The 72,089-nt window shown below is 28.4% G+C and overlaps 2 protein-coding genes across 3 annotated transcripts in view; both read left to right on the forward strand.

Annotated features, from left to right (window-relative positions):
* The first annotated feature begins 21,468 nt into the window (after positions 1–21,468).
* On the forward strand, positions 21,469–56,727 carry LOC100197829 (uncharacterized). Of its 2 annotated transcripts, XM_065799971.1 has the most exons (4): positions 21,469–21,803; positions 43,005–44,738; positions 54,334–54,530; positions 56,275–56,727. In XM_065799971.1, exons 1-3 carry the CDS (start codon positions 21,698–21,700, stop codon positions 54,504–54,506), a joined length of 2,013 nt encoding a protein of 670 aa, XP_065656043.1. In that variant the 5' UTR covers positions 21,469–21,697; the 3' UTR covers positions 54,507–54,530; positions 56,275–56,727. The 2 variants fall into 2 exon arrangements, with proteins under 2 accessions (XP_065656043.1, XP_065656044.1); XM_065799972.1 differs by lacking the exon at positions 54,334–54,530.
* Positions 56,728–62,355: 5,628 nt separating this feature from the next.
* The window catches only part of plcbh2 (phospholipase C, beta H1), a 155,025-nt gene continuing 145,291 nt past the window's right edge, over positions 62,356–72,089 (forward strand). The window contains exon 1 of the mRNA XM_065799973.1: positions 62,356–62,925. Coding sequence (XP_065656045.1) covers positions 62,836–62,925 — 90 coding nt within the window. The 5' untranslated portion in view covers positions 62,356–62,835. The remainder of the gene's footprint in view (positions 62,926–72,089) is intronic.

The following is a 72,089-nucleotide window of genomic DNA, read 5'->3' on the forward strand; positions in this document are numbered from 1 at the left end:
ACGTTGTGACCGTAAAATCAAGGGCATCTGTCTTAAAAATAGAAAAGAAAGTGTAGCTCAATTTGCTACAATAATAAACAATGAAAGAATCAACGTATTCAAAAGGACGTTTCGAAGACGGTTGACTGAAGAGAATTTAATGGGTCGTTGTCAAACCACGTTTAACTGAAGCCATGAAAAAACAAAGCGACTGGAATGGGTTAGAAAACACTAGAAAATGACTATTGAAGACAGGAATAGAGAAAGTATGACTTATAATATTGTAAGAACCCTAAAATATTATAGCTTTAAAATTTAAAATATCTTTGTAATGTTTTACAGGTCTGCTTCTCGGACGAATCAACATTTCAAATTTTGGTGGATAAAAGCTCATTTGACCGACGCCGCCAAAGAAAAAAATTCCACCAGGACTGTCTCATGGAAAAGGTTAAACATCCTGTGAGTGTAATGGTGTGGTCTGTGATCTCAACCATGGGTATTGGTTCCCTCTATATTGTGGAAGAAACCATGAGGCAGGGCTAGTACAAGCAAGTACTGGAAAACAGGCTTCTGCCCTAGGTCCAGGAATGGTTCTCTGGTAACGAAAGAGTATATGTTTTTGCATGACTCGGTACCGTCTCATTAACATAAGAGTGTTACAGCATTCCTAGCTGAAAAAAATGTGTGCGTTTTGCCTAGGCCGGGGAATTCACCTGACATAAACCCCGTAAAAAATCTATAAGAGTTCGCAAAACGGAAAATTGTCAAAGAGATCATCACTACCAAGTAGCAGTTAATAGAAGTCCTTATTAGAGAGTGGCATAACAACCCATGTCTCCAGGGAAATGCAAAAGTTTGCATAGAAAGAAATGCCCCGACGCCTGAGAGCCGTTATTGTAGGAAAGGGTTGCATTACAAAATATTAGGATTATTACCTTATTTATTATTATAAAACTTTTTATAAAAAAATAAATAGTTATGAAGAAGTAATTATGTTGTTTAATATTCTAAATGAAGCCCTCTAATGATAAAAACGATAAGAAAATAACTACAAGATACGCATTTATTCATTTAAGTAGTTCAAACTTAAAAATTAGTAAAAAAGTAAAGTGTTACTAATAATCTGGCCACCCACTGTATATTTCGTAATTGCGATACATGAAATTGGAAAAGGACATTACAAAAGCTGTGGTTTTGTGAATTTGAGGCATCATCTTCAGAAGTAACGCATTCAATGTGTTGTGGGTACTATTATTACCTGGTGCAAATTTTTAAATTTTTTTAAATGCAAAAATTTTAAATGGTGTCCAAAAGATAAAGTGGTGAACTAAATATTTTTTTAGAACTAATAATCCTGGTAATAATTATATAACGTTTTGCAATCAAAAAGTGAGTTAAAAAATTAATTAATAACTTGATATTTTTCATATTTTTATTGAAATTTGAAATTAAGTTACCATAATTTTTGCATTTTATAGAATACTTATTCATAATTTTAAATTTTTTCAATGTTGCTAAACATGAATATTAATTTCTGTACAGAACTTAAACAGTTAAATAAAGTTTATAAAAAACTTATATAAGTTTAGACTACTGCTTTTATAAAATTAGGCTACTGCTCTTACATTGAGGAGTAATAACAAATCTTTAGAAATAAAATAAAAGTTTTTTTTAATATTTTAACTTATTGTTTTTAATTTTAATTATCTTAAATTGGTTTTTTTCTCAGAATGCTATTTTTTAGCAATTACTCGTTATAGTGCTTTGAAATTTTGTGCAGTTATAGAAGTATATATGATGAACTCATTGAAGCAATATATTTTTTAATTTTATTCTTGAGCAGAGTTATGGGGTTCTAAAGTAACCTTTGGGATAAATTTTGGCCATATACTTGTTTATGCTATAACCTCTTCATGCTTTAAACTAACTTCATGATTTTGCTTCAATGAGTATCTTGTTATATTATAAGTAAACTCTGAAAGTTTGAGCTTTCATAGGATCTACTATTATCTCAATACCTATTGATGAATCTCTTGACATTTTTAAACCTAGTTTGCGACACAAAACTAGGGTCCAAATGTGATTTTTTTTTTTAATTTTTTTTAAAGCAAATTTGAAATATTATCTGAAAAAAAAATCAATAGTATTTGTTCAAAATAAACAATTTGAAAAATTTGACCACCTTAATTTATTGTAGTTGTTAAATATTGATTAATCTAATTACAGTTTTCATTCAACTAGATTAAAAATCATTAAAAACTTTAGCTAATGCAAATTTAAAACATTAATTGATTTTTAAATGTATAACTTCGTTAGAACAGTTAAAAGTTGCACAGGTCAACAACAAATAAACAACTTATTTTTTGTTGCTGAACAAATGATACGATTTATTATAGCATTACTCATCATTTGGGGTAAAGTTCATTTTATCGTCAAAAAAAAAGTTATTTAAAAGTTTGTCAACCTGAGTTTCAAAGCGCATTTTCACAGAGATTTTAAATGTATCTTATTCTTTTAAAATATTGTTTAAATTTGATTCCATAATTTTTTGTCGTGTATAAATTTATTTTCACTAATTTTAACTTAAAAAAAAGTTGGTATAGTAATTGCAAATGTAGTTGAGTAATAGTTGCTCTATTGATACATTTATACTTCCTTTGTTTATTTTAGTTAAAAATGTAAACCTATGGTTTCTCATTTGTTTGTAACTTAATTACGTAAAAATTCTACGGGTTTTTTTGCGTAAGTTGAGCGTATCTTGTGTAATCTTAACTTTACGCAAACATTGCGAAATGTTTGTGAATTCCAAATAGCTACGAAAAAATAAATTTGCATACGGTTTCTGCAAGTTACGCAAGAGTTAAAAAAGTTTTGTGAATCTGCTCCCTGCTGCTACGGCCAATAATTATTCCGAACTTTTAGTAGCGCTTTCACCAACTGAGCTATTCCGGCTCAAATCCATGACGTAGTGATTGGATTAAAGCACTCCATAATATTTCATAACATTGAAGTTGCTCCATTTCTATTTCGATCCAAAAAAGAGAAGAAAAAAGTATACTAAAGTATATAAACGGACCCTTATCAATATTATCATCTACAAATAGAGCTTGATAACTATTCTGAGAAAATAAATTATGACACCAAATCACCTAATAATAAGTCTACTATTTCTAAATATCTTCAACGCAATATTTATAAAGCATAATTTTAAACTTTTTACTTTCAATTAATACAGTACAAAACTTAATTGAAATATTGAGCTTGAAAAAGAAGCTTAACTTAAACAAAGTAAGCATATTTTAACCAAAATCTAACATCAGATGAACAAAATAATTTTTTTTGAGACATACTTTAAATGGTAATGTAGCTCTTTAAAAAAGTTTAAACTTACATCACTCACGGTTGATGTTGAGGACCATCTTTATTTTGTGCTTAAGAAGCACAATATAATAAAAAAAAATTTACTTCACAATAGCAAACTTGGTTTTTATAAAGTATCGGTTGGTATTTATAAACATATCAATACCATTAAATGTCTAATTTGTATATAATAAAAACCAATTAGGACAACTAATTTTTTATCTCCTGACTGGGTGATTGTGTATCAGACAGATTACTATATCAAAATAAACTTTTATCAGAAACTTCAACCTGGTAGCTATATTCTTGCTAAAAGAGTGCTGATTCTTATCGCTTGCTGCTGTTATTCGATAACTATTGTGTTTTTTTATGTAAAATAATATGATTGTATCTTTAGGTTATATATTTATTAATTTGCTCATTAAAGCCTTCAATACCAGCTTGAGTTTTAATTTACTATCATTAATTCACTACTCAATATTAAAAATGCTATTGAGGCAACATTCTAAATCATAGCTTTTACAAAAGACTACAATTATCTGGACGCAAAACCGAGTTTCTAATGTTCTTATACATAATGTTCATGAATAGAGGAAGTTGATGTAAAAAATGTTTCCCGTTAGTTATATGACTGAGAGGATCACTCAATTTGTTTGATAGTACCATATTGAATATGAATGCCTTTGATCATTTTAATGAGTGTAGATTAGTAATGTAAATGTATGTAATCAGGGTCGCCAGCAAATTTTCATGTTCTTTTTCCATTACTTTTCCCTAAAACTTTAACATGCAACTAAAAATTTCACATAGACCCTTGCTTTTACCCAAAAACATAAACTTGTTTCAAATTTTCATAAATAATAACATTTTTGCTATCTTATTTTAATTGCCAATTTAAATAATAACTTATAATTTGCGACTAAATCAATCAAAATTCCGTGAGTTTTGCATAATTTATTTAATTTCCTGACTTTCGCAGGATGTATAAGTTGCTGGCCACCCTGATTTTTTATAAATAATAAAAATAAATTTAAAGAAAAGCATTACTCAGCGGGCATGGGGATGTTTAATGAACATTCAGACAAAACGTCTCGGACGCGTTCTAAACTGATTCTAGATTAGACGCTCAAACACGTCCAATTAGAACATTCTTACGACGTTGTAAAAACAGTCAAATAAGATTTTCCGTTTAAGTACAGTCATACAAAATTGGTCTAAAAAGACATTTTTCAAACGTTTAAAAAAAGTTCTGAACGTCTTTTGAACTTTTAAAAGAAATTTGTTATGCAATGAGCGTGTTTTAGCAACCACAGAGTTTGTAGGGTTTTGGCGACAAAAATTTAACGTTCAGTAATCATAACAGAAACTCGTGTGCCTTATTAATTAAAACAATTAAAACACAAAATTAAAAATATAGACAAAAAATTTTTAACCATTCAAACTTCCTTTCCTGTAAAATAATAACGTTAAAATATTGCTGAGACAGTAATATTTTAACGTTTTAATTTTACTGCTTTAATCTTTTGATGTTTAAATTTTACTGCGCTCGTTGTTATTTTACTGTCATCAAGTGAAGCAATTTTTCTTTACTGTGCGACAAAATTTAATCTAAGAATAAATTAATTAGCCTAGTGATCCATAAAATCACTTCTGTAGACCTATATATTCTGACAAGAGACTGGAACAAGGTTTTGATACCATGTGTTTAACAAAAACATTGCGAACACGTATATGTTGACACTCAGAACCTGTTAGCAAAAACGAAATTGCCATCACCTTTGCAAACATGTATTTTTGAAGGTACGTCATTTTCTTTTCCATCAACAAGATCTAGCATTAAAAATATTTTAAGTTCTTGTTTTTCAGATATTTTTTGGCGAATTTCTTTGGAGGAATGTTTCATTAGTTTGAAATTACGTTAACATTTATCCTCATTGTTCCACTCAGAAGTTAAACTACACAATTTGGAATTTTCCCTTCATGGTTTAATATGATGTAGAGAGTATTTCTTCTTCAATGTGTTGTTCTCTTTACTGTTTCTTAATAAACATATTGAGTTTGAAAAAATATCAAGTATCTCACATGGACCAAGCCACGAGAAAGTCATTTTGACTGACACTTTTTAAGGATATCTCCAACGCAATTTTCTAGTTCACACTCGGCATACTTGGGCATGGTCTCTGCAAAAAACAAATATATATATATATATATATATATATATATATAAGATTTATAGAATATACAATAAAGAATACAAGAAAAGTTTTTTTACATATTTGAAGGCTAACTGAACTAATAATATTATGTTATTCTATTAATATTAATACACTCAAAAAATTATCACTTATACTATTAGTACTTAGTTATACTAAGTTCCATAAATAAATTAAAACATTATCTACAAAAAAGACGGATTCAATGCAAAACATTTAAACAGATAATGATTAATAAAATAATATTTTACATTTTTATTCTTTTTTTTACTTTTCTAAAAACAAAGTTAAAAAAAGCAAAATAAGATTAATCTATTAACAACTGATATAGAATGATTATATGATTGCATTAAGTTATCATGTAATATAACACTTCTGAAATATGTTCAGTGTAATTGTTGCTCTTAAATATTAGTAATTTCTTTCCTATAATTTGTTTAATTTGTTTAAAAATTTCTCAACAAGAGGTTCACCTTTGCACGTTTCTAATAGTTTTAATTTGTTTAAAAATTTCTCAACAAGAGGTTCACCTTTGCACGTTTCTAATAGTTTTAATTTGTTTAAAAATTTCTTAACAAGAGGTCCACCTTTGTTTCTAATAGTTTTAATTTGTTTAAAAATTTCTCAACAAGAGGTCCACCTTTGTTTCTAATAGTTTTAATTTGTTTAAAAAATTCTCAACAAGAGGTCCACTTTTCTAATAGTTTTAATTTGTTTAAAATTTCTCAACAAGAGAAACCTTTGCACTTTCTAATAGTTTTAATTTGTTTAAAAATTTCTCAACAAGAGGTCCACCTTTGTTTTTAATAGTTTTAATTTGTTTAAAAATTTCTCAACAAGAGGTCCACCTTTGCATTTTAAATAGTTTTACAGTGCTGATGAATCTCTTCTTCTTCGAGTTTTCTTTTTTTAACAATGCTACCTTTGATTTCAGTTTCAGTGTCAATAAAATTGCGTCTCAATGGTTTTGCCAGTTTCACTTCTGGGACATTTTCTTCCTCACTCTCTTGTTTTAAATAATATCAAAAAATAATTTTGCTAAGGTTGTCTACAATAAAATATATTCATGTGATTTTTAAATATAACTATTTTTAAGTTATTAATACTAAAATGGATTCAAATAATCATGATTTTGAAAAATTGTTTAACATTTTTCAAACTAATAATTTTAACTTTATTAATGAAACTGATCCAGATTTATATTGTTTTACAAAATTAAATACTGAATTTAAATCCACTTATTTTTATTCAAACGAAGTAAAAGATTTTTTGACACTTAAATGAGAATAATAATTATCATATGAATGTAAGCCATATAAATATTAGGAGTTTAAAAAAGAATTATGAAAACTTAGAAAATTATTTACGAAACTGATATCTCTTAACTCTATTTCTGTAACTGAAACTTGGAACACTTGCTGATTTTAAAAATGTTACAAACTACCTCGTTTTAATCCAGTTATTTTAGAGCCAAACAACTATAAACATAGGCAAAAAGTTCTTTTTTTTTCGTAAAAAATAATCTTTTGTATAAATTTCGACGCGGTATAAGTGTTTCTTATATTATTGTGAGATTTTAGCAACTGAACTGATCAACAAGAAATCAAAAAAACCTGCTAATAAGCTGTTGCTATTGCCACCAAATGTAAGAGCTGAAAAATTTTGTAACTTTTTACAAAGAGCATAATAGAAAAAACTAGTCTGAAAAAAAGTTATCTAATAGAAGGTTTTAATGTGATTATTTACAAAAATTAAATAATTAAAACTTTTTACAACAACTTATTTGAAATGAAAACGATACCAACAATCCAGTCGAAGTCTACAATACAAATTTTTCCTTAGGTGAAATAGTTCTAAAAATCAAAGAATTATTTCCTTTGGATTTCTAAAGATCTTAAGAAATCTTCAAAAATCCAGCAAAAACTGTATGTTTAATGCTTGAAATCTAAATTAGAAAAACAGAAAATAAGTTAACAAACCTAAAAACGCTTTTAAAAAAAATAATATTCTGACTTGCTCTGTGAAAAAAAACATGATTCAAAGCGTCTCGGTTGACTTATAATGAACTCAAAGACGTTTTTAAATTATCAAAACGAAAGAAGGCAAAAGGAACTGATTATATTAATGGAAACATTATAATAGAATCATACGACGTAATGAAAGGCATTCTTTATGAAATATTCAGCGCATCCATCAACCAAAGATTTTTTCCAGATCACCTAAAAATAGTAAGATATCTGCAAGCCCGTTGATCATTCTAATATATTCTACTATAAAATAACCCTATTACAATTCTTCCATTTTTCTTTAAAAATATAGGTTTAAAAATATAATGAATAATTGAGTCTCTATGTATTTTAATGACAAAAAATTGCTATATGAAAATCAGCTCGGATTTAAAAGAAACAATTCAAATTCGCGCGTCATTATCCAACATTCAACCAACATTCTTCAACTTACACGCAACACCTCTAATTTTTTAAAAACTCGCATTTTACATTAGGAGTGTTTCTAGACCTGTCTAACGGTTTTGATACTGTCAATTGACAGTGTCAAGTCCCATAACAAGTCTACTCATCATCTATATGTAAGATATTCAAACCCCAAATTTTTGAAGAAAAGTGTTACAAAGCACCTTGGATAAAAAAAGTTACGGTTGAACTAATTTTATCATAAAAACGTACCTATACAATATTCATTAAAGGGTCAAAAAACTACAAATCTAGAACCCACTTCTTTTTCATACATTAGTGAAATAATTTTTCAAGATATGCGTTTTAAAGTAGAATACTTAGTCATAAAAGAACATGTTCTGATATTTACGTTAAAATAAATTCAATCAAGTTGGAATAAAATACAATATTAGCGTTTAATATTTAAAAAAGCATACAGGACTTAAACTCCTCTCCTTCCAGTTCATTAGTCTTATTATATCCTACCTTTTTTTTCTCCTTTATTCAATCCATATTTTCAACAAAGGGCCGACGACATGGGTTTTAAAGTGGGGAGCCTGACCCCGGACGGCGTCGGCTATACAACACATCAAGATCCTGTGTGCACAAAAGACAACTTAAACATAAAAAATATGGTCTTGCATTAAAAATTCAAATTAGGATGCATACAGATGGGAAAATAGGTCATAGACTCCTTGACTGTATTTGGTTAGTAAGCTCAAAGAGTTTTCAGGAGTAAAAAGCAAAAACTCCATCAAACAATTGAATGCAAATTCTTTTATGAAGTTGTTTTCTTTGACATTAGCGTAGAACCAGTGCTGGATTACCCAATAGGCCCGACTAGGCCATGACCTAGGGCCCCATATAATGTTTTAAAAATTATTTTTTATTTTGAATAATGTTTTAATATAATATTTCATTGTGAATTAATTAATAATGCAAATAATGCGATTTAAACATTTATATTTATTATTATTCTACTTAATTTATAAAAATACTTTGAATATTTCTGTGCAAGGTAATCCTGCAATTCAGCAGCGTATCTTTATGTTTTTTGCGCTCCATTGAGACTTGAAAACTTCAAGAATGTTTAGGAAAAGCGAAGTAAATAAATTTCAAAGTATAGGGGAGACCGGGGTTAGTTGGAACGTTTTTTTTTTATTTGTGAACTTATGGCCAAAATGCAAATATTTTAGAAAATTTTTTTATTGCCTCAATACTAATTACTAAAGCACACAATATTCACTAATAATAATTAATTTTAGTTATGTAGTTTTTAATATATCTTTGATTAGAAAGCTGTAAAAAAAAATGTTCCAAAAAACCCCGCTATTGGGGCTAGTTGGAACAAACATTGGGGCGAGTTGAAACATAATATGAGAGTTTAAAATACGGCATGTTTAGTAATAAAAAATGCACTTTAACAGAACACAAGTATATTATATATCGTATATTGAAAAAATAATTTAAATTTAAACAACAAACTTTTTTGAAAAACTAAATAAAAGAACTTTTAAAATGTTTAACTTTTAAACTCACAAACATTTGCAAAGAGTTGAAAACCATTGATTTTAAGAATTCAATTGATATTAATAAGCCGCAACCAACGGCTCGTGTTCAAAATAATAAAAAAAAGCCGCTGTCGACGACGTGCGATTTCAAGATTTAAATAAATGAAAACACATGCTAAAGAATAAGATTCTTGATTTAAACTCTAATTTATTATGCCAGTATAGATAATTGTAAAATAACAGAAATAATCTATGAGCGATAATAGAAGGAACATAATTGATGCCTTAAAACAAAAACGTTCCAACAAACCCCAATCACAACGTCCAACAAACCCCCATTAAACCAGTGCGTTCTTAAACAATTTAATTAAGGTATTCCATGCACAAATCCCTATAAAAAGCACATTAAAAGAAAGCCCACAAAAAATACTACAAATAATACAAAAATCACAAAAAGTTACTTTCATGTGTACAATTCTCTAAAATCTTGAACAACAACTTAATTTTCACAATTTATTTTATCCAACAACAAAACAGTATGTATTTTAGTTCTTGAAACCTTCGTTTTTTGTTTGTAATAATAAACCACTCGTTAGTTAGTCAACTAACCCCGTTTTCCGACTAACCCCGGTTTCCCCTACTTTGAAATTATCTTATTTATTTATATTTTAATAAATAAATTTCATACTAGTTATTTTAATAACTACTTTGAAACTAATTTACTTCGCAGTAATTTCATCGATCGGTACATTAGATTGAGGTTAGAAACAAACTCTGGACATATTTTCGCGACACAGCAAGGAAGGAGGCGTGAACTTCCTATTTAAATGCACTTCCGCGATGCTCTGTGACAAGACCGTTAGGTCTTCTTGGGGCACCTAAATAAAAAAATAAAAAATAAAAATACTGTTATTCCTATAAATATTATTGCTTATAACTTTTTATTATATGTTTTTTTATTTTATCCTTAGTATTGATAAAAATTTGTTCTGTATTGTCTATTATTTTTCTTAGTTCGCGAAAATTAGCGCGCGAAAAGTTGATTGCAGCGGTTGTGAGCTAAAACTTAAATGTAGTTTAAATCATAACAATAATCCATCGCAAGTTCTTTACGTAAGTGTTACTTTAATTTTTTATGTCTTCACAAATAAACTTATATAGCTATATATATATACAAATTCTAAGCATTTTGAAATGGATATTTTTAGCAGTGTTAGTAAATTTGCCGGTTCAATCACAAACAGATAAAACTAATCATTTCAACGGCAGCAATTTTCCTGATCATCAAAATGAAAAAAAAACCTCAGAATGATTGCTGTTCGAATGATCTTGAACAAGTCATAGTTAGATCTGATCCTCTTTCTTGCGGAAATGAATTTATTATTGAGAAAGACTGTTGTTCAACTAATCCTGGTAAGTTGGGGGAATTTTAACAAGGATGACTTCAGTTTTTGGATTAACCGCGGTCCACAAGAGAGTCAAATCATTCCGGACCATTTGAGTGCTCTTGTAGATTTTACAATACAGAATCCAAGACAAGGTATGGTTCAGAGAGCATATTTTATGGGAAAAAAGCAAATGGCGAAAGGTTTTTGCGAGAATGGCTTATTTATTCTCAAACAACTGGTTGTGTGTACTGTTTCCCTTATAAAATTTTTATGTCTAAAGAAAAATCAAACAAATTTTAATGATTGAAAGAATATTTTTCAAATACATCAAAATGAAAATGGATCTTTTCACAGAGAATGCGTGTTGACATATATTCGGAGAAAATAAAGTTCTGTTGTGTGTAACTCACTTTAACTTCAATTTCAAACGGATCAAAATTACTGGAAAGAAGTATTGAAATGTCTTAAACCAGTCATTATAACGTTATCTGAATGAGGTTTACCTTTTCGTAGAAAAAAAAAATTTCGGTGTTTCAGATGATGGGAATTATTTTGGGTTTGCTAGAACTTGTGGCTCAGTTTGACCTATTTTATAAAAATCACATCGCAACAAAATCAATCAAAATACAATCAAAATACAATCAAAATACAATCAAAATACAATCAAAAGTTAGTAAAGCCATCGGCATGATGTACCGAGTTCGTCCTTATGTTAATATTATATGTTTTAAATTAATTTACTTCTCTTTAATTCATTGTTTTATCAGTTATGCCAATATTACATGGGGCAGCACGCAAACTACTAAACTTGAAAAAATACTTAGTGTTCTAAAACATGCGTGTAGAATTATATACGGAAAAAAAAGAAGGAAGCACACGAAACCCTTAATGCTTGACATGAAAATGATGAATATTTATGAAATAAATATTTATCAACACCTAATTTTTATGTATAAGTTTACAAATAACCTAACTCCAGTAAATTTTAATTGTAAGTTTAAAAAAAATATAAATGAAAAGTATTTCCTTAGAACAAACCAATCAAATTTCTTTAAATTGCCTAAGAAACTAAACAAGTTTACAGAGTGTTCAATAGCATTTCACGGATCAAAAATATGGAATTATTTTAAAAAAAAAGAAGCTAAAAAAGATAATATGGTAAAATCATTAAACTCATTTAAGTCGCTAGCAAAAAAACACATTTTTAATTCGGAGGAATTACAAGAACTCCGTTAAGTTTTATCAAAATAGTTTTACTTTTTAATTCTTTGAAAAATTAATTGTACATATCTTTTGTAGTTATTTATGCAATGATGTATATATTTTAAATCCTTGAGTATTTAAATTTGAAGTTTTTACATCTTACTTTTATCTGCAGTTTATTTGAACATTTTGACGACATTTTATTTTTTTAAGGGCTCTATGAAAAGATTGTGGTGGTATTTTATCACCCATATCTTCTTTGAGTCCCGGTCTGTTTTTTTAAATTGTCTTATTTGTTTATATATTTTGTTACGTGATAATCTTATGTAACTTATTTTATTAAACAGCAAAATATATTCTAAACTAAAAAAAAAAAAAAAAAAAAAAAAAAAAAAATACGCGGATAAAGGCCAAGGAAATCGATCTTACTTATCAAAAACAATATGCAAGGAGTTGATTAATAAAATGGGTGAAAAAGTGTGATCTCATACGAGAGATTTTAGTTGCTCGCTATTTTAGTGTTTTCGTCGATTTAACTCCAGACATTGCTCACATTGACCAACTGAGTATAGTTATTTAATGCGTTTCGCCTAAGTAAGGAAAGCCAGTCGAACAATTTTTAGGATTTTTAATTATGAAAAGTTACGTCGGTGCGGTAATTGCAGAACAGGTTTTAAAACATTTAGACGAGACTTGTCACTTAGATTTTAAATATTCTAGAGGTTAGTCCTACATCAATGCCGCAAATATGTTGGGAGTATACAAAGAGATCCAAGCGATAATATCTAATCTCAATGAACATGCGGTACTGTGTGCTACGTATTCATTGAAATTAGTTGGAGAAATTTCTGTACAATGCTGTTTGTTTGTTGTTTTTTTTTCTATCGTGCAACTATTGTATACGTATTTTTCAAATTCGACGCATTGCTGGGATGTTTTAAAACAGCACATCGGGAACAAAAAAGTAATCAAAATTATTATCAAAAACGGATTGGGAGGCTCACGGAAATGCCACCGAAGCAGTTCTCAATTCTTTTAAAACAATTTTGACACTTTTGAATTTGATTGGTATGAAGCCAAATGTACTGCAAATAAAACAGTAACTTTTTAGTTTGTCTCCATGCTCGTTTTGTGGAGCAATATTTTAATTAGTTTTTGATCGACAAGCAAAGCTCTTCAGTCAAAATAAATTGATCTCAAAACTTGCGCTTTGATGTTCTTGTCTTTAGAAAGTACGTAAGGCAAAATGAGAGACAATTTTGATGAATTTGAAAACAAAGCAAAATTAATCTTGCCAGGTATTGATTATGCGAATGTGTAACATTCGCATAATCAATACCTGGCCAATTTGCCTACCAAGAAGAACCTCTAAAGATTTTCATTCCCCGAACGTTATATTACCTGCTCGAGATTTTTCGTATCAACGGGTTTATAGTAACTATTGGTAGGCTTAAGAAAGAGATTAATGAGCGAAACAAAGTTTACTTTGAGGATGCGGAGATATTTTCTTTGAACCTTGGGAAAATGACTATCCACAGTAGGTTTCTAATTTGGTTGGTTTATACCGTAACGACTTAGAAGATATTTATACAGAATTGTGGTAATATCACAGCTACGTCAAATTAAAGTTTGCATCAAAAACTCAGTTCTCTTATTCCGAACTTTATGAAACTTTGGCTCATGACAACCTTGCATCTGTTTTTCCAAACGTCGAAATTTCTCTTCACATTTTTTTAACGCTCGCTCGTTTTTAAAAATAAAACGAATTAAAAATGAGCAAAGAAGTAAACAAATTAGAAATGAGCAAAGAAGCTTCAGGAGAGATTAGACATGCTAAGCTTGATATCTACCGAATCAGATATTTTTTGCGAGAACGATTTTGATGATATTATAAACGATTATATCGATAAAAGATATAGGAAAAAAAATATTTAAGGGCACATGGTATAACAATGCCGATTTCGTCAATTGTGATATCCTTTATAAGTTGCTTTTGCAAATTTCCTAATTATAAGCGTAAAGAAAGATATGCAAAATATATAAAAAAAAAAAAAATGCAGTATGTTTAAAAATTATTCTCATAATTTTTTATATTTGCATCGGTAAATATTTACATTAATGAATGTACGTACTTTATTACTCAATAATCCTACAAAAATAACTTTTTTAATGTAAAAATGGGGCCCCCTAAAGTTTTAGTGCCGAGGGCCCCCGTTTTCCTTAATCTGGGACTTATAATTAGGGTATGTTTAATTTCTATAATTATGTATTAAATAAAAAGAATTTATAATAAAGATAAGTTAAAATACCATGAACAGATGTTTTAATTTAAATTAATTACAAAAACTTATCTAAGATGTTAACTTTTAAAAGATAAGATAAAATGTGAAAACTAGAATTAACGGTAAAAGAATTAACCCATCTAAATATATAAAATACCTCGGGGTATTTCTTGACAAAAACCTATTATGTATATAAATTATGTATATTATTTATTATTATTTATTATATATACCTTTATTATATATATTATATATGTATATATATATATATATATATATATATATATATATATATATATATATATATATATATATATATATATATATATATATATATATATATATATAAAATTTAATAAAAATCACAATATTTTTTATTCTTGACATGTTTCGTAGTCATACTACATTTTCAAAAGATTTAATTTACAATTAAAACTCTGGTAAATAAATTTAAACCTGAAGACAATACAGAGAAAAAATTAACGAACAAATAAACTTGTTACAAACCAATTAAAATTATATTACAAATTATGACAAAATAAACTTCCTAATATTAAAATATTAATAATAATAATAATAATATAGTAAGTTAGATAGATAAATTTATAATATAATGAGATGTTTGTTTATTTAAAGAAGGATTTTCCCATTTAATATGAAGTGCTTCTTTTATTTTTAATTTGTTAGAATGGTAGAGGCAGTATCTAAAATCTGAAAGCAATCATAATTAGTTAGTGTTTTACAATTAATGGATGAATTTAAATGTTTAAAAATATGCGATTGCTTGTCACTCGTAAGGTGCTCATTTATCCGTGTTGTCAAATGTCTGGAGGTTTCTCCAATATAACTGGCGTTACAGCCAGCACAAGAAAATTTGTAGACAACGTTAGATTTAAGCATCTTAGGAAGTGGATCTTTTATGCAAAAATTGTTTTTTAATTTATCGGTTGTGAATATAAATTTGATTATTACATTTTTACAATACTTTTTAATAATTTTATCAATTTTAGTTTTAGTGAAGTTTGAGTAAAATCCAATAAATGGAAGCTTAAAATATCTTATATTAGTATTATCAACAATATTTATAACAGGTGGATTAATTTTCTTTTCAACATACAATTTAATTTCAGTGTCGATAACTTTTTGCGGAAATTGATTATTTTTTTAAAACTAAAGAAAGATTTTTTATATCGTTATCAAATCCAAACCACGTGTTGTTAATTTTATATGTTCGATCAATCAAGCAACGTATAAGACCAGTTTAGTAACATGAAGGGACAAAACTAAAGAAATTTTGTAAAAGACCCATGTATGTTTTTTTGCGATAAACTGATGTAGAGAGTGAATTAGACTTATTAATAAGAACATCCAAAAATGGAATTTGGTTGTCTTTTTCTTTTTCCATAGTAAATCTTAAGTTTTTGTGTTGTCTTTTGTGTTGTTTAAAGAATTCTTGCGCTTCAAACTCTGAATTAAAAATTATTATTATTATTATTATTATTTTAATATTAGGAAGTTTATTTTGTCATAATTTGTAATATAAATTGTAATTGGTTTGTAATAAGTTTATTTGTCCGTTAATTTTTTCTCTGTATTGTCTTCAGGTTTAAGTTTATTTACCAGAGTTTTAATTGTAAATTAAATCTTTTGAAAATGTAGTATGACTACGAAACATGTCAAGAATAAAAAATATTGTGATTTTTATTAAATTTTTTTACAAATTTATTGCTAATGCGATGTTCGAAAAAAAAAAAAAAAAATATATATATATATATATATATATTGTATATATATTATTATATATATATCATTATATATATATTATTATTTATTATATATACTACTATGTATATAAATTACCTATTACTATCAACAAATTCAATTAAATAAAAAAATCTCACGTGCGAATAGTATGTTGTCATTAATACGACGCAACTATTCCTTGTTCTCCTCCAATCTAAGTTATTGTTGCACTGTTTGGGGTTAAAAAGGTAGTTTTCTATTAAATCGTATAAACAGTTTACAATGTACTTCAATAAGAACTATGACATTTTCTCCTTTACGATCTAATATCGAAAAAGGTACATTACCCTTGAAATACTGAAAATTTTAACTTGCATACTTTCTCTTTCAATACTATCAAACATGGCAAGCTCTCTATAAAACATCAATGTATTTCTCACTGGAACCAAATAAGTTTTATGGTTGTTGTCATAATTTTTGCAAATGTTATGTTTATTTCTATAATTTCTGTCATAGTTATAAACTTTATAATTTCTGTCATAGTTATAAACTTTACTTACCATTAGTTATAATTTTTATTAAAGTTATCATATTATAGTTACTATTTGAAATATTTTTTTATTCAAATTATTATTACTATTGTTTTTATTATATTATTATTGCAATTAATAATATTATCTTTATTTATTATTGCTATATATATATATATATATATATATATATATATACATATATATATATATATATATCTATCTATATATATATATATATGTATATATATATATGTATATATATATATATATATATATATATATATATATAAATATATATATATATATGTATATATATATATATATATATATATATATATATATATATATATATATATATATATATATATATATATATATATATATATATATATATATATATATGAGCCCATGAGATGCATAGTGGTATAAGTCACTTTTTTCAATATTTTAAGTTATTGCCACCAATGGCTAGCATTTTTTTAATTCTATTACATGGCAGAGTGGTGTAAGTCTAATGATATCAATAATGATGCTGGAACTGTTTTTTGTTATGCTCCTCACTAAACAGCTGTTTTTGTTCACAGCCATAGTGATATTAGTCAGACTTCTCAAGACTAGATATGCGTGACTTATACCACTATGCATCTCAGGGACATACATATATATATATATATATATATATATATATATATATATATATATATATATATATATATATATATAAATATATGTATATATATATATATATATGTATATATATATATATATATATATATATATATATATATATATATATATATAAATATATATATATGTATATATATATATGTATATATATATATATATATATATGTATATATATATGTATATATATATATATATATATATATATATATATATATATTCTCGTATGTATATATATATATATATATATATATATATATATATATATATATATATATATATATATATATATATATATATATATATATATATATATATATATATATATATATGTTCTCGTGTTTTTTGCCCAGACATGTGTCTCTATCTTTAGCCGACGGTTTGCGGACAAAATATGGGCGATAACGAGTAAACGTTGTATATGAAATGTTGTTTCTCGTATATTCCGTGCTAAATTTTTCATAAAGGTTTATTAATGAATCGAGTAGTAGTCGCCTTTGCTTTTTATCTTTATTTTTTGTTACAGTCTGTTTCTTTCCAGTTGTTATTCTAGAATTGTAATCACGTGTAAGAAACTCTCTGATCAAATCCTGTGTTTCAGCATCAAGCGATGCATTACCACGATGGCATTCGCTGTTTGGAGTTGTACTTTTTGATGAAAAAGAAGAGCTTGGGGTTTTATTACCTGCTAATAAGATTTAAAGAGTACTAAAACATGCCATATAAAAACTTGTAATTTTACGGAATAAAAAAGCGTAACGGAGTAGACTTCGAATAAGAATATCATTTTTAAAATAAGGTAATTAGGCTCTCATTTTTATATAAATAATGCTTGCGGCACGATATAACTTTAAATGTTAATAAATTCCATAGAACTGGACTTTTTTTCATTATTTTAATTAGTAAATAAGTAAAAACTACAAACCTGTGACTATTTTAAAATGTAATAACGGAGTGGACAAAAAATGCGGGGACAGCAAGTTTTTTACAAGAGCTACAACAGGATGAAATCTAAATTAATACATGTATTAAAATACCATATATTAGCATGTCTAAAGGACCAAATTATGTCCCCTATTAGCCTTAATACAAAAGAAAAAAAATTATTGAGTATAACAATATAGTCCTAGATGCAGGACATCTACGAAGTGGACATTTTTGATTAACAATTGTGCACACAAAATTTTAAATTTTATTTGGAAATATCCGATAAATGTATATAACAAGGATTTTTTAAATTGCTTTTATATTTCTATTAGTAAATTTTACATTCACAGTTTAAACAAACAAGTTATTAATAAAAAATTAATCATCAGATATTTCATTATCTGTCTCTAATAAAATATTTCCAAATTCAGATGCTCTGTACTTTTTTTCTCATTCCCTTTCCAATTTGACTTCATTATATTACTTAATTTTGCTTTTTTGCTTCTACTTTGCTTTTGCTGAAGTGTCATTGGAATAAACAAAGAGACATTTTGACTTTGGTCTTCACCTTGAGTCCCTTCATACCCTTCTTGTTAAGCTAGAGTCCTCTGACTCTTTTAAGTATCTAACTGTAGCTGTTGTTGCTCTTTAGGTTCAGGACCAGTTTGAGTATCTGATTGAGTTGGAGAAGTTTTTTCAGGTGCACCTCTTTTTTAATTTTCAGTTTGACTAAGTGACTTTCCCTGTTGGTGAGTCTTCTTAGTTGGTAGTGACATGTGGTAAATCCTATGGCTTTTCTTCGCAAGTTTTTTCCCAATCGCTGAGGTTAGAGGGAACCCTTGAGTTATTTTGACCCACAAAAACTAACATGCTAGTGTTTTCTGGTTTTACGTTATGCCTAAAATCAGTAACCTTCCTACCACCAACTGAAAACATTCGTTTCAGTAGTAGATAGTTAAAAAATAAAAAATAAATACATGAACCACAAGAAAATTTTTTGATGGCAGCCGATATAAGGAACGGCTATATGAAAATTAAGACACTGATGACAATCAAGTTTTATATCTTAAGCTCAAATAGTGATAAGTTTCAAATAAAAATATATTTTTTTGTTTAGCATAAGATTTTTTTCATAAATATAACGGAATATTACATATTTACATAAATTTCAAATATAAATCTTTATTTATAACTTGTTGTATATTAACTTGTTGTATATTTACTTTTTTGTTTTTTGTTTTTCAGAATAAAAATCATAAAATAAAAAACAAATTCTCAGTAAAACTAAGTACGAGTTTTAATTTTAGTTTGTTTAATAGTAGTGATGAATAAATATTTGTTTCCTTGTGCAGAAATCTCAAATTTAAAATAATTAGCATTTGCTACATAATTTATGTACCTTTTAGTTCTTAACTACCCAATGCTTGTGCTAGAAGGTTAGTAACACAACTGCATGTTGTGTTATTGAAAATATAAATTTGTCAAAATTGTAGGAAGACACCACTGCCGTTTACCATGCAGTTATGTTATCAACCTTCTAGCACACTGCATTGGGTAACTAAGAACTAAAAGGTACATAAACTATTCATAAACATTATTTTAATCGTAAATTGCACTTAACAAATATCTAACTTATACGTCTAATTTTTTTAAACATTTCTTTAAACTTTTTAAAAGTTAAATTTCATTGTACTGTTTTCATTTCAAAACTCGGTTTAATTATCTCTTTTGTATTACTGTAAAGTCTTATAAGATGTACATCGTTCACGGCTAAAAGCTTTGATCGCCGCCATCTTGGGAGGCCAATTTTGGCTTCCATTTTTTTTTTCCAAAAAACAATAGAATACGCTATCCAGTTATATTTTGAGATCAGTGGTTTAAAATATACTAACTTATAGTAAGAGTAAAACACATACTTTAGGTGAGCTTTAATTGTGAGCTTTAATTGTGTCAAGGTAGCACCATAGGTGCTTCTTTGACACAGCCTAATAATTTTTTTGCACTTATTGCATTCAGCAAATCCTGATTTTCTGCCAGAGCCAGAGATGTTATCCTTTTATCTGTAAAGCTTGGTAAAATAATTCCAAAGAGACATAGTTTCTTCAAGATGGTTTGATTTGGTAATGGTTTTAGTATACTAATCAGATCACTGAAGTAAGAACTTTGAGACTGTTAGTCTTTCTTGACTTTAGTCAAGCTTATATAGAAGGCTAGTTTAATTTTAGGAGGTAATTAATTATTTAACAACTATCTGTCTTGATAAAAACAAGGTAACTTTTTACCGCTTTTACTATCTTTTATCACAAATTACCGGAATTTCCGATTTTTACCGCTTTTACGCAGTTTTACCGTTTTTACGCATTTTGCTCAATTTTACCGTCTTCTATAATAAAAAAAAGCGTAAAATGCGTAGTATTACGCATATTACGCATTTTACCGCAGTGCGGTAAAAATGCGTATTACGCGTTTTACCGCATTTTGCCGAAATTTTTTTACCGCTTAGTATATATATATATATATATATATATATATATATATATATATATATATATATATATATATATATATATATATATATATATATATATATATATATATATATATATATATATATATATATATATATATATATATATATGTATGTATATATATATATATATATATATGTATATATATATATATATATATATATATATATATATATGTATATATATATATATATATATATATGTATATATGTATATATATATTTATATATATATATGTATATATATATATATATATATATATATATACATATGTGTGTATATATATATATATATATATATATATATATATATATATATATATATATATATATATATATATATATATATATATATATATATATATATATATATATATATAACTTTTTAGTTCAAGAATCGCCGATAAAAAGATATTATTTATGAAAATAGTAGACGGAACAACTGAAATAACGACTGAAACTAGTCTTGAATAATCCGTCGTCTGTACATTTATGAAATTACGAAAATCTAAAATAAGTAAAATGCTGTCATTTGCATTTCCAAATAAGTTCTTTTTGACAAAGGTGTTAATATTTCAAAGTAAGGGTTGATAGTTTAAAATAGTTTTGCGTTTTGAAAACTATTTAAAAGTTTTTTTTTTTTATGTATAAATTATATTTGAAGCATTAAATTTATGCTATTATTAATTTTAAACATGCTAATTATTTTTATGATAAAATTTGTTTATAAATCAAAAATGTAATATTGAGTTCCTCCTTAACAATTATTGCGCATGTTTGTTAAACAAAGATATTCTGACAACCTTTAAATTAATTCGCTTCACCAGTGTTAAAACTTACGCATAGATTTGTTTGATTCTTTTTTATTAAGTATACAGCAATTCTTTTAAAACTATGGCAGAAGAAGTAAAACTTGTTGTTTCGGAACTTGGCCAGTTTGATTCAACTGCTTTAAAGCATGTGACTCCTACAGTTGAAAATACATTACCTTCGCAGGAATGTAAGTTCTTTAAAAATAGATAAAGTTAAATTAATAATGCAATTTAAATTTAATTTATAGATTTTAGCGTTTGATCTGCTTTCTTATTCTACAATACCATAGGGTGCACTGTATCTCTGTATCAGTTTATAAATACATTAATGAATATAGTAATGAGTTTTTCAAATTAAAGTTAAATGACTAGAACGATTTTAAATTATTTTAAAATATTTGTATTTTTATATATTTTAAATTTTAAGTTTTTCATTTATATTTTTATATTTTAAGTTTTTAATAATTGTACATGATTTCCATATACCAGAGTTTTGCGTTAAAAGTTATATAAAAAGACGTACTAAATAATTTGTCATATATATATATTTTGTTTATGTTAGGCTGTGTGTTTTAAATTGCATATTAATGGGTAATTTTTCTTAATTGGCTTAGCCCACTAGGGTGTGTCAATTTTCCTTTTTCATTTTGAAATTGTTTAAAGATAAATTTATTTATGGGAAATAGTATATAAAGTTTGTAAAAAGTAATAATTTTGAAAAAAGTTATGGAATAGTTAATTGGCCACTAATATTATCAAAAGTTTCTTTTTTCTAATTAGGTCAACCTGGGTATCAAAAGAAGCGTATTTAAATACGGATTCTAAAAAAAATATTTTGTTTCTTTTCAGGAAACCCATTTTAATAAATGCTCCTTGTAGTTTTTGTTCAATAAAATCTTAATTTTTTTTAAAAAACAAAAATCATTTTTAAATTTTTTATTTAATTATGCTTCTTTTGATACCCTGGTTGACCTAATTAGAAAGAAAATATTTTTTGGTAATATTGGAAGGCAATTAATGTTTAAAGGCAAAATTACCCAGCTAAAATTTTTTTTTTAAGTTTCAAAAAAAAGGAAATCAAATTAGACCACAGATATCTGTATTTCATGTAAATATTTTTTAAACACTAGAGTTTGTTTATACCCAATCATTTTGAACTATTTAACTAATAAGTTTTATTTAATGATTATTTGTGAAAAATTATCATTTCAATAAAATAACATCTATGCTATAGGTTTGCAAAAAATTAAAATTTTATCATAGATGTTATTTTATTATGTTATGTTGTGTTATTTGCGGTAGTGGTGTAGTGGTAAAGTGCTCGCTTCATAAGCGAGAGGTTCCGAGTTCGATCCCCACCACGTTCCTGGTAGTACCACGCTCAACTTGTTTCTCTGCGCAGTGGCCTTGTTCCTCAAGGTTCGTGTTTTGGAGTTTATAGAGTTGAGAGAGGGTTATAACCACTATTAAGTAGCCTCCTCATCTGTAGTGGCCTTCTCGGCCTTGAAGAGGTGAATAACAAACAAACGAACAAAAAGAAAGAAAAATTTTGTGTATGTTTTTTAAAGTAGAGTTGATAAAAATAATATGTCAAATAGAACAACTTAAAAAAGCAATAGATGATTAGTCTACTAATGTTAATCATGATGTTAGTCTGGTGAAGCAGTGCATTGGCTAGAAATTAGATTTAGAAATCAAGTTGAAATGGCTAGTTATTGCATTCTATAAAAATTAACTTTTTCTACAACACCTAATAGCAACTCTTGATGGAGAAATTTTAGTTAGTAAAAAATTGATAGCCAGTATTGGTAAACTATTAAATGACCCAACTCTGGAAAGTAATCTGTCATTTAAAAAAATTAATATTAAAGTTACTCTAAAGGATGAAGTTATAAAGAAGTTTTCCTTTGATCAGTTTAATGGTTACAAAATAGTCTCTGCTAATAGAATCAGAGATTTACCCATAAATCTCACTAAAAGTTGGGATAGTTCATCAGTTAAAAAGTGAGGTTTTAAAAAACCTTGAGTTAATGATTTAGTTTATTGTACGAGTTGAATACAAATAAGTTGAAAATACAATAAAAAGAAATATAATAGTTCCAAAGTTAATAAGTTTTACTAAAGGACTGAGACATGTTCTTTATCAGTTTAGTCCTTTGAAACATCAATCAAATGAAACAGTAGTAAAAATAGTCATGACAAACAATTTGCGATTCATCATTTTTGAATCTTTAATTAACAAACTTAATTAAATTAATTAATTAACAATTTAGTTAACAAACTTAATTGAAATTAATTAATGTTTTTGAATCTTTAATTAACAAACACTTAATTTCTCATCTTGAATCTAATAACTTACTTTCCGACCATCAATATGGATTTCGATATTCTCATTCTACAGTTGATTTGCTAACAGTAATAACTGATAGGTTTTTTTATAGGTTCTATTGTGCATTAGATAAAGGTGGAAAGGTTAAGGCCATCGCTCTTGACATTTCAAAAGCTTTTGACAAAGTTTGGCATGCTGGTTTTCTTCATAAGCTTTCTTCTTATGGTGTATCTGGCAAAATCTTTAAGATTATTGAATCCTTCCTTTCCAATCGTAGCATAAAAGTTGTCCTCGATGGACAGCACTCTTCTTCTTATTCTGTAACTTCAGGGTTTCCTCAAAGTTCTATCCTTGGCCCTATACTCTTTTTAATTTATATCAACGATCTTCCAGATATTCTCTCATCTAGGGTGGCATTGTTTGCTGATGATACTACCATTTATTCTTGTCGTGATAAGAAACCAACACTCTCTGATTGCTTGGAAGGGGCATTTGAGCTTGAAAAGGATCTCACTTCTGCTACTGCATGGGGCTCACAGTGGCTGGTGAACTTCAATACAGATAAAACTCAATTTTTTTCAGCCAATCGTTATCGCAATAATTTAGATCTTATATTTATGAACAGTGATGTACTCGATGAGTCATCTACTCTTCATCTTCTAGGATAAACTCTTACTTCCAATCTTTCTTGGAAACCATATATCAAATCAGTTGCAAAATTAGCATCTGCTAAGGTTGCATCTCTTTATCAAGCTTGTCACTTTCTTCGGATTCTTTTCTCTATTTCTATAAACCTCAAATCCGGCCTTGTATGGAATACCCTTGCCATATCTGGGGTGAATCTTCTAACGACGCCCTTTCTCTTTTAGACAAGGTGCAAAAACGCATTGTAAACATAGTTGGACCTGCTCTAGCAGCCAACCTCCAACCATTATCACATCGTCATAATGTTGCTTCTCTTTCTCTTTTCTACAAATACTATAATGGGCACTTCTCTAAAGAGCTAGCGTCTCTTGTGCCATCTACTAAACTTCATTCTCGTGTTACTCATCAAGTCGTCCGTCAATTGTTATCTTGCTCTACAATCTTTATCTTTTTTCTTTCAGTAACTTCCCACTTTAATTAGTGGCTGCTTGCAGCCTTGTTGGAAGTAAAGACGTTTTAAAAAAAAAAAAAATTTTGTGCTTTTCATGACTTTATCATACAAACACTAAACAGTAGTAGGAAATTTTAAAGGAAAATAGATAATTTTATAACCAATGAATGTTTTAAGTGTAATGAACATTTTAAGTTGCCTTGTCAAAGGCAATCAGTTGAAATAGGAATGGTTTTATAAGTGAGCTGGACTTATTAAAACAGGTAATTTCTACTAATTGGTCAAAAAAATATATGATCTTGATGGCAAATATATAAGTTTTGTTTAAAAAAAGTTAACCATCTTTTATTTATTATTTTACATTTTTAAAATAATAAATAAAAGATAGTTAATAATAAAAAAAAAGATATTTTTTTTTTTTTTTTTTTTTTTTAAAACATCTTTGCTTCCAACAAGGCTGCAAGCAGCCACTAATTAAAGTTGGAAGTTACTGTAAGAGAAAAGATGAAGATTGTAGAGCAAGATAACGATTGACGGACGATTTAAAAGATTGCAAATTATATGAATCAGGAAAGCAAGATGAAGGAAGCGAATTCCAAAGAGCTGATGTTCGAGGAAAAAAACTAGACGAATAAGCGTTTTTGGAGCACTTAGGAACAGTCACAGAAAAAGGATGACACTTAATTGAATGACGAGTAACACGAGAATGAATTTTAGTAGATGGCACAAGAGACGCTAGCTCTTTCGAGCAGTGCCCATTATAGTATTTGTAGAAAAGAGAAAGAGAAGCAACATTACGACGATGTGATAATGGTTGAAGGTTGGCTGCAAGAGCAGGTCCAACTATGTTTACAATGCGTTTTTGCACCTTGTCTAAAAGAGAAAGGGCATCATTAGAAGATCCGCCCCAGATATGGCAACAGTATTCCATACAAGGCCGGATTTGAGATTTATAGAGGTAGAGAATAGAATCCAGAGTAAGAAAGTGGCGAGCTCGATAAAGAGATGCAACCTTAGCAGATGCTAATTTTGCAACCGATTTGATATATGGTTTCCAAGAAAGATTGGAAGTAAGAGTTAATCCTAGAAGATGAAGAGTAGGTGACTCATCGAGTACATCACCGTTCATAAATATAGGAAGATCTAAATTATTGCGATAACGATTGGCTGAAAAAAATTGAGTTTTATCTGAATTAAAGTTCACCAGCCACTGTGAGCCCCATGCTGAAGCAGAAGTGAGATCCTTTTCAAGCTCAAATGCCCCCTCCAGGCAATCAGAGGGTGTTGGTTTCTTATCACGACAAGAATAAATGGTAGTATCATCAGCAAACAATGCCACCTTAGATGTGAGAATATCTGGAAGATCGTTAATATAAATTAAAAAGAGTATAGGGCCAAGGATAGAACCTTGAGGAACCCCTGAAGTTACAGAATAAGAAGAAGAGTGTTGTCCATCGAGGACAACTTTTATGCTACGATTGGAAAGGAAGGATTCAATGATCTTAAAGATGTTGCCGGATACACCATAAGAAGAAAGCTTATGGAGAAGACCAGCATGCCAAACTTTATCGAACGCTTTTGAAATGTCAAGAGCGATGGCCTTAACCTCTCCACCTTCATCTAATGCACGATAAAACCTGTCAGTTATTACTGTTAGCAAATCAGCTGTAGAACGAGAAGATCGAAATCCATATTGATGGTCAGAAAGTAAGTTTTTAGATTCAAGATGAGAAATTAAGTGTTTGTTAATTAAAGATTCAAAAACCTTGCTTATGATAGGAAGAAGACTTATGGGACGGTAGTTAGACGAATCAGATCGCTCCCCAGAATTTTTGAAGATAGGGATAACAGATGCGGCTTTCCAGCAGGCTGGAAAACAAGACTCTGATAAGCACTTGTTGAATAGTTTTGAGAGTATAGACGACAGCTCTGGAGAACACTTCTGCAAGACAATAACAGGTATGTTGTCTGGGCCACAAGCTGTAGAAGAGTCTAGACAGGAAATCACTTTAGATACAGATGCTGAAGTGATATGAATGTCAAGCAATGAATCAACCTGTTTGTTGGCAATATCAGGTAGAACGCAATTAGTGGAATCAAGAGATGATATTGATGAAAAGTTTTTAGCAAACAGTTCGGCTTTGTCTTTAGGTGAGGTGACAAAGTCTGAACCATACAAGAGAGGTGGAATTATAGATTTGCCCTTATTATTTATATTATTAAAGATTCTCCAGAAGTCACGAGAGCCTAATTTTTGAGATGAGATACGAGATTTCATGACCTGAGAATAGCGGGTTTTGGCGTTAGACAAAACCTTTTTACAGTTGTTTCTAGCAGTAATGAAAAGACGTCTGTTTTCTGGAGAATTGTTTTGCTGATAAATATGGAAGTAACGGTTTCGATTGGCAATCGCAGCAGCACAGTGTGAGGAAAACCATGGAGGAGAGTGAGGCTTGACCTGGAATCGTCGAGAGGGAATAAAAGATTCCATGCCAGCCTGAATCCACGAAGTTATATAAGAAGCACATTTGTCGACAGGAAGTTGAAAGATTTCTACCCAAGGGCTATCACGAAGAAAATCACGGAAAGAATCCCAGTCAGCTTTACTGTAGTTGTAAGAGGTTCGATAGTAGGGGTATTCAGGTGATGAAGAAGAATGAGATATTAGTTTTAAAGAGATCAAACTGTGATCAGAAGCACCTAAGGGTGAATGTGGAGAAACTGAGCACTGACTAGGATCAGAAACAAGACATAAGTCGAGTAGAGAAGGTAAATGATTAGGGTTGTCAGGAAAGCGAGTTGGAAAGTTGACTATTTGAGTTAGGGATTGAGAAAGGCAAAAGTTGTGGGCTTTAATGCCTGCAGAGTCACTGACACTAGAGCCAAGCCATTCAGAGTGGTGAGCATTAAAGTCACCGACAACAACTATATTAGCTGATGGATAAAGAGAGAGGGCTTGGTCAATATGATCAGAAATAACATCAAAAAGTGTACAGTCTTGAGATGAAGGAGATCGATATAGAACAAAGAGAAAGGCAATAGCGTGAAGTGGTGCTAAACGAAAGCACATGAAAGAATAGTCTGTGGATTCAAACCTAGTTTCACGACAAACAGGTGAATTCTTACGAATGTAAATGCCCAGGCCAAGCATGTGGCTATTGGAGTCTTTACGAATCAGAGGAAGATAACCATCAACACTAAGATCACAAGATGAGACAGCCGAACTCAAATTAGTCTCACAAAGAGCAAGTAGGTCTGGTGAACTTTGCAAGAGATAAGACTCAACAGAAGAAAAGTTACTTCGAAGACCACGAATATTAGTGAATGATAGGTTTAGAGAACTTGGTGATGATGATGGTTTTTTGTGTTTTATAGTTTTTGGTACTTTATTCATTTTTAAATTAGATTGAAGAACTTGACTCAAAGCATAGATAGTACTCAGAACACCGTTTAATAGCCCAAGCAATTGCCTCATTACTACTAATAAACCCTAAGCCGTAACAAAGGGCTCCAAATGTGGCCTCCGCAATGCACACCAAAAGTACAAACAGGGACATTATCCATGCGCAACATGGCACTGTTAATACTTTGATATTTTTCAGCTGTTGATGGAATCAGCCTCTCTGAGAGCTACCACAGAGTTCGGGAAACCTGACTACCAGCCGGCCTCAGAACCATAAAACTGAGTTTTAGAGCTGTACCCTCATAAGGAGATAATAGAATGAGTTGCCTAGTCATAAAAACAGTGACACAAGCAAACCCATGCATTGAGTCAAGAAGATCCAGCATTCAACATCCTAAACTGGAAACAATGTATTAAAAATACATCTGCGCCAGCCTAATAGATGAAGAAGGGGTGCGAGGCTGGTCAACAGATAGAATCTGTTTACCCCTTAAGTCTTTGCCTAGGAGGCCTTCTACAAGACAGTAGCTGGGTGCATTTAACATCTGCCCAAGATGAGTATTTTTATCGAGACACCATCTCTAGCCTTTACTCAACCAAGAGCCCCAAGGCAGGGGGTGTTTTAAATCGGAGTTGGCATCTCCTAGCCTTTGCCTAAAAAGGCGTATCCTACAAGGCAGCAGGACATGAAGCAGATTGTTAGTAAAAAAAAGACAGTTAGTAAAAAAAAGATAGTTAATAATAAAATAATAGATAAATTGATATAAATATATAAGTAAATAGAAACGAATACAAACATTATCAATAGATTTAATAGTAACAGGCGATTGCTAATATATAATAAATTTTACTCAAGACACATTAAATAAATAAAATAATCTTAAATCATGACTTCTATTAGGTTAAATATTTTGGATTTTGTCATCAATACAGTTTTAAACAAAATTATTTATTTCAGCAGATTTTATAAACTATTTGATCAATCTCACTAAGAAAATCAGGCATATTCTGCAATTTCAAAGTTTTTTTAATTTTGAACATTTTTTGTTCAAGATTTTATGTGAAAATAAATGAAAAGTAAATGTAACGTGAAAAAAAAGTAAAGTAAATGTAATTTTTTTAATCTTGTCAATTTTTATTCTCATTTAATAATATATACCAGTTTTGCCCTACATAGTTTTAAGAATATTTTTATAAGTTCGTTTGTGTAAGAGTATTTTATAATGTAACACAAAAAGTTTTTTTTACTTTTGTTGTTATTTCTTTTTTATGGTGTGTGGGTGTATGGGTATTTAGTTTATATAGGTATGCAAGACTCGAATTAAGTGATGGTTAATTGCAATATCTGGAAATATTTCTGGTCATCAAATTCTCAGTTTAAAAACCTGAACACTGTTTTAATGAAACGGTCAATTTATCATAATGCAAAAATTAATGAAAAATCAAAAATAATAACAGTTAAAACTTACATATTTTAAATTATTGAAAACTCTATTTATTAGAGTTTTTTGTTTTGTTTTAAAATAACTATAAAAAGTTTAAATTAGGTTTTAAATAATTTTAAACTCCTTTGTCTTTAATTTTATATACATATCCACTAAAGAGTTAGTCGCATTTAATTTATAAAGTATTAAACAAGATTTAAATAAGATACAAAAGTATTTTATATCTTATTTCACAATTTCACAATTTCTATTTAAAATATTTGATCACCAAAGAATTCCTTTAGACTGTAAAGATTTCCCATTGTTTTTAATATTACATTGCGTTGTATGTTGTTTTTTTTCTAGTTTTTATCTGATGATTTATAAAATAAATTTAAATATTGTAGTTTAAATCATAGTTTTTAATAGAAATAATAATAAAAGTAATAGTAATAATGCAGTTTTATAATGAGATTTTATATCATAATTCAAGATCAGTATATGTATTTTTTATTAACAGCTATTTAGTGATTATCATAATAAGATTTTGTAATTCAAGATCACTTAATTTGAGCCCTGGTATGTTGCTTTTTTGAGAGTTTAATATCTGAACATGTTTAAATAATAGCCTGCATTTGTATGGAATAGTATGGAATAGGCGTAAGTCGCGGGGTAAAGCATAAGTGGCGATGACGTTTGTCTGACGGGATAAACTAGTTATAAGTGCTGATCCTCATCGAAACGCCAGTAATAATAGACGCGACTCTGAGGAGATGTTTATTACTTAATCACTACACAAATTATGTTCACACATTGGCATTAATGTTTTTTTTCCATTCTGAGGCCTTTCATTGTTGTATGCATATTTTTTATTTTTCAATGTATTTTTTGTTTTATTTATTTTTTGTTTGGTGATATATTTTTTGTTTATCTTAGTTCATATTATTATTTATATAACAATTTATTTTTATTTTTATTTTTTTTATTATTATTCTTAGTACTGTTTAGGTGCATTGTCTGTCTTATTTATATTTCAAATATTCCTCTATTAATCTTTATTTTTGTCTTGACAACTGTCAAAATATGCTTTGTTTGAAAAATAATTCTCCTCTATTCTAATGTACTTCATTTCTTCCCTCAGGCGTTCACTGCTCGTGTGTGACCATTCGGCGAATTTTATATATGTCAGAATTATATATATATATGCCAAAGTTTATAAATAATACAGTTTTATAATGAGGTTTTATATCATAATTCAAGATCAGTATATATATTTTTTATTGAACAACAGCTATTTAGTGATTATCATAATAAGATTTTGTAATTCAAGATCACTTAATTTGAGCCCTGGTATGTTGCTTTTTTGAGAGTTTAATATCTGAACATGTTTAAATAATAGCCTGCATTTTTTATTATTTTTAAAGCTTTACTTTCAACTGCTGCTTTTTAAATGTCTCTTTTTGCCCCACCCACTTGCAAAATATGAAAATTTTGCTAGTTTAGATTTTTGTTACTTTGGTTGTTGCAGCTTATTTTTAGAAAATATTTTTTTGTTTTTTTGTTTTCTTATATCAATGAACTTTGAAAAATTAAAAAAAAAGGGAGTGTTAATTATGATTAGTTTATCTGCAACTATATGCCCTATTTATCTCCCTATATGCCCTGCTCTACCCTAACAAAACTCTGCTAATTATATTTTATATAAAATATTAATGTTTTTTAATGAGTAATTATTTGCTAGCGTGTATTTACTTGGAAATTACTGCTTTTAAATTAGTAGAAAAACACTATAATTTAAATTAAGTGTGAATATTTATTAAACAATCATTAGAAGTAAGTTGTTCTTTTATTTTAAGGGTTTCCCTTAATGTTATATAAACATTAACAAAAATAAAAGATTCCAAATATATTATTTTAAATGTAATTAAAAAATAGTTTAAATAAACTTATACTGATGTTCATACTGACGATAAATATATTTTAAATGCGTTTTATGTTTTTAACTTCAAAAACTGCAATAAAACAACATAGCAAGGTTGTTTCATATTAATATTTTATATTACCTTTTTATATTGACAAAACAGTTTAGTTGAATTATATTTTTATTTTTAATTTTAGTTTTTTTATTCTTTCTTTCGTTAAGAATCTTTTTATTTTTTTAAATAAATTTTTTTTATAGTTAAGTCTTATAGTAAATTTTTTTAGTGTATTTATAAATTTTGAAAATATATTTCAAGACAAAACAAAAAACCTCTAATAAATAAACAGAGTTTACAATAGTTTAAAATATATAAGTTTTAACTGTTATTATTTTTGACTTATTATTTTTGATTTTTCATTAATTTTTGCGATATGATAAATTGACCATCTCATTAAAACAGTGTTCAGGGTTAAAAACTGTAGTCAAATTGTCAAAACAAAATGTAATGGCGTGCAATTGCATGCTTTCCTGACCAAGTCTGATATTGTATCAGCCATTAACAATTGCAAATATTAAGTTTCAATAGAATTGCAGTTATATTGCAGTTATACAAAATTAGTATATGATTAGCAGCCTGCACCTATAACAGTTTATGTGCAATGCACGTTCTGCGGTTTGACTTTATATGTTGCCCCCCCCCCTCATATTATGCAACAATTTTGTTAACTCTCCCCCCTCTTCCTTGCAATGCCTTGCAAGAGGGGGAAGGGAGGGTGTCAAAAATTGCATGATGTAGTTTATGGACTCTTTGGGCTCTTAAACGTTTATGTATTGCTAAACGTTGGTTAGATCTAACCTGGAATCCTGTATTTGTTATTATGAGATAGTAATTGTCAACAACTAGTAATCAAATTAATATAAATTTTGAAAACAGTTGAGTTGAGAGATAAACTAGGCCAACTAGGGGTAGATTTTTGTTGATAAATCTCAGTTTTAGTATTATTTAGACCCCAATTAACAGAAAAATGAGCTGTTTATAGAAAAAGCTTTATATACTGTATATAGTTTTTTTAAAATCACTCCAACTATCGGTGTTGAATTTAATTGGCATAATTGCTTTTGCTTTCTTTTTTGGTTTGACTTCAGTATTTGCTTTTCTTAAAGGTCTTATGTGCAAAATTCGCTTAAAAACTTTATCCCTTATCTTTTTTATCATTCTTTAATATAGTAGCAAAAGTTTTTTTTGAAGATAGCAATAAGAGTTTTCTTAAAGATTTTGAAAATCAATCTGGTGTATCTTGTCTGTCCGATTTTTAATAAGATTCATTGTTTTATGAAGAAGTCTAGAAGCATCCTTATAAAGACAACATATTTTATGTAAAAACCACATGGGGCAGGAAACAAAGACAATATACTTTATATTTATCTTATAAATTATCTGTAAGATTTTTTTCTCTTGCATCAACTATAGGGTTCATGGCACTCAGGGAATACCTGGAAAACCAGGGAAAAGTTTTTAAAATTTAGAAAATTAGGGAATACCTGGAAAAGTCAGGGAATTTTTCTTGAAAATCTTTAAAATCAGGGAAAACTCGGGGAATACTTTTTATTTTAATATTTAGATTGAAGTTATGTTGCAGTATCCAGTTTTTGAATCTTTTTTAATATTGAAAGTTGCTTACTACAATGGTTTTAAAACATTTGTAATATATAGTAGCTATATGTTTCAATAAATGGATTACTGTAGTAACTATATGTTTTGGAAACAAGGATTCAGTTGTGAAAGTAATATATCCTTCAAAACAAACAGGGAAAAATATATACTTTCCACAGTAGGAACTCAGGGAAAAAATACTTAAAAATATAGGAAAATCAAGGAATTATCAGAGAAAAGTCAGGGAAAATGGATTTTCAAAACTGCCATAAACCCTGAACTATCTTAATTCAAAATGATGGTTTATGAACAAGTTAATCATCGGTGTTAAATAATTTTTAGAAACAAAATTTTTAGGTAATGTTCATCATTCAAAAAGTTAAAAATTCAACAGTTGGGTAATGTTCATATTTAATTTTATATGTTATAAGGTTTATAAAAGTTAAAAAAATCTGAAATATGGAACTTCCAACTCCTTATGGTTCTTGAGATATTCAGGATTCAATTTTTTTATTTATGCTGACTCTTTAAATTTTATGAACAAAATGAGGTATCATCCTGAAATTTTGTACATGGACAATCTTCCATATGACGGATACAAATTTAAAATTTAAGATTTTTTTAAACCACCTTAATTACATATAAATTGAATAATAAAGGCATATATTTTGGGGTATTTTAACCATTGAAATGGTGATGTCACCTTGATAATTTTTTTTAATTTATAACTTACAATATAGTTATAACTTATATATAAGTTATAACTTACAATATAGTTATCAAACATCACTATTTTTAAAAAATATGATACTGCATTTTTCAACTTTTCTAAATACAGCCTTTTAAGTAAAGCTTAAATGGCTGTATTTAGAAATAAATATAAATGCTGAGTTGGCATAGAATTTATTGCTTAATTTTATGTTGGAAAAAGTATTGTTATACTGTTTTTGAGGGCAATAATTAATTTATACTTTATTTCTATTTTTTTTTGTGCCTGGGGTACGTTCAACGTGTGAGGAGGGGAAGGGGGTGCAACTCTCCCTGCCTTTATTTATTCAATTTACATATAATTAAGCTGCTCTAAAAAAGTTTTCAATTTGAAATTTGTATCTGCCATGTGAAAGACTGCCTATGTACACAATTTCAGGATGATACCTCATTTTGTTCATAAAATATTGCTATTTAAAGTGAAAAAACATTTTGCAAAAAAAGTCAGCATAAATAAGAAAATTGAATCCTGAATATCTCAAGAACCGTAAGAAGTTGGAGGTTCCAAATTTCAGATTTTCTTAATTTTCATAATCCCTATAACCAGTGTGGAAAATTAAGAAAGATGAGCAGTCATTTTGACTGGATAACTCATGGAATAGGCTATCAAAATTATTATCTTTTTAAGGACCATGCGAATCAGTTCAATTTGGGAATACCCTTAGCGATATATTTTATGTTAATTGTACTATGACTGCGTTTTAAGAGCATAAGGACAAAACTTTTGTAACAGAGTTGACCGAATGAGAAAATGATTCAAAAATGTACTTGTGAATTTAATTTTTTTTTAATTTTTGCTAAGTTTATATACATTTCTAAAAAATGGTAAAAGGAGTTTCCGGTGCAAACTTTAACAAGGGCAAGAAAAGTAGAAATAATAACTAATGAAAATAAATTTTTTTTGAAGTTTAAGTGTCTATTTTTGGGTTGCTTTGATTCAAGATTCGATTCGAAACTAAAAATGCAAATTTGCAGGGAACTAATTTTTTTCTTTGTTTAAATTTTAATCTTAGAAATGGTTCTGACTGAGTTTTATATATACAAAAAAAACAAATAATGCTCATGACTGAGTTTTATATATAAAAGTCATGTACTCATGAGTCATGCTCATGAATGAGTTTTATATATACAAAAAAACAACAACAAATAATGCTTGAAAATTAATGATTTTGTATTCCTTTTAGAACAATAATTTTAAATAAAACCAAGGCTTTTTTAAATGAAAACACAAATAACTAACATTCAAATTACAAGTTAGTGTTATTATTTTAAAATAATTCTCTTGCGCACAGATTTCCATTCAATCAAAAAAGAAAGTTTGATAACATCCAAGTAATTTAATTAGAATTTTTTTTATTTTTAAAATAAAACAATTTTTATAAAATATTTAAAAAGTTTAAACTGAAAACTTTAATAAAAAGTTTAATACTGAATACTAAAAAAAATCGTTTTGTGAAATGCTACTATAACAGTTACTTATGCTACATAAAACAAAGTTTTTACAAAAATTCGCTTCGTCTGATTCCTTTATTAAGAGCCGTTTTTTCTAAGAATCAGGCAAATTCCTGAAACTGTGGAAGTGACCTCCTCCAAATTGCTTGAATTTTTTATATATTGATCAGAATATAGAGAAAACCTGTTGGGGAAAAAAAAAATTTTCAAAAATGTTTCGTTCACTCGGAATCTGGGCTTAAATTTTTGAGATTTTTTTAAAAATTTTTAGAAATTTAGTTTTTGCCACCTTTGAACCCATTTTTTTGGCAAGGCAAAAAGTTGCACATAGCTTTTGTAGTTAATATCAGACGTAACCCAAAAGCTCTCTCCAAAAAATATAAAAAAGTTGCGTGACACTGTGCGGTTGGCTAATTATCATAGTTCAAAAGTACAAAATCAATCACTTTTGTCAATTTTTAATCGGAATTAATTCTAGCGGCGAAGTTATGCACACAATTTTTCTTTTAGGATTTGAAATTATCAAAGGTATTGAGTCTAAAAATGCAAAGAAAGTTATGTGATACCTAAGGCCTATTAATATATTAAGGCTTGAAATTGGAAAAAAATGTTTTAGGATAATGAATAATCGCCACAACCACTGATTAGAAAAGGAGCATTTACTAAACAGATAATTTTATCAGTTTGGTTATTTATCTCCTCGGTAGTAACTGGCTAGCGAAAAGTATTCTTCTCTTGCCCGTTAATCATACAATTAACTCTGATCCCAGTTATAGATACCTAAAAGTATTAGCGCAACATTTAAAATAATATAATAAAGAGTTTATGATTTGTTTAATTTTGCTTACATTCAATAAAACTTGTAAAGTCTTATATAATGTCATTCTGAAATTATTTTTACATTTTATTTATATTCCTTTTATTTTAGAGCACTGTTTTGTAAAACAAAATAAAAACTTGAAACTAATATATACTTTGAATAATATTACCTCCACAATATATCCAATATTCCATTGTTTTTCATATGCAACAGCAACCCAATCATTCACTTTCCATACAAGACAAATTTCTTTTGCAAGATTGGCGATGTCTTCCTCATATTTATTATCATCTTCATTGTCTCCTGCCAGATTAAAGTCATCATTTTCGCCATAAACTTCTTTGTTATCGTTAACCTGACTATTTTCATTATTTTCTGTTGTCGGTTCTACCAGCTTACCTTTTCTTTTCAGGTTACTAAATCTATAACAATATCAATTGTACATATTTTTAAACATATGTAAACAAACACACAAAATTATAACTTTCACCTAAATTTTAATTTCATATTTGTAAAAGAACTATTTAACAGTCAGAAACATAATCTAATTTGCAAAAGTTTTGATAGCAACAATGCCTACCTTGAAAATAAAGATCTTATCTGTTGGCTAGTTACATATTGATCAGGCGGAAGTTCTCTCCTCAGCTGCATGTGAACCTGCTCAGGGCTCATTTTATTACCTAATTCTTCTCCACGAATAAAGTATTTATACAACAGTTCTTTCTGCTGATTTGAAAATCTAAAAGAACTTCGAACTGGTAATGCCCAACCTTGCAATAGAAAAATGTTCATGCAATGTGGTTTGTCTTTTACGGAAGCACTGTTAGAGGATGAAGAAATTGGCATATTTAGTTGTGAAGTAATTTTCATCTTATGAACAAACGAGTTGCGAACTTTATCCAATGATGTTAATGATTTCGGAACTGTATGAAGACCGGATAGCATGTGTTCTTCTAACTCAGCATCGCTTTCAAATGATAAAGTACAATTCATTTCAGTGCAAAATCTTAATGAATATAATTGCCTGTCACTTCTTTTCTGTTTTTCCTTAAGTGACTTGTTACGCTTAATTGAATTATCTGTTTTGCTATATGGCAACAACAACTTAATCGAGGGTTGAATTTTAAGATTTCCATACTCTTGTTCAATTCCCTCACCGATATTGAAATAACGCCACATCTTCATACTTTTCTCACCAAACTCAAATGAGTGATAGTTGCTAATGCTCTTAATCTTTGGTCCAGTAACTACAGTTTTATCATTGCTAATTTGAGCAACTGCTACTTTTGCATCTTTAGCGCCAAAACTATAATGCATAGCCTTGTGTATATCTTCAGCAGTCAAAATATTATTACCAGAGTCAACGTAACTCCTTAAAATTGTCTTTACAACTGCACTCTCCCTGTCACATTGATCTTTTCCACAACAGGGTTCATTATAATCATATCTCAGCAACTTTATATCTCTCCCTTTGCATACATTGTAGATTGCTTCAGCTGAAAGATTTCCCTGATAGCAGCCGGCATTATCAGATTTGGTAAACATTTTCTTGATATGCGGTTGATCAATTCTGAATTGGTCTAAAACTGCAGTGGCTAACGAAACAACATCACCTATTCCCTGATCACACTATACATTGAAGTAAAGTAAACACGTTTGAATAACTTTTATGAAGCTATTTTTATGAAGAATATATCCACATGTAAACTCATTCCTTTCTTGCCAAAATACTCTCTTTGGCCCTCTCTGTATCGAACCGGAAGAATTTTTTGACAAAAATCTTTAAGCCAGAAAGCAGTTTCATCGTTTAATTGCTTAAAAGCTTCGATTTTTGCCTTTTTCTGTTGAGAATCTCTCATCAGGTGTTTTATGTAGTTGAATACATCCTTTACAGCAATTTCCAAATCATAAATAGAATCAGCATCGTCAGAATTTTGAATTGTTAGTTCTTTGATCATCTCGATAGCTTTGCACAAATCATAGCAATCGGCACATACCACTTCTGATATCTCTGTGTTGGATTGAAGATTTTTTTCAGATGGATCTGATAAGGCATATTTTGAGCTATGAAAAGAAATGTTTGAGTCATTGACACTACAATTGGTTTGATAACTTGTTTTCAAATACCTTTTTCCTTTTTCAAGGGCAGCTTCGAGAGATTTAGAACTAAACCTTTGTGCCAATTTTTGTAATGTTTGAAAACCATTCATGCCTGAAGCAGTAACATCATCTAATCCAGCTAAGCTTTTTCGACTTGAAGGTTTTATTGCATGCAATACTTTCCACAAACTTGAATCAGATAATGGTATATAATTGTTTTCACTACAACTTTTTCGATAGAACATGATAGCGTGGCTATATTTTGTCGTCAGTATTGCATGCACTATCTTTTGTTCTTCACCGCTGTCGTATTTTAATTTGGTTATTCCATAAGCAACATCATGCAAAATACCGCTTGTAAATATAAAGTCTAAGAAATGTTCACACTTTGTTTGATCAAGACTAGATCGGACGAATACTTTCTTCTCTGGAAATGCCAACCCTTTATGAGATGCATGCCATTTTCTTGCTGTTTCTATACGATGTTTGGTACACTCAAATATGTTCATTATAAACTTTTTGGTATACTTGGTATGGTCTAATAATGAGAGGATAACTAACTTTCCCATGGAATCACTTTGCTTATATACTTTCTGAGCACGAATAATTTCAATTGGGAGAGGGCTATTTATTTCATCAACATTTTTACTGTTAAGAAAATCCAGGAGCAACAGCTTCCGCAAATTTTTTCTTTAATAAGTTTTCTAGGCGAACATACTTGCGTTTTAACTTATCTTTAGTAGTATCTTCCAGATATTCGAACTTCCTTTTTAATCTAAATTTTATTGGACTTGCATTAAGAACCTCAGTTACACTCTCACGGCTTCTTAGAGATTCATCCAAAATCTCCTGTAAAAACATTAATTTCACCGGGATCAAATTCTTCATCTGGAGTAGCAGGTGTCATATATGTTTGTTCTTGTTGTGTTTGTGTTTCTGTACATAAATTGGTGTTTTCGTTGACTCTAGATAAAGCAGTTTCTTGCTTTAAATGGGTAAAACACAGCATTGCACCAACTGAAAATACTTCATTGTATCGCTTTGACATTGATATGACGACATGTATTGGTGACGCCCTTAAAGCGGGAGATTTTTTTCCTTTTATATTTAGATGGTGAGGATGAAAGCATGTTTTTGGAGGACTCCATGCAATACCAAACGTGTACCGGTGAAAAGCACATATTTGTTCATCCTTTTCAAGATTTCTTTTAAGTCTATTTGCAATAAGTCCATTTTCTTCCCAAATATTATTATCGTTTAATCGCATGACCTAAAAACAATTTTTTAAACAATTATTAAGTGTGTCATTTAAAGCATTGTTTATAATCTGACTCTTCACGAAAAATGTTTACAAGTTTGAAATACATTGTTGTTATTATTAAAATACAATATTGCAAGAGTGTGATTAATTTAGTGATTATTTATTAAAAGAGTGAGGAATTAATTAAAAGAGCTATTTTTTTTTGTTTAAAGAACTTTGTCTCAAAATCTTATTGCAGAGAAGTTATAAAGTATGTAATTATAAAAATTATATTACAGTCTGCGTAAATTTAAAATACATAATTACCTTTAAGTTGATGAGGTGTTTCTTAACATCAACATCTCCCAGCTGATGAATGTAGAACATTTTGTTTATAATTTTATGTTTTTTGAATGATCCACAATTTCCTTTTGAAAAGCAACAACAGTTTTCATAAAAATATTTGTTTTGTTTCATACTCAACTAAAAACAAGTTCTATTTATGCAGTACCTATTTCTCAATAGCAATGATAAAATATCTACTCTATTTATGCAAATTTTAAAGATCGTTAAAATAAAGTTAAGACATTTTTATGGTAAAGTAAACAACCGCCCACTAACTTGTTTCTCCACAATCGTGATATCAGCGATTCTTCTTCCATTCGATCACCACAAGTTATTTGGTTATGACGTAAATTTAAATAATTCACTTCTGATCATGTATTGTTTTTTATTATTATTTATTTCAATTGTTATGATTTCTATATCATAGTCAGAAACGCTTAAATTTTTTCTTAACATTACGTGCAATGTTTTGTGTAATGCTAAAAGCTAATTTTGGATGATAGAAATTTTATTGTGAGCGAAAACCTCATCTGTGTGTCCAAAAAAATATCTCTTCGTACTTAATCATTTTTAACAATTTGTACCTTTATTTTTAACTTAATATCTAAAGATCACACAAATTTTTTTATTATTATGTTAGGACCTTTTTGTATTGACAGTTGGATATGTTTACATTTTTACAAAACTAAGCGCCTCTGCCGTAATGGTTCATTTTGTAAGTATACTAAAACATTTTTTTCCAATTTCAAGCCTTAATATATTAATAGGCCTTAGGTATCACATAACTTTCTTTGCATTTTTAGACTCAATACCTTTGATAATTTCAAATCCTAAAAGAAAAATTGTGTGCAACACTTCGCCGCTAGAATTAACTCCGATTAAAAATTGACAAAAGTGATTGATTTTGTACTTTTGAACTATGATAATTAGCCAACCGCACAGTGTCACGCAACTTTTTTATATTTTTTGGAGAGAGCTTTTGGGTTACGTCTGATATTAACTACAAAAGCTATGTGCAACTTTTTGCCTTGCCAAAAAAATGGGTTCAAAGGTGGTAAAAACTAAATTTCTAAAAATTTTTAAAAAAATCTCAAAAATTTAAGCCCAGATTCCGAGTGAACGAAACATTTTTGAAAATTTTTTTTTTCCCCAACAGGTTTTTTCTATATTCTGATCAATATATAAAAAATTCAAGCAATTTGGAGGAGGTCACTTCCATTGACTGCCTGATTCTTACAAAAAATGACTCTTAATAAAAAAAAAATGTGCAAATGTGCTATTGACAATTTTAAATTTATTTAAAATAATCATTGCAATGATTATTTTAAAATAAATTTAAAATTATTAATAATATTCATTGCAATGATTTTGCAAATGGTGGGAAGTTCAGTTGGAAGAAAAAATGTTCTTAGTTATGTACAACAATTTCAAATAATAACAAAATAAGAATTTTAATCTTTTAAAATTAACCACATTAAAAAAAAGTTCATCTGTTGTTTTGTTTAATTTGAAGATTTTCCTTAAACTATTTTTGGATGGCACAAAATTTTTAACATGAAGGTTTCACCATAAAAACGTAGAAACGAGGTTGGCAAAAAAGTGCTTTGTTGGTATAAGTATATTTATTATTTTTGACCTCAACTTTTAATTTCAGCATTATTATGAAGGTGGAACTGTTACTAGCATTATTTCAATTTTGGACTAAGCATTGGTTCTACTATTGTGGTGATACTAAAAGATCCCACTATTGCGTTTGAAGAATTAGAGATAAATGTGATTTTTAACTTTCCATGTTGTTAACATCATTAAGTTTTTTTGGGACTAGCACATTAATCAAATTAAATGCAGTTTTATTCTCATGATTAGATAAAGCCAAAGATTCAACTTCAGGTAGACTAAGTCTATTAAGTAATGTCTTTTGTATACAATTTTTGAATAAATTGACACATTGAAGCATTGACAATAGATTTTCTGATCTAGTCATGCAGCTAAAGTTTTTTTTTTTTTAAATTTAACCGCAGCATACTTCTACAAATATCTTCTTTTTTTTTTTGGTTATTGTTTTTATTTTTTATTCTATTGGATCTTATTTTTTATGTAATAGATGTTTCCAAACATCGGCAGAGTTTTTTTATCATATTCTGTGTAAATAGCCATTGATTAAACTATAAAGTTCTACAATTAAAATTTGAGAAACATAATTCTTAATTAAAATATTTGAAAACAAAGATTCAGAATTTGGAGTTTAAAAACTTTGAATTTGATTGCAGCTGAACTAATTATGATTTATAAAAAAAAAAAAAATTGATTTAACAATTTTCCATTGTAGGTCTAAAAAGTAAAATCTCAGCTATAAATCAATTTAAGGATTTTGGGTAAAAGCTGTGGGTTCTCAGGATTCCCAACCCTAAATAAAATATGTTATAAATATCATTATGTCGTAAAAATAAATTATAAAAAGATCTTAAAAAAGTTATAAAAGCTCATGAAAAAATTAGTTTTTTTATTTTTCGTTAAAATCCATACTTTTATTTGCATTTAGTTATCCCTAAAATTTATTTAAAGATAATACATGTAGGAGGGGCAGCAGCTATTTTTCTAAAGTGTTGTTTTGTGAGCCACCCTAAAAAATATATCATGGCATATAATAACTTTCCTCAACTCTAAACAATTTTATGTTAATTACATTTTACAACATTGTATGACAAAAAGTATTTTACAACGTTGCATGACAAAAAGTATTAGATAAGAATTTATTTCCCCCAAAGAAAATAAAATATGAAAAATCAAAATAGTTTTTTTGATTTACTTATATAAACTTTTTTATATGTATTTAGTAATTATGGAAGAAGCAGTTGCAACAAGAGCAGAAGTTAAAACATTTGATCAATCCAATTTAAAACATGTTGAAACTGAAGAGAAAAATCCACTTCCAACTGCTGCGACATTAAGAGAAGAGTTAAGACCAGAAGTTTTACCTGACGTTTCTGAAGTTGAAAAGTTTGATGCATCTAAACTTAAAAGTGTCACCCCTGAAGTAAAATGTCATCTACCTACAAAAGACGTTATTCAAGAAGAAGCAGTTGCAACTAGAGCAGAAGTAAAAACTTTTGATCAATCCAATCTAAAACACGTTGAAACTGAAGAGAAAAATCCACTTCCAACTGCTGCAACATTAAAAGAAGAGTTAAGACCAGAAGTTTTACCTGATGTTTCTGAAGTTGAAAAGTTTGATGCATCTAAACTTAAAAATGTCACCCCTGAAGTAAAATGTCATCTACCTACAAAAGACATTATTCAAGAAGAAGCAGTTGCAACTAGAGCAGAAGTAAAAACATTTGATCAATCCAATTTAAAACATGTTGAAACTGAAGAGAAAAATCCACTTCCAACTGCTGCGACATTAAGAGAAGAGTTAAGACCAGAAGTTTTACCTGACGTTTCTGAAGTTGAAAAGTTTGATGCATCTAAACTTAAAAGTGTCACCCCTGAAGTAAAATGTCATCTACCTACAAAAGACGTTATTCAAGAAGAAGCAGTTGCAACTAGAGCAGAAGTAAAAACTTTTGATCAATCCAATCTGAAACATGTTGATACTGAAGAAAAAAATCCACTTCCAACTGCTGCGACATTAAGAGAAGAGTTAAGACCAGAAGTTTTACCTGATGTTTCTGAAGTTGAAAAATTTGATGCATCTAAACTTAAAAATGTCACCCCTGAGGTAAAATGTCATCTACCTACAAAAGACGTTATTCAAGAAGAAGCAGTTGCAACTAGAGCAGAAGTAAAAACATTTGATCAATCCAATTTAAAACATGTTGAAACTGAAGAGAAAAATCCACTTCCAACTGCTGCGACATTAAGAGAAGAGTTAAGACCAGAAGTTTTACCTGACGTTTCTGAAGTTGAAAAGTTTGATGCATCTAAACTTAAAAGTGTCACCCCTGAAGTAAAATGTCATCTACCTACAAAAGACGTTATTCAAGAAGAAGCAGTTGCAACTAGAGCAGAAGTAAAAACTTTTGATCAATCCAATCTGAAACATGTTGATACTGAAGAAAAAAATCCACTTCCAACTGCTGCGACATTAAGAGAAGAGTTAAGACCAGAAGTTTTACCTGACGTTTCTGAAGTTGAAAAGTTTGATGCATCTAAACTTAAAAATGTCACCCCTGAAGTAAAATGTCATCTACCTACAAAAGACGTTATTCAAGAAGAAGCAGTTGCAACTAGAGCAGAAGTAAAAACTTTTGATCAATCTAATCTGAAACATGTTGAAACTGAAGAAAAAAATCCACTTCCAACTGCTGCAACATTAAGAGAAGAGTTAAGACCAGAAATTTTACCTGATGTTTCTGAAGTTGAAAAGTTTGATGCATCTAAACTTAAAAATGTCACCCCTGAAGTAAAATGTCATCTACCTACAAAAGACATTATTCAAGAAGAAGCAGTTGCAACTAGAGCAGAAGTAAAAACATTTGATCAATCCAATTTGAAACATGTTGAAACTGAAGAAAAAAATACTTTGCCGACTGCAGCTACATTAGCGAAAGAAGAACCGAAAGTAGAAGGTTTGTTTTTAATATTTTTTGCCTAATTAAATTTTCTACTTTTTATTTATAAAACATTAAAATACCTTTTTTAAAATGTCTGGTATTAGTTTATTAGTCTAAAGAATTTATATAAATCAACACAGTAATTATTATATTCTTAGCTAAAACATCACATTGACATTTGATGACAAATCAATGAATTTGGAAAATTTCATTAATCATAGGTGTCATTACAAATTACAAGTCATAGATGTTACAAATCATAGATGTTTTTATCTGAGTAAACCTTAAAAACCTTACATCATGTGTCTTTGTTTGAGTTATGACCTCATAATTTTATAATAAATGTTTAATTTAATTATTAAATTTTTAATTCTTTATTACCCTATTAATTCAAAATGTTTTAATTGTTATTCTAACTAGTTATTCACATGAATTTATTAATATGTAGTGTATTAATATTTTATTCATTTACATAGTTTAACATTTACAGGCCTTGTTATGAGCTTTTGTTGTGTAATGAAAAAGCCTATTGTGAGTAAATGTATCTTTACTAATAAAAATTTACATCATTAAGAGTTTAATTAGCATTGTAATTAAGTTTAATTTGAAACCACATTAAAAATCGTTGGAAGTCTTTATATTTATAAAATATTTATAAAATACTTTTCAATTAAACAATATTGTTATAAAAAATAATTATAAATAAAATGTAAATATTTTGTTTGAAAAAATTTTTTTCTTATTTTAAAAAACTTATTTAAACCTATATACTTAAATACTTATTTAAACTTATACTTATTTAAACTTATATATTTTTTCTTCTTTAAAACATTTGTCTTATGTTTATTTCTTTTAAATGAAGGGACCATTGTTTATGGTTGAATTTTTTAATTGTCAAAAAATAAATAAAACCTATCAACATTTTTTTTTTTAACATTTTTGGCTTTAACAAAATTTTTGCATACTACTCATAAACTAGTTAATCATTTCTAATTGACGTTCATTCTATGATCAATTCAAAAAATTAATGATGAAGAAAAGACTTTAGTTAAAAAGAAATTTCAAAACTAAAAAAAATATTACATAAATTAGTTATATAAAATTTACTAAAAAAGTTCTCTTGAATATTTTTAATAAATCTAATTGGCAAATGCATTTATATACAGTTTAAAGTGAATATACAGTTTAAGCACTTTTGTATATTAGCAAATTGTATATATAAGCAAATTAAAGTTATATACAGTTTAAGCACTTTTGTATATTAGCACTTTTGTAATGGAATGAAAAAAAAATATATATATTGATTTGATAAAAATGAAAAATAGTTAATTGTAATACAACAAAATAGTTAAATGTAATACAAACATTTTAGTAACTTGAATTAAATTCATTTTAAAAAATTTTCTTTTCTTAAACACAGTTTGAAAATTTTAGCTGAAAAAAATAATTTTAAAACAAAGCGTTTTAAAATTTTTATAAGAATTTCGATTTAATTTATGTTTATAATTAAATAGTTTTAATTAATAAACTTTTTAAACGGAAAATAGAAAAAAATTTATTTCACTATCTGTTTTTTTTTATCTACTAAAAAATATTTCACAAGTGTTTTTTACAACAAGTAATTACTGCTCATTGTTTTCTGCATAAACTATTTTAAAAGACTGTTTGAGTAATCTAATTGAAAATAAGTTTTGTTATAATGTAAATGGCTTAATGCGTAGGTGAAATCACAATTTCTTACACAAAATTCAGATGACATAACGTTTCTTAAGAAGGCAAGCATTTACCTATTCCCGTTGTAGCTGCAATGTTTTCATTATTTTTATTAGTTTATTCAGTATTTAAAAGTACCGATATAATGATTGATTGGACACTTGGTGTATAAAAGTGTATCATGCAGTATACTTAAGGAGTTTCGAACTAAACTGAACTGGTTCTAAAATCTCAAATAAAACGACTAGGAGTCTTCAGTTATTTCATTTTTTAAAACGAAAGTTCACTGCATTGGCTTCAAATTGCTCAATATGCGTCCCTTCTGCTTAAATCACAGACTTTATTGGAGTTTTTTACTAATCCAATCTTGAGTCTTTTAGTTCCTTTGACATAATACACCATCATGTTGAAAGACTACTTTTTTATCAGAAGTATAGTATGATGCAGTTCAAGGTTTCACATTGTCATTCAAAATGCCTATGGTGGCTTTTTTTTTTTGCTATTTACTATTTACCTTTTTTTTTTTTTTATTACCATTTTTGACTGGCTGGGTTCCTCTTAATCCAATCTTTTAAGACTGGAGGAGTTTTTTAGTTTTGACTGGGTTTATACTTCTGTTCAATTGTTCCAGACTTCAAGTACCGGTTTATCATATTGTAAATTGTTGATTTTGCGTCTCCCAACTGTTTAATTGTTTCCCGGGGCATAACCCCAGTCAAGCAAAGATTGGTTACTGCAAAATTCAGTGCATTTTATTATTACAAATTTTTGTTTGCTTTGATGAATGAGGTTTAGATATCCAAGTTTAATTATATCATTTAAGTCATAAATGTCTGAAAAATTCAAAATTACGTTGCCAAAGTCTGGAAACTTGTCAAACATACTGTACTTTGTATGCATTTTAAAAAAAGATCTAAAAAATTTGCATTTATTAAATGTCAAAGTTTACATTTTTAAATTTCATTTATTCATGTTTTCCATTTTCAAACATTACAAAATAAAACCATTGATAAAATATCATATATGTCATTGATAAAATATCATATATGTGATGAAATGCTTTTAAAACAACAAAAAATATCTAAAGTGTTTTTTTAAAACTATGAGGGTTTGTTATTTCCCATAAGTATAACATCTCACAGAAGTTTTTTTAAGTTTACGTTTTTCTTATGTTTTTTAATTATTGCCCTGTCACATGTTACAAATTGTTTATAGTTTTCTTCTGTCTAACGTTCAGTTGAAAAATAATGGTTACATTTAAAAAGCTTTATCTTTTTAAAAAGTAACTCAACTGAACTCATTCAAATCCTCAAGGGGTCTCAAAATATGTTGGAATTACAATAGTTTTTAAATTATAGGAGTTCAATACTAAATAATAAACCTTATGGGCAGAAGAATTTGTTTGATTTGAATGATCTTTTGAATTAAAGAATTTCAAATTATAAGAATTTTTCAAGTCACTCACTAATATTTGTGGTCACTAATATTTGTGGTCTTCGAAGTAATTTTTCCTCTGTTGAGTCCTATCTTTTGCAAAGTTCACCAGACCTACTTGCTCTTTGTGAGAATAATGAGTTCAGCTGTCTCATCTTGTGATCTTAGTGTTGGTTATCTTCCTTTAATTCGTAAAGACTCCAACAGTCACATGTTTGGCCTGGGCATTTATATTCTTAAGAATTCACCCATTTGTAGGGGAACTAGGTTTAAATCCACAGGCAATTTTTTTATGTGCTTTGGTTTAGCACCACTTCACTCTATCGCCTTTCTCTGTGTTCTATATTGCTATCCTTCATCTTAAGACAGCACTCTTTTCGATTTTATTTCTGATCAAATTGACTCATCTTTCCATATATTTATATTAATGGTTCTAGTGTCTGTGACTTTGCAGGTGTTAAGGTCAACAACTTTTGCCTTTCTCAATCTAACTCAGATAACTTTCCAACTTTCTTTCCAGACAATCTAAATCATTAACCTTCTCTACTCTCCAGAAAACAGGCATCTGTTTACTGTTGCTAGAAACCATTGTAAAAAGTTTTTAATTAATGCCAAAGCCTGCTATTCTCAGGTTGCAAAATCTTGTTTTTCATCTCAAAAATTAGGCTTTTGTGACTTCTGGAGAATCTTTAACAGTATCTATAATAATGGCAATTCTGTTATTTCACCCTCTTGTATGGTTCAGCTTTTATCACCTCACCTAAACCTAAAGCTGACAAAGCTGCTATAAAACTTCTCATCAATATCATCTCTTGACTATACTAGTTGCATTCTGCCTGATATAGCTGACAAACAGGTTGATCCATTACTCAATGTTTGTATCACTCCAGCTTCTGTATTTAAAGTGATTTACTGCTTAGACTCCTTTACAGCTTGTGGTCCGGACAATATACCTGTTATAGTCTTGCAGATGTCTTTTCCAGAGCTGTCTTCTATACTTTCAAAAATATTTAACAAGTGCTTATTAGAGTCTTGTTTTCCAGCCTGCTGGAAAGTGGCATCTGTTATTCCTATTTACAAAAATTCTGGAGAGCTATCTGACTCTTCTAATTACTATCCCATTAGACTATCATAAGAAAGGGTCTTTAATTAACAAATGCTTCATCTCTCATCTTTATTCTAATAATTTTCTGATCATCAACATGGATTTCGGTCTTCTCGTTCTACTGCTGATTTGTTAATGGTAATAACCAATAGGTTTTATTGTGCATTAGATAGGTACGGAGAGGCTAAGGCTATTGCTCTTGACATTTCTAAAGCCTTTGATAAAGTTTGGCATGCTGGTCTTCTCCATAAGCTTTCTTCTTATGGTGTATCATCTCTAAGATTATTGAATTCTTCCTTACCAATTGTAGTATAAAAGTTGTCCTTGATGGACAGCACTCTTCTTCGTAACCTGTAACTTGTGTTCCTCAAGGTTCTATCCTTGCCCTATATATTTTTTAATTTACATTAACGATCTTCCATAAATTCTCACACCTAAAGTAGCATTGTTTGCTGATGATACTACCATTTATTCTTGTTTTGATAAGAAGCCAACACTCACTGATTGCTTTGGGGCATTTGAGCTTGAAAAGGATCTCACTTCTGCTACAGTATGGGGCTTTCAGTGACTGGTAAACTTTAATATCAGATAAAACTCATCATTAAACAATCTAGATCTTTCTATATTTATGAACAGTTATGTGCTCGATGAGTCATCTACCCTTTGTTTTTAGGATTGACTCTTACAAATCCATTGCAAAATTAGTATCTGCTAAGGTTGCATCTCTTTATCGTGCTTGCAATTTTCTTACTCCAGATTCTATTCTTTATTTCACTTCTCTATAAATACTATAATTGGGGTACAGCTCTAAGGAGCTAGCATCTTTTGTACTATCTACTAAAATTCATTTTTGTGTTACTTGTCATTCAATTAAGTCTCATCCTTTTACTATAACTGTTCCAAAGTGCTCCAAAAATTCTTATTCGTTTAGTTTTTTCCTTGAACATCAGTTCTTTGGAACTCACTCCCTTCATCTTGTTTTCGTGATTAATTTGCAATCTTTCAGGTCATCTGTTAATTGTTACCTTGCTCTATAAACTTCGTTTTTTCTCTTCCAGTAACTTCCAGCTCTAATAGTGGTTGCTTGCAGCCTTGTTTAATGTGAAGATGTTGAAAAAAAAAAAAAACTTCTCCGCCTTTAAAATGTAATGTCATTACATCCAATGAACTCAAATAGGAGGGAAAGAAAACATCTTTTAATTCAGCCAGTTTTTTTTTACATTTCTAATTATATGCACAGCATCATGGAATAAATAAACTTTTCTGCATTTGAATAAAATGGAAAAGCTATTTAAGCCATTTTGATAACAGTTTGTTATCAAAATGGCTTTAATAACACAGAAAAGTTACTTGCATAAATATCACACAATAACTCTCACAACAAAACCACTATTAAAAGAAAGATTTAAAGCTTCAAATCTTATAACCAATTGCTATCAATTTTTACAAGTGGAGCAGCTTTTATAATGTATTAGTATATTTTCTTCAAAACTGTTTATCATAAAGCAAACAACACTTTTGTAAATTTCACCAAAACTGTTTACACTAATTATAGTTTCACCAGAGCATTCTGCACATTTCTGTAATAATAATTTGTAAAATATTATGCAGATATCTTGTGACATTTTGCCATTTTCAGTAACAATTTTGCAGATTTTACTACATCTTTATTATCAGGACTTTGTTTTATTTAATAAAGAAAGAAATGGAATTTCTTCTAAAAACATTGGATTACATGATGTATGGCACATTAATGAATTACATTGGCAAAGTGGTTTTTTCTAATATTTTATTTTTTCAATTTCTTCAAAAATAGAAAAATCATTTTCTTCTTGATTTTGTAAATAGGCAGGTCAGTTTTCAAACATACTTTTACAAGTTAAGGTACAATTATGATCACTACAAAACCATTAGGTTGATGATTTTGAACAACCCTTGTAAAGTAGTTTTTCATGTAAACTCTCAGATTTAGCATGTTTCTACGAAGATAGGTTAAGCAAAATAAGATTAGGTGAAGTAAGTAATGTATTGGATTAAAAATACAAATTGTGGATTATATTTTATGTGAATAATTATCAAAGTGTTAGACCTGTTTATTTAAACATTTGAATAATACATTGGTATGCAGCTGAAACAGATATTAATGTTTATTTTACACTTGGATTTTTTATCTCATTTTTATACTAACCAAATAGTAAAAGATTTATTGTGATATCAGTTATTTTAACAAGTGTAAATAAAAAAATTTTGAACTCATTTTTTTTTTATCAACTTTTGTTTAAAGATTTAGATCAGTATTCTAGAAAAAAAAGTTTTGATTTTGTTTCAAATTTTTATTACTATATCTTTGCTCATAATATGCTGTTTAAAGCAAGCAATAATATTTAAAATAACTTTATGTTGCATGCAATAATATTTAAAATAACTTTATGTTGTTTGCATAGACATGTACATGCTGTTGCACACCATTCCTGGGAAAGTCTATTTATCAATGATACTCAAGCTTTAAGTAGTTAATTTTTTGAAAGTGGTACTATACTCTAATATTTTAATTCATATATTTACTAAAACTTGCAATGTCATGTTGAACATACTCTGATATCATTCAGAAATAGGATTAAGCATTAGGGTATGTCATAATTTAAAAAAAAGTTCTATGTTTTCAAAAAAAAAAAAAAATGTACAGCCAAAGGAGTGCCTGATTAGTTGTAAGCCATCTGCTCTGGCAAAGATTGCCACATTTTCAGTTGACAAATAGAAGATTTAAGATACCTGATTAATTACAAGTAAGATTGTAATAACTGTAAGATTTCCTATCAATTAGAAATTGAAGGCTCATATATTAAGATTGCCTAAAAGAAGGAATGTTTTATAAATAAGTAGAGGCTTTCTTAGTACATCTCTCAATCTAGGAACTTCTGTTTCTAGCCAATCTTCTCCTACTTGTTTGATATTAGCTGTAAAACAAAATCAATTAAAGATAAGGGTGGTCCAACCATAATGCACAATGTTAATTATGAATCACACCTCAACACCAAGTTTTTTGCCCAACTTAATTTGAAATTTTTTTGTTTCAGTGTTCGTCAAATTCAACTATGGAGAGGTACACATTTAAGCATTGTGTTAAGATTGTTGAAGTCTTTTACAAAAATGGGTGTTCAAAATGCATTTTGTGCACTTGTGATTTTTTTGGTTAGCATAATTGACCAAATGTGTCCTCAATCTGGAGAAATTTGAACAAATTTCAGCTAAACATGTCTCTATGACAACACTTGTGCATGCTCACCCAGTTTGTTCTGCTAAAAACACTGATCTTGTTTGCAATAGTGTGGTAGAAAAGCTGTCAACCTCTAGTAGTTGTCGTTTGAACATCTCAAAAGTATCACTGATTCGAATTTTGAATAAATAAAGTTTTAAATTTACACACTTACAAGGTTCAATTGTCTCAAGAGCTGAAGCCTACTGATCTTTTCAAGTGTCCTCAATACGCCATATGGTTGGTTGAATAGACAGAAGTGAATGGAAACTTCACAAAAAAATCGTCTTTAGCAATTAGGCACACTTTCACCTCAGTGGATTTTTTAACAAGCACAACTACCACATTTGGGCAAATAAACATCCACAAGTGATTGTTGAAAAGCCAATTCATCTACAAAAACTGACCTGGACAATATGTGGTTCCAACAGGATGGTGCCGCTTGCCACACAGCCAACAAAACAATTGCTCTTTTGTGCATAAAATTCAATAACTGTTGCCTCACGTCATGACAATGTTAATTGACTGCCAAAATCATGTAATTTGACACCATTGGACTTCTTTCTTTGGAGATGTACAAAAAAAAAATTCTATTTAGCTAAAAACAAATCAAGACCTAAAGGATGAGATAATTAAACTTCAATAATGTCTCAGGGTCATTGAAAATACAGACTATCAGATAGAGGTATGCCACCGAAGCTGTGGCGAGTATTGGGGAAATATTTTCTTTCACACATTATTGTCATAGATCCTTCTATCATAAAAAATATTTAAAATAAGATAATTCTCTGAAAACTTTTTTATTTGTTTACAATAAACATTGTGCATTTTAGATGGACCACTCTTTATAAAATCATAAAAAAATTCAACAAAAATCAATTAGTTATTGTAGACTTTTAACTCTACTACTAATTGTAAGCAAACACCAAGTACTAAGTAATTGTAATCAATTAATTTAAAAGACAATATAGTTTTTTTTACATTTTTTAAGTTGATTGTTACATTAATTTTTTTTTCAGTTTAATATTGATTAACCCACTTTACGACTAAAGTCATAAATGTGTCAATATTTTTTACATTTTTTAAGTTGAATGTTACATTAATTTTTTTTTCTGTTTAATATTGATTAACCCACTTCAAGCCATAATAAAATGACCCATATTTTCAGGGTTCGGGTAAAATATATACTTTAATTTGGTAAAAATTTGATGTATTTGTATTCATATTGTATTTGATAAAAAAAAATTCTCAAATATTTGTATTTTATTGAAATGTATTTGTAATTCCATAAACTAGGTTAGCTAATGTTTTTTTGGGAAATAACAAGAGGTTTTTTTTTGTTTTTGTCAATTTTAACACTAAAATAAATAAAAAATTTGTTTTTGTAAAATTTATTAGAAGACTTGTTTTCATTCTTTTATTTAACAGACCATTCTATCAGTCTTGTTATGAAAAAATCTTTATTTTTTTTCTTAATCCAATTTACAAATATTTGTGTTTGTATTTGGAAAGTCCTGGTTGCATATATTTGTATTTGAATTTGTATTTGAAATTTTAGTGTTTTATGCAAAGTCTAATTAAAATAGTTATGAAATTGATTTAATTTTTACATGTTTCAATTAAAAGAGAAAAACGAGACATTGCAATTGTTTTAAGAAGACATTGCAAATGCTGTAAGAAAACATTGCAAATGTCTTCTTACAAGAAGTTATTGCAAATGTTGAAATCAGATATTGTAAATGTTGTTTGATAAATAAAAAGTTGTATTTCCTTGAATTGAAGTAAGAGATACAAAATAAGAGTTATTTGCCATGAAAAATACAATTAAATTGTTTTAATAATCAGCTATAAAACCACTATTTTTCTATCATTTTTTGATCTATTTACCTAATTAATAGATTTTTTATTAGATTTTTTTTTATATATAATTTATTCCTTGTTTAAAGGGTATCTTCTTGATGATTTTTTGATTTGTTCTGCAAACCATGACATCCTTTTAAGTTTTTTTGTTTTGTTTTGTTGTATCTTTATTGTATACCACTTATCAAGTTGTTATTTTCATAATGCTATAATCTAGTTATTTACATATAAATTATTTTCAGTAATAAATGAAGAGAAATTGGAAACACATGCTGAGTCAAATTTAAAGACTGACGACAAATTAGAAAAACCAACTTCTGAGAAAACTACTTCAACTCCAACAGAAGCCTCATCAACCGACACAGCTAATGATAATTCTACTCAACCTAAGAAAAAAGAATGTGTTCTTATGTAGTTTTTATATCGTTCATCTTGTGAAGTAAGTTACTGAGGAATCAATTTACTCTTTAAAAACTTTTTGATGAGGATAATAATTTTGGTGCACCATTACACCGTACAGTTGCTACTTCAATGACAGAATTGCTTATCGATTGACAATGACTATAAAACTATTTTTGTTATAGTTATTTTCATACAACGTTTGATGGTTTCAGGATACTGTTATATAGAGTTAACAAATCAAACATCTTTTTAAAAATTTTATAGAATAAAATAAATAGTTTGAGATAAATGCAGTTATTTTGAACATTGCTAGAGACAATAATGAACAACAAAACACTACTGTTACACAGACTGTTTATGAACATCAATTTACTACTGTGACACAGACTGTTAATGAACAATAAAACGTTTTTTTAAGTACAAGTTAACTTCCAACAAGTTTGCAGACAGCTGGTATTCAAGTTGGAAGTTGCTAAAAAAGTTGAGGAAACATAAATGGATTAAAAAAAAAAAAAGGAAAAAGGCAATAAAGAAATCAACAGAAGACTAGAGATGTTATAGAGATAGGAAATAAAATGTTATGATCAAAGTTTATCAATGAAAACTATTTAGAGTTAGCAAATAAAACATCTTTTGAATAATCTTAGTAAAAAATAAATAGTTTGAGATAAATGCAATGTTATGTTAAACAATGCTAGTGACATAAATAATGAACGATAAAATGCTACTGTGACTTGTGATAGTTAAATGGACTTTTAATGAACAATAAAATACTACTGTGACATGAAATATAATTGAACAATAAAAATTTTTTTTTTTAAAAAATCATGTTAACTTCCGACAGGTTTACAGGTAGCTGCTATTTTTATTGGGAGTTACAGAAAAATTAAGGAGAAAAAAAAAATGGTAAAGGGTGAGAAAACAATTAACAAAAGACTATAGATGTTTTTAGATATATAGATAAGGAATAAAATTTTATAACCGAAATTTATCAATGACAACTATTTATTATGCCTTTTTTTTCGTTTATAACTATAGTAATGTTATCAATTGACAATTTCATTAAAAGTGTTGTGAATACATTAATGCAAAAACAAGAGTTATAAACTAGCCATGACTACCTTCTGACATTAAATGAATTACAATTGTCTACATCTTACATCTTCACTTTGCAAAAAGATCTTCTAAACCTTCCAGTCAAGACTTCTCAATACCATCAAGAAGTCAACAAATGAGGTTACTAAACAATTAAAGTATAAACACCCAACGCACGCACGAATTAAATTTTTTTTTGGCTAACTTTTTTTACAAACCATTTAACATCAATTAAGTTACATTTACAATTCTTGTTAAATGCAAAACAGCGCTGTTTGAATCTAAGGTTATGTTTCAACTTTAAGTACAAACAGAGTGCATGAACCTTGAACTTAAATAACATAATTTAAATAACAATATATGTATATATATATATATATATATATATATATATATATATATATATATATATATATATATATATATATATATATATATATATATATATATATATATATATATATATATATATACACACATACGCATACATACGCATACATACATACATACATACATACATACATACATACATACATACATACATACATACATACATACATACATACATACATACATACACACACACACACACACACACTCACATACTTGCATACATGCATACATGCATACATACATATATTTATTTGTATATACATATGCATATATATCTTGTTTTTTTTTTTCAGCATAATCCGTGTTATGATCATCAGGCTATTTCAGGCTACTTGGCCTATTGAAATTGTATAATTCTGGTTGATCTTCCGTATTTACGTAACTAGTATTTAAAAATATATTATAAATTGTAAAGTTAACATTTCTTGTGTTTGGATGTATAACCGTCTTTATTTACTAGATGGATATAGCCTTTATTCGCTAGATATATACACTATAATCCTTCTCTGTTCAAGTTTTACTTCTGTTGTTCTGTTAAGTAAATCTTTTGCCCTGTTATGTAAATCTTCAATATTATTCCAGTGGTTATCTTATCTTAATAAATCTTTCAGTTTTTTTTGTCTCAATGTTGTGGTTAGATTTTGTATTTTTGCTTATTATTTTTTTTTTTTTTACAGTAAATTAAATAAAGTTTTTAAAATGTTTTGAAAATTTTTGCTATTAGTTAAGATGACAATTGTTTCAAATTGTTTTTCGACTTTTTTCTTTTTTCTTTTTTTTTTTACATTTTTTTATAAATCTGAGTTTGTAAATTGAAGTTCGTGGAAATATATTATCAGTTAGAAAAAAAAATTTTTATTTATCTTATATTAGTAGTGAGTAAACGGGTCTATGTCGCATGACACTTAATTTACACTACATATATAGATCAATAAAATTTTTGTTGTTGAATAAAAATAAAAGATTTAAATTATGAATATATATCACTATAATATCAGATAATATCACTATATAAAACATATTCTTTTTGGGTTTTAACAATTTGCTTAAATGAGATTGTCATATTTTCCTAAATTCCGATCTTATTGTCACATGACAGTGAGATCAAAAACCAATTTTTTAAAAGCCGAAAAAAGTGCAAAGCACCGCAAACGGAATCTTTATCAGTAAAATTGCAAAAATTTAATTAAATATAAGTCTTAATAAAGTGGAAAATTCTATTTTGAGCAAAAACAGCTTATGGCAAATCTTATATATAAGCCTAACAACGTATGCTTGTCGTGCTTTCAAACAAGTTCAGTTATAGCGTTAAAAAAGACTCAAAACTTTTAAGAAATCAAAAATACTTTATTGAGAGCATCAATTCATGAGAACATTTAAGTTCTGCAATTTGCGCTGGTTGTTTAGAAATTTTTATTGAGTTTGAAAAAGGGGAAAATAGTAATGATCCACCTTGACAACATATGCTTGCTTCAATACAATTGGATCAGCTAAGGCTATTCTTTTCCGATTCAGAAGACCTCCAGTAGCAACGAAAAAAATTTACTGCCTTGCGAGCCAATATATTTTACATCGACACGTCGGTGTAAAGTCATTGCCACATATCTCAAAACAAAGGAGAAAAAAAATGAACTGATCCAATGATCGGAAACTTACTAAAATAAAAATTCAATACTCATCGTTAATATTTTTACCCTTTTTTAGTTGTTTTTTTTTTTTATAAATAAAATGCCATAAAAATGAAAACTTAAAAAAGAAAATCAATTATGAAAAGGTAAATTACAGTTCGTAAAAAAAACAACGTTGAAACCACAAAATTGCATTTTTGAGATACGTGACTTTTTTTTTTAGGTGCCCCAAGAAGTCCTAACGGTCTTGTCACAGAGCACTGCGAAAGTGCATTTAACCAGGAAGTTCACACCTCCTTCCTTACCGTGACGTGAAAATGTCCAGAGCTCGTTTCAAACCTGGATCTCCCTGCTTATAAAGCAAGCGCTCTAACCACTGCGCCACGGCCGCAGTACGCTAGCAATATGTAACAAAAAAAGCACTTCAAAAGTCTACTTAAACATGCCCTTAAAAGCAGAATTTAGAAAATAATATGGTTATGCTATTATATATAATATATATTATAAATAGTATGGCTATGTACACGCCATTTCTCTAACATTTCAAACTCAAGGCCGCTGCGCGGAGAAACTAAGTTGAGCGCGGTACTTCCAGGGACGTGCTGGGAGTCGAACTCCGAACCTCTCGCTTACAAAGCGAGAGGTTCGCTCTTACCACTACACCACTACCGCATAAATCTTGGTTAAAAAGATATAAATAATTTAATGCTAAAACTCAGAACTTTATGTTGAATTATGAGGTATAGAAATATCAGAAATCTCATTGTAAGTAAACCCCTCACCAAAATTACTTAACTCTTTGTAGACTGATGAACAAAAAAATATTACTCCGTATTTCACTACCGTAAACCGGGGTTACTTTAAATGTTATCGGAACTTTTACTTGCTCTTCCTTCACTATTGACAATATTTGAAATTTAACAAAATGAATATAGGGGCTAAGATTGCCTCTTACATAATTCAAATTCAAAATGTTATTTAAACAAAAGGATTTTGTATAACTTTAATTTAAATAGTCATTCAAAGTTACCCCACAATTGGGTAACTTTAAACGAGTTTTTTTGTAAAAGCAAAACCTATTCAAAAACGCACTGTTTTGTTTTAATATTTAATAAAAACAACAGTCTAGTTTCACATTAACTTATTTTTGCAAAAATAAAATAAAATTATTTCATAACAAACACCCACCGTCAAAGGGGGTTACTTTGGCCAGCGTGGGTAACTTTATTCACACTTCAGTAAAAAGATTATTTAGCTTACAACTCCATTAAATATATATTTTTTCCCACTTTCATACATGCAAATCATAGATTACACTTTAACTTTAATTATTATGTGGGTATTTAATTTTTCAGCTTTTTTTAGGTTGGCACTACTGGCAGTAAAAGTTTTGTTGTTATGGTTACATCAATATTTACCTTCCAAACTTTTCCATGTACACCTAACTAAATACGAATTTAAAAAGCAAGTAAGTACTCTAATTACTTATATATATACAGTTGTTAGACATTATCTAAATTATTACAATAATATGTAATCAATTTTTTTTGTTTATTGCTAAGAATGTTATGGCATAACCTATTCCAGCCTAAGTGGGGTAACTTTCGCCACTTGGAAAGAATCAGAACATGGAAGAAATCTGGCAAAATATTCCAAAAGATATATTCCCTAGACTGCTAAATGAGCTGATTGATGGACTTTATGCAGAAAAAGGAAACAATATTGTTTCGGGATTTAGAAAAACTGGGTTTTATCCACTCTGCAAAGAAAATGTTCTTAAAAGACTTCCACAGAAAGAAGTGGACTCCAGCATCATCAGTGAAACCTTTATTGAACACATTTCTAAGAAAAGAGATGAGTGTAAAAGTAACACAAAAGAGAAGAGGAAGCGAAAGAAATTGAATGCACTACCTGGCAAAAGCATTTGCTATGAAGATTTGTTACTCGAGGAAAACGTCCCTTCAACGAGCAATGGAGGCAAAAGTAAAAAGCCGAGAAAGATTATCTGTGAAGAAGAAATTGACAGTCCTGATAGCATTAGTGATGATGACTCAATTATGTCACTCCACGACATGTCAGATAATTTGAACTTTTCAGAAAGTGAAGATAATACTGGACTTGAAAGACAGGATTTTCCTACAATGAGCTTGGACGAAAAGAAGTGTTTGAAGAAAGGCGATTTTGTAGTGGTGTTGCATGACAAAAACTACTATGCAGGACTCATTGACAAGATGCCTGATGTAAATGAAGAAGGGCCATCAATTGATTGCATGGAGAAGAAAAGAAAGTGCTGGATTTGGCCCCAGAAGAAAGACAAGTTAATTTACAGTTGGAAGGATGTCATTTCAAAAATTGAGCCTCCAAAACTATTGAACAAAAGAGGACATTTTAAAGTTCCTGAACTGGATGTTTTTTTTTCCTTTTTAAGTGTTTTAGTTTGCAACTAAAATCTTTTAGTTTAGATTTGAAAGATTTCAGTTTTACATGTGTAACCAATTTTTTCAATTAAGTTCAATGTCGTGTTTTGCTTCTAATGTTTTATAAATAAATAAGATTTTGAATTTTTAAATTTGTCTATTACTTTCCTTTGGGCTATAGTTACTCAATGGGTGGGGTATCTTTGTACTAGAATATTTTTACAATGCATTTTTATATGAGAAAACAACAAGTGGTCTAAGTAACCCCAACCCCTGGGTAACTTTGGCCAAATTTTTAAAATAACCAAAAATAAATATATTATTTTTAAATATTTAAAAAAGTGGTATGGATGGATAGGGAATCTTTTATTTAATAGATAAAAATGTTTTTACTAACTTACTACAATTCATATTAAATATAACATTACTAAAGTGTTAAGGTGCAAGTTTTTTGGCCAAAGTAACCCCCTTTGACGGCATTTAGTTATTATACTTATATCTAATGGGTAAATCCCATATTTCTTTTAAAACCACTAAACTACAAAGTTGTTGATAACCTTTTGATTTGAAAAAAATATAATGTTTATAAGTAAAGAAAGAACAAAGGAGATTTATTTTTTGTAATTGTCTATGCTTTTTTTGGAACAAAAGGTTTTCGATTGATCAAGTATTTTCCTCTAATACTATTAAAGAGGTCCATACAATGTAACAACAAAAGGTTGCAATAAATGGGTAGAGTTAACAGCTATATAACAAGATACTGTTTTCTTTGCAACAAGATACTATTTTCTTTAGTAAATTACCTTTTCACTGTAAAAATTACTTAGATTATAACTAATAAGACCTTTAACTCCTATAATTTGACAAAAAACAATAACAGTCAAAAAAGTGAATAGAATCACACCGTCATGACTTTAATTGTATTGTACATTAGGTGGTCCACTTTTGGTCTTTGTTGTCCATAAATGGTCAGCTTTATAAACATAACCAGAGACAATTTGACTTGAAGCACATTTTTGTATACTATGGATTTTCCATGTGTTTTCGGATTAAGTTTCAAACTTTATTATTTAAGGTGGTAACTTGCACAATGAACATCATCTTATAATGCTTATTGTTACCATAAAGTTTGAAAACTGGCACTCAGTATAATTTATATAATGCCTTATGTCAATTTTTTTTCGTATAAACGTGGGATAGAACTGCTATGAAATGCTAAACAAAAACAAATTTAAAGATAAATAACAGTACTTTCAACAAACTTAATTCAACACAATATTGAATGTACATACACATATTATATGACATATTTTTCATACAAGATTTAAAGTTTTTTAGTGTTTTGCAGCAAAAATATTTAGATACACAGGCACACACAGACAAATATATATATATATATATATATATATATATATATATATATATATATATATATATATATATATATATATATATATATATATATATATATATATGTATATATATATATATATATATATATGTATATATATATATATATATATATATATATATATATATATATATATATATATATATATATATATATATATATATATCTGTATGTATGTGTTTATGTTTATACACACACATATATAAATGTTTATATATCTGTGTGTTTTCACATACAGAAACAATGTGAATGTATGTGTGACTTACTATGTATGTATACAAATGATATTTTAATTTTTATTCATAATAATATTATATATAATACATGTATGACAAAAAAATTTGTTAAGTTGTTTCATGTTTTTGACTATTTATGTAGTGGGGTTACTTAGAACCTTGTTCAAAGTTATCCCATATGCGAAAAAATATATACAATAAAGTATGTTATGCCATAGCAATGGAACATAACTATAGTAGGCTAACAAACTTCTTTAGATTTTACATGCCTAATAAATTTATAAACAAAAATTATGCAACTTAGACAACAAGCTGCAACACTAGCTGAGGCAGTGTACAAAGTATTCTGACTAATTTTTTTGAAAAAAATATCCAAAATATTTAATTCGTCTTTTAAGGAACAATAAAAACCAATAAACAAAGTAAAACTTTAAATAATCAAAATATAAACTATTTTTAACACTTTGATGCTTAAGGTTTGAACAGATGCATATCAGTTCTTGCCATAATTACAGCTTGAAAAAAAAATAGATTTGTATCAAAGTTAACCCGCTATTCAAGGTTTACGGTACACTAAAGTATTACTCAGAAATACTTAAACGCGCGCATTCGTAGATTCTACGCGTAATAGTGCGTAAAATCAAGGAATACGATTAATATGCGCTGTAGTTTTTTTAGTTTTACAAGAACATTTACCGAATTACTGAGAATTCAGAGAATCCCCTCCAAAACAAAAAAAAATTGTCAACATGTAAAGCGTCTATACATATTGGTCAAAAAATCTTTTAACACCCATAATCATTATTCAAATGTTTAAAGAAAATTAAACAACTAATGAGAAAAATAATAGTAATAAAAGAGAAATTAAAATAAGCTTGTGATTTGCATTTAAATTACGCAAAATTTTAAAATAAATTTGGTCTCAATAAGAACTACGTGGGATTTATTTTCCCCGTTTATTTTGTTCTAATCCCGGTTATTGTCAGATCAAGCTTGACAAGATTATGTAAAAAGAGGAATTAAGTCATTGAATGTTATTATTACTATTTAAGAGAATGAAGTTGTTTCTAATAGTTTCTTAAACTGCTATCTTTGTGTTAACATAATATGCCCAACGAATATATTGAGCGTACAAAAATCGATGTCCTAAGCTTAATTTAAAATGCAAAATAAATTCTTTAATGCAATAGAAATTAACGATAAAGTTAAAGAAGTTTTTCAGAAAGGAGTCTATGTTAAAAAACTCGAAGAGGTACGACTTTGATTATTTACAATCTTTAAATTCAAACTTCCTTAATTATCTTATAAAATAACGTCCCAAATTTAAAAAATAACAAACAAACAAAGAAACTACCACAACAATAACAATAACAACAATAATAATAAAATAACAACAACGACATCATCAACAACAACAAAACAAGCAAACAAACATAACAAAAACAAACAAAAAATACACACAAAAAAAACCACACACACAAAAGAAACAAACACAAAACAAAACAAGCAAAACAAAAAAACCAAAAAAATTATCATATAAATAATATAAAGAAAATAACAATAAGAATAGAAAAAAATAATGTACTTAACATAGCAAGAATCAGTTCAATATGTTTAGTTTTAATTTTAAATTAGATTACTATCTTTTACTTTTTAAAAACAATTTTTTTCTAAACAAATGATTTATTAATAAATGATTATTTAATAAATTAATAAATGATTGTTTAACAAATGGTTTATTGTAAATCCTAATCAGTATTAAATTTTTGAGTCTCCTTAGTATTTCTTGATGATCAACTCAAGCTTTTCCTACCCTATACATTTTATTAAATGGGGCAGTATTTGAATTTTATAAAAAAGTAAAATATCTAAGTGATATAGATAGATGATTTATTGAATTCTAAATTACATATTAGGTATAACAAAAAAGAAAAAAAAAAAGAAGATGTTTATATAGTATAGTTAGATTTTTCTGAGTTAATGCTATCTGATGACTTGATATATAAATGCTATTATGAACAGTTGTCATAAACATTCTCAAACATGCAGCAATCATTTATTTAGACTTGCTGTCTTAAAGTTTTACTTGTGGATTTTTAGCAAGTGATGCTGTAGCCATGTCCTAAGATAATATGTCCTAGGATAAAATATGATTGAATTACACATGATATTAATGCATATAGAGCATATAAGATATTTTTTTATTGGTTGCTAATTGAACAATAACCCGTATAAAATGCCATTAATTAGTATGTTGCCAGTATGCATGTTTTGCATTTATAAGTAGTAATATATAATAAGTATGATTGGTCAGATCTTTTCGGGCATATATATATATATATATATATATATATATATATATATATATATATATATATATATATATATATATATATATATATATATATATATATATATATACATACATACGTACATACATACAAACATACATATATATATATAAATATATATATACATACATACATACATACATACATACATACATACATACATACATTTATATATACAAACATTCATATATATATATATATATATATATATATATATATATATATATATATATATATATATATATATATATATATATATATATATATATATGTATATATGTATGTATATATATATATATAAATATATAAATATATATAAATATATATATATATATATCATACATCAGAACGCACTTTTTTTATAAGTATATATATATATATATATTTTTTTATAAGTATATATATATATACAACCCGTAGATGTTGTCCGAAAGTTTTTTCCATAGTTTGTTGACAAAAAATAAAAATAAAAATGCAAGACCGGAATTTTTTTTTTTTATTATTTGATAGACTGCCTGCCCCAACCAAACCCTCAGTCGATGTAGCAACACTTCCTTGCGGGTCAGGCTAAAAGATAGTAGATGTAGCAGCACTCCCTTGCGGGTCAGGCTATTTGTCAGTCGATGTAGCAGCACTCCCTTGCGAGTCAGGCTAATTTTCTAGCCTACTGGAAAGCGGCATCTGTTATCCCTATTTTCTAAAATTCTCCCATTAGTTTTCCTCCTATCATAAGCAAGGTTTTTGTATCTTTAATCAGCAAACACTTAATTTCTCATCATGAATCTAATAACTTACTTTCTGATCATCAATATGGACTTCAATCAAGGTGGAGAGGTTAAGGTCATCGCTCTTGACATTTCTAAAGGTTTTATAAAGTTTGGCATGCTGGTCTTCTCCATCAGCTTTCTTAATGTGTATCTGGTAACATCTTGAAAATTATTGAATCCTTCCTTTCCAATGATAGTATAAAAGTTGTCCTCGTTGGACAGCACTCTTGTTCTTATATGTATCTTCAGGGGTTCCTCAAGGTTCAATCCTTGGCCCTATACTTTTTTTAATTAATATTAACAATCTTTCAGATATTCTGTCATCTAAGGTGGCATTGTTTGTTGATGATGCTACCATTTATTCTTGTCATGATAAGAAGCCAAAACTCTCTGATTGCTTGGAGGGGGCATCTGAGCATGAGAAGGATCTCACTTCTGCTACAGCATGAGGCTCACTGTGGCTGGTGAACTTTAATTCAGATAAAACTCAATTTTTTCAGCCAATCCTTATCACAATAATTTAGATCTTTCTATATTTATGAACTGTAATGTACTTGATGAGTCATCTACCCTTCAAATTCTAGGATTAACTCAGGCCCCACTTTTTTGTAGCGGAATCTTGCAACACATTTTCCACTACCTTTCAGACTAGCTAGAGCTATGAAAATTTGCTGTATTTTTTTTAGTGTCGATAAACGAGCATTTTAAAATTAAATAAGAGCCCAAGAAACTAGGGGAGGGGCTGGGGGCATGTGCCCCACTTTTTTGAGCAGAATCTTGAGATGGATTTTTCACTATCTTCCAGACAAGCTGCAGCTCTGAAACTTTCAGCATTTGTGTAGTCCTGATGAACATGCGTTAAAATTGTTTCTGGGCAGACGGCCAGATGGTCCATGGGGCTGGGGCACCTGGGACCATGCCCCACTTTTTTTCTCAATAAGTTTTTTTTTTTTAAAAAAAAACACATAAATGTGTCTGAAATTTAAGATAACTTTGAAAATATATACTTGTTTTACTTCATTATTTACAAAATAAAATACAAAAAAAAGGAAGTCAAGATAATGTTAAGATTAGCTTAGATGCATCGACGATCATCGACGTCTATTTGTTGTTACAGGTGCATCAATTATACAAGTTATGTTGGTAATTGGCACCCAACACTCATCTACTCTAGATGGCCAGAAAAGTTTATTAAAAGGACCGTGTGGGTGCATGAACGTTACCATAACATCTTGCTCTATATTATCAATTTCATTGATCATACCAATCCAATCAAACGCATTATATTCACACGTAATGAATTCACCCAATTTCAAGGCATCAATGTTAATTTGCTGATCATTTTGAGAACTTTAAATTCCAGAAAAAGAAAAATGCCTGTTATATGAACATCTTCACTTGTTCGTTTAAAGCTAATAGTATCTATAGATTCTGGTTTAAATTGATGATAGCTCCTAGTTCCAGGAATTGTTCTACTTAGCTCAAAACGTATTTTCAAAGTGGTGCGCAATTATGTCAGTCTTTCTTTTTCAATCTTGAAAAAAATATTCCCTTTAATATTTTAGTACAATAGTCAAACATTTTGTTACAATTCAATATCTGGTCATTTATGGGCCTTTGTAGACTTGCATTTGTAGTTAATCGTTTTACAGTGCCACCAATACCATCACATGGCGACTTACCATGGCTTGTAGCAAAAAATGTCCACTCTGCATCAATGTCAAAATCATTTTTATGGAGACAGATATTGTAAAGGTTTTTGTGATTTTTATACTGTGCAGCACAACCATCAGAAAAATAAAGAATCTTTGAAATTTTAGGATGATATTCTTTTAAATAGTTAACTATTTGTGTTTGAACTTCATACACAAAACTAGTGTCATGCTCATTATCTTCTGACATGAAGCAAAACAATTTTTCTTCAAATTGGTCATTTTCGTTTAATAAATAGAGGGCAACAGGGTGCATTGACTTTTGCACCAATGGTAACTTTGGATTTCATCTTGAATCACAAAAGTGAAGTTTTCTGTAAAGTCACCTAAGACAATACAGCAGTCTTTTGCTATATTTTCCTTTTGTTGCTTTAGATATCTTGCTTGACATTATGCAATGTAGGAATGAGCTGTTAACTTGTTTATTGCCTCTAATAACATCAATTTGTATTCTTTTATTGTTGTTGTCTGATAGATCAATGTTGTTCTGTCTGTTTTCTGTCACTGGTTGAATGACACCTCCTCGTCATTGTCAATTAGTTGTGCATCCGGAAACTTCTGAACAGTTCGGACATTTATGAACCATGCACTCATTACTTGTCACATCATAAACAACTTTTGTCATCAGATCTTTGTAAGTACATTTTATTTGTATAGCATTGGTCAAGAGTATTGCATTTTGATGGAGGGTACATACACAAACAGAATGAGTGCCTGATGCTCCAACAGTTATACACCATTTTGGTCTTAAACTGCAAAACTTAGAAAATCCAATAACTTCTTGAGGATATTTAGTTTTAAAAGAAACATAAAGTTCTTTAAGATTACATAAAATAAGGCGCTTTTGCATGTGTTGTTTTCTTCCAATACTTATGTAATCTTTTTTACCAGGCATTTGTCTAGTAAATTTGTCATCATGGTATACATTGTTGACTCTATTTAATGTTATTTCTAAAAATATTTTTCCTTTCTTAGTGCCTGGAACTGAAAAAATCCCACTTATTTTCTTAAGTTTGCGTATATAGTGACATTGAAATATCTTGCAGCAAAATTTCTTGACCAAGACTCGGGTGTAAATGTTAACAACTGAATTTTAGTTTTTTGGTCAGAAACAATTAACTTTTCTTTTATTTCTGCTGTTAGTTTTTCTAGATCATCGTATTTACTTTTGTCAATAATTTTCGTATGAGGGATTTTATGTTTCAGTTCTTCTTCCCTAACATTATATACTTTTGAAATATGCTCTTCATACTTAGGTATTGTTTTTATAACTTTACTTTTATCAACAAATAACCGTTGATGCTTTGGAATGCTATGAAGTTTTATGGGGGATACACTTATTGTTTCCAAAATAACATTTAATGCCTCTCGTGACTTTTCAGAAGTACCACATGAAATAGATTCTTCAAGTTCACAATTATCTTGTTCATGAAATTTACTGATTATAACATCAAAGCAGCTCCGACAAAGTTGATATCCAGGCACAACATTTGGAAAATTAATTCTTAATTGTTTTGCCATGTCTAATGTTATTACATGACTCTCTAAAATGAAAAGAACAACTTGATTTTAGTAATTACTTATCAATATAAAAATTATTTGTACTTATTTCAATATATAATGCTTAACCAGATCAATTTTTTTTCAAACTTTTATCAACTAGTAGATTTTAATTTCATTAATCAAAAAAGATTTTACAATAATTTTTTATCAACAATATTTACCTTTAATTGCTTTTCTTTTTGATTTATGCTTGTCCAATAAATTACAACATTTTGTGTGCTTCTTTTCAAAGTGTGTACCAAAAATCTTTGCATGATGAAGGCAGATTGTTAAAATTTTATTATCTGTTATTCCAGATCTCCAAATAAATTCTTCTCTGGCATCTTCTCTATAGCAATCAAATTTCTTTAAATCAATCTTTCTACAATAACTTAGTTTATGACAAGTATCATTTAACTTTTTTCCAAAATCACATGAATCCATTCTTACTGTAATACTAAAAACAATTTGAGATTAATTTAAAAATGAGAAACCAATAGTAATTAATTTAATGAAAGCAACTTAGGAAATCACCATAGTAATAAAAAACTAAACAGTGATTGATTTCTTTTATCTTACTTTGACAAAAAAAAAGTTTCCTTTTCACAAATTTTAATTATACTCAATTTGTTAATGTTAAAAATGGTAATGATGACTTTGATAGGTAACAAATTTCTTTTATACTAGTGTAATGACAGGATGTTTTTTGTTTCTGTTAACAACTTGCTGTTACCATTTTAGAATTAGCAAAATGTATTTTTCTTTTTTAATTTAAATTTTAAATTATACAAAATAAAATTCTGTTAAAATCATTACTTTAGACTGTTTTTAATCTTATACATGCAAATCGAAATTCTTATAAACATTAAGTTTCTTGAAACATTTTTAAAAGATTATTGAACATAGAATGATCAAAACCAATTGGAACAAATGTAAATCACAAAAATTTGGGAAGCAATGTTATCAATGTTTCCCAAATTTTTGGGAAACATTGATAACATTGTTAAACATATGAAATGTTTTACGTTGTTAAAAATGAAAATCTAAAAAAAATAATTTGAAGACAATAGTTTTAAAGTTATCTTAAATAAGTTTTTTTTTTTGAGAAAAAAAGAGGGGGATGGTCTCAGGTGCCCCAGCCCCATGGACTATCTGGTCGTCTGACCTGAAACAATTTTAATGCATGTTCATCAGGACTACACAAATGCTGAAAGTTTCAGAGCTACAGCTTGTCTGGAAGATAGTAAAAAATCCATCTCAAGATTCTGCACAAAAAAGTGGGGCACATGCCCCCAGCCCCCTCCCCTAGTGTCTTGGGCCCTTTTTTAATTTTAAAATGCTTGTTTATCAACACTATACAAATACAGAAATTTTCATAGCTCTAGCTGTGAAAAACTATACAAATACAGAAATTTTCATAGCTCTAGTCTGAAAGGTAGTGGAAAATGTATTTGCAAGATTCCGCTACAAAAATGTTAGGCCTGTGCCCCGTTATTCATATTTGGAAATCCATATACTTGCAGATCAAAATTCTTATGTTTTGTGAAAAATCATAAAATTTAGAATAATGTGTAAAATATTTTTTTTTGATATCATCAAGGCCACGTGGGTTTCTTGAGCATCAAAATTAGGTATATAAAAAATTGCCTAAATTTATTTAAATTGATAATTACAGGTACTTAAAAATATTTTTTTATAATATTGATTGTTTCATTGGATTCTTCAACCCTGAAAATAGTCAGGAACAAATTTTTAAGTCAAAATATCAAATATTTTCAAAGCTATGTGACTTGGAACCTTTAAACAAAGTTCTCAATTCTGAGAGGACAAGAGGGGCCTGGCCAAGATCAGTTGAAAGTAAAATGATCATATTTCAGGATCCTCTTGGAGCTAGAAGCTAAAATTTTCAAGAATTTCTTGTTTTACTAAGTACTCTCAACTGTATAAAATTCAGCAAAATCTGAGATGTATGGTGACATGGCCTGGCTCAATTGACATGGAATTACATCATAGTATGTGTAGCAAAGAGAAAGAGAACTCTTTCTCTTTGCTACAGATACTATGATGGGCACTTCTCTAAAGAGTTAGCATTTTTTGTACCATCTACTAAACTTCATTCTCATGTTACTCGTCATTCAATTAAGTCTTACCCTTTTTCAATGACTGTTCCTTAGTGCTCCAAAAACTCTTAGTTTTTTTCCTCGAACATATGTTCTTTTGAATTCTTTTCCTTCATCTCGCTTTCCTGGTTCATATAATTTGCAGTCCTTTAAGTCGTCTGTCAATCGTTATCTTGCTCTACAATCTTTATCTTTCCTCTTTCGGTAACTTCCAATTCTAATTAGTGATTGCTTGCAGCCTTGTTGAAAGTTAAGATGTTTAAAAAAAAAAAAAAAAAAAAGTTCAAGCCTTTTAGTGTATTTTCTAAGTAAGGCGCACACATTTATATGCATAGTTTTTAAGCTTTAATTAGGCCATGCTGTCTATACATAGCTTTAATTGTTTCATATAACCTTTCTTTTTCTTTACGTTTTTTATCGACACTCTTTTAGTGAAGATATGTTTCTTTTTAGCACTGTGACTCTGTGCGTGTGTAAAAAAGCAAAAAAAAAGTTTAAAAGTTGCGGGTCTTGAACCATGAACATTCTGTTTATGAAGTCAATGCCTTATCCAAATAAGCTAAACATGCATACAGATACAAGGAAATAAATATAATTATATAATACAAAAAGTATACGCTTATATTACATTGGCGTTTTCACATAGGGACAATATAATTGTTACATTAAAATATTTATTACATTAAAATTATACAAATTTATTTTCCAAACACATTGCAATTTATATATTTTTTTTCTTGAAGGTAAGTTCTGGCTCTTTGAATTTTTTTTAAAATACTGGTCTGATTATTGTAGTTAATAAATGACGTTTTTGTAGTTAATAAATGACGTCAATACAAAAAAGTTCTTTCAAATAACTTAAACTCGAGTTATAAATGTTATGTTTGGGTTTTCCATTTGCAGTTAATTTTTACATAGAAGAATGTCATTATATGTTTTATAAAGCGAACCAAACTTTAATAACCGAGTAAAAAAAAACATGATCAATAAGTAAACGCTTTAAAAGCCCAATTCTTTATTTTATTTTAAAAACAAAACTAATAATAGTATAAGATATATAAATTTCAAAATTATACTAATATTTGTTAAAACAAGTTCTGCTAATAACATCTTAAAACCGAAAATACTAATCCTTTTTGTGTTTAAGTTGACTGACTTTCACTTTATTTGGTATTTTTTAATTTTAATTTGGCTAGTTTCACTGTGCAAATTTTAGTGAAAATTGTTAAATGGAAATGAAAAAATGCCAAATTAAAGTGAAAATTGGCCAACTTAATCTACTACTATCTTCACTTTAATTTAGCATTTTTTTGTTTTAATTTGGCAATTTTCACTTTAATTTATAAAGTGAAAATTGCCAAATTAAAATGAAAAAATGCCAAATTAAAGTGAAAATTGGCTAACTTAATCGCATAAAGTTGTATTTTTTTTTTAATTTAGTAAGAAATATTGAAAATACATTAGGTTTCACAGTAAACAAAAACAAAATATTTTAATGGAAATAAAAAAAGACAATGCAGAAAAGCAGCAATCTTTGTTTAATTACAATTTTTATGTCAAAAGTAAGTACATTTAAATCCCTTTAAGAAATTCAACCATAAACAAATGTCCCTTCATTTTAAAAAAAAAACAACCATAAAAAGAATGTTTTAAAGAAAAGAAAAAGTTTAAATAAGTATAAAATTTTAGAATAGGGAAATTTTTTTTTTTTCAAACAACATTTAAATTTATAATATTTTTTTTATAATAATATTGTTTAGTTTCAAGTTATTTTGTTAAGATAAAACAACAATTTTAATGTGGTTTTAAATTAATTACAATGAAGTACTTTAAAATATGCAACTGTCGTAATTAAACTTTTAACAATGTAAATATCCTTATTGAGTAAAGTGACATTTACTTTCATTACACTTTTCCGTTACCC

Source organism: Hydra vulgaris, chromosome 06 (genome assembly GCF_038396675.1).
Source record: "Hydra vulgaris chromosome 06, alternate assembly HydraT2T_AEP".
NCBI classification, from domain to species: Eukaryota; Metazoa; Cnidaria; class Hydrozoa; order Anthoathecata; family Hydridae; genus Hydra; species Hydra vulgaris.

Bases quoted from the DNA above. Each gene is read 5' to 3' on its own strand.
- LOC100197829 (XM_065799971.1), top strand. From the start codon at position 21,698: ATGGCAGAAGAAGTAAAACTTGTTGTTTCGGAACTTGGCCAGTTTGAT. The intron at 21,804-43,004 runs GTAAGTTCTTTA...ATATGTATTTAG, and splicing joins TACATTACCTTCGCAGGAAT to TAATTATGGAAGAAGCAGTT. The intron at 44,739-54,333 runs GTTTGTTTTTAA...AATTATTTTCAG, and splicing joins AGAAGAACCGAAAGTAGAAG to TAATAAATGAAGAGAAATTG.